Source organism: Medicago truncatula, chromosome 3 (assembly GCF_003473485.1).
Source record: "Medicago truncatula cultivar Jemalong A17 chromosome 3, MtrunA17r5.0-ANR, whole genome shotgun sequence".
Classification (NCBI taxonomy): domain Eukaryota; kingdom Viridiplantae; phylum Streptophyta; class Magnoliopsida; order Fabales; family Fabaceae; genus Medicago; species Medicago truncatula.
In genome coordinates, this window is record NC_053044.1 from 16,672,544 (window position 1) to 16,733,491 (window position 60,948).

Here is a 60,948-nt window from a genome sequence, read left to right on the forward strand (position 1 = left end):
AATATAAACAACCTAATCTAGACCGACACAACAAGCCTAGACCAGAGCCGACTCGACACCGATATCGGAGAAAGCTCCCGATATCCCAAGCAAAGACTCACCGAGCATTACTCCTGCACAACGTCTACTCACCCATACAGGCAAGTAGGCGGTTAAAACCACTGGGTGTAAGTATTACATTATCATAATCCAGATAACAATTAAATCAAATAATATCATGTACTTGCATAATATTAAGCATACATAAATACTTACATCGTAACTTGATAGCTCATGTCAACATACATCAATCACATGAACAATTATCCACTCATAGGTATTCATTCACAAACATCAATCATTGAACAATTATCCACTCATAGGTATTCATTCATCTCATTTCATCACCAATCAAATATTTCACATAAGACTCATGATATGATATGCACTTATTGACACATAAATGCATGTGGTACCAAATCTCCAAAAGGTCGTCACCTCCGATGGACAAGTCAACATCGCATGTAAGGGGTCACTCCTTACATAATCTCCGAAGTAAAAGAGCCGAACTCTTTTAAAACAACATCGACTATGATTCATGGACATGTATAAGGACTCGATAATGCGACAACAATTCACAATCTCAAACTCAATATATAGGACGACACCCAATTATATTGATTATCTCCACAACATTGCATTACCAAGGAAACATGTCCACAGACAAATAAATCATAGTATTTATCATCACACATCAACATATTTATCAATAATCAACAATGTCATCTAACATCAATCACATGATTTTCAATAATCAACAAACATCACTTATCACGTTTAATTTTACCAATTCCAGAATTCTTATATTCCAAGCAATTAGCATACGTTTCTCACGATAATCATCATACCTCAAACATATACATGCATACTCAATTATTCACTCTAAGTACCTCATTAACCCATCATTAAGTTTGGAAAAGTTTCACGGCTTATAGAAAAAGTTATGACAAGTTTTCACAAAAATCCACATGACCCATGTGTAGTAATTTGATCATAACTCAAATTCTAAAACTCATTTGAATGCCAAACCAAAGCCATTAGAACAATAACATATTTATCTAAAACTTTCATGTTTACACCAAAGTCCAATTCAAAACAAAAATATGCGAAAAGAGAGCAAGAGCGCGAAATAGGGGAAGCTGTCACTGGGCTGCTCGCCTCGCGAGTAAGTGTTACTCGCCATGCGAGCAATCCCAGTGGCTAGTCGCCACCCACTAGCCTCCAGCTCGCCTCGCGAGTGATGACAGTTTGCAGAAAATTCTGTTTTCGTGAAAAATCCATTTTCACCCCAAAATCCCAATTTTTGACTTCCCAATACCCAAATTGATTCCAAAGGTTTATCAAAATGTTTTTAGACATGAAAAGATACTCAAATCCATATACAAACTTGAATCAAACATCATTTTAAACAAAATCACCATTTGACCCATTTTCACAAAACAACAACAACATCTCATTTCTCATCATCAATCCATAATTATGTATACCCAAGTCATAATTCACCCACAACAACATCAGTTAATAGCAACAACATCAATGGAACATGAATCACATCTCATTTCAACAACAACATATCAAAATTTCATCAATTAAGTATAATCTCATAACTTAACATTTATACATACTTTGAAACATGTAATTTCACCCACAAACATACCATAATCATCAATTCATGCACAAGAAAATAGCATCACAGCAAGAGCACGAATTTAGCAACAATTGTTCATCAACCCATTTTCATACAACATGAGAAAATGCAAAAATTGTACATGATTATGATAATAACTAACCCCCTTACCTTTGAAGATGATTAATCCCAACCTTTGCTTCAATTCAGCTCCTAGGTCACCCCAAATTGATTCCTCAAGCTTTCCCTTCAACACTCTTGTTCTTCTCTTCACCTCTTTCTCTCTCTACCTCTCCCTCTCTCTAGGAAAATGTTTTGTGAAGTGAATGAATGATAAATCTATGACAACCCTAATGTTATCTCCCTTAATGGGCTCAACTCAAAATTCTAATGGGTCTAACCCATTCTAACATAATTCTAAAAGTTTCTATACACTCAACGGTAATTACTAACAACTAGACTTTCCACCCGTGCTGCCGCACGGGTCATATACATTGTAGATATAGTAGACAAAAACAAATCTCAATGCATATCAAAGAGAATGAAATATGTGGTCCCAAATATATGCAGATGTTGGAATTCGAACCTCAGACACCACGCTTATTCACCAAAAAAATATTAATTTTTATCAATCGTGTGTTACTTCATTCTTTTGTTAAAATTATATGTCAATATTATATTATTGGTATGTTACTTCATATTTTTCTTTTTCTTTTTTGAAAAAATGTTACTTCATTCTTTTGTAAAAATTATATGTTAATGTTATATTATGTACCTAAAAATAGTTCATTCTTAACCTCAACATGTAAAATGTTTTATTTAAATAATTTTCCTTTTATCGAATATTTGGCCTTTACCGTAAATGATACCCTTTAACTGTTTGTTGAAATGTTTCTTCCACCTGTTTATATAGATTGCAAAATTCAAGTGCATTTTGTGGTAAATATTTAACAAAGAGAGTTCAGTTCTAATTTGGATGAAAAGTGTAATATTAACAAAAAAAAATGTTGCCATAATCTTTCAAAACCCTTTTATTCCAATAGGGCGATTTGTTTTGAAGAAATAGGGGAAATAAAGCGATGCCGATTTGCTTTGTTCATGAAAATACGAGATTAGGTGTGAGCATTAGCGTTGTTCATGAAAATAGAAGATTAGGTGTGAGCATTAGGGTTAAAACGGTAAAATTATGCAACAGGGTTTAGGTTAAAATTAGGGCTCATGAAAATATGAGATTAGGTGTGAGCATTAGGATTGTTCATGAAAATATAAGATTAGGTGTGAGCATTAGGGTTAAAACGGTAAAATTATGCAACAGGGTTTATGTTAAAATTAGGGCTCATGAAAATATGAGATTAGGTGTGAGCATTAGGGTTGTTCATGAAAATATAAGATTAGGTGTGAGCATTAGGGTTAAAACGGTAAAATTATGCAAAGGGATTTAGGTTAAAATTAGGGCTTATGGGTTACCTTTAATATATAAGAAGATTAGGTGAGAGCAATAGGATTGTTCATGAAAATAGGAGATTAGGTGTGAACATAAGGGTTAAAACAGTAAAATTATGCAATAGGGTTTAGGTTAAAATTAGGGCTTACTTGTTAACTTTAATATATAAGAAGATTAGGAGAGAGCATTCGGATTGTTCATGAAAATAGGAGATTAGGTGTGAACATTATGGTTAAAACAGTAAAATTATGCAATAGGGTTTAGGTTTAAATTAGGGCTTACATGTTAACTTTAATATATAAGAAGATTGTTCATGAAAATAGGAGATTAGGTGTGAACATTAGGGTTAAAACAGTAAAATTATGCAATAGGGTTTAGGTTAAAATTAGGGCTTACATGTTAACTTTAATATATAAGAAGATTAGGTGTGAGTATTAGGGTTGTTCATGAAAATATAAGATTAGGTGTGATCATTAGGGTTAAAACGGTAAAATTATGCAACAGGGTTTATGTTAAAATTAGGGCTCATGAAAATATGAGATTAGGTGTGAGCATTAGGGTTGTTCATGAAAATATAAGATTAGGTGTGAGCATTAGGGTTAAAACGGTAAAATTATGCAATAGGATTTAGGTTAAAATTAGGGCTTATGGGTTACCTTTAATATATAAGAAGATTAGGTGAGAGCAATAGGATTGTTCATGAAAATAGTAGATTAGGTATGAACATAAGGGTTAAAACAGTAAAATTATGCAATAGGGTTTAGGTTAAAATTAGGGCTTACTTGTTAACTTTAATATATAAGAAGATTAGGAGAGAGCATTCAGATTGTTCATGAAAATAGGAGATTAGGTGTGAACATTATGGTTAAAACAGTAAAATTATGCAATAGGGTTTAGATTTAAATTAGGGCTTACATGTTAACTTTAATATATAAGAAGATTGTTCATGAAAATAGGAGATTAGGTGTGAACATTAGGGTTAAAACAGTAAAATTATGCAATAGGGTTTAGGTTAAAATTAGGGCTTACATGTTAACTTTAATAAATAAGAAGATTAGGTGTGAGTATTAGGGTTGTTCATGAAAATATAAGATTAGGTGTGAGCATTAGGGTTAAAACGGTAAAATTATGCAACAGGGTTTAGGTTAAAATTAGGGCTCATGAAAATATGAGATTAGGTGTGAGCATTAGGGTTGTTCATGAAAATATAAGATTAGGTGTGAGCATTAGGGTTAAAACGGTAAAATTATGCAATAGGATTTAGGTTAAAATTAGGGCTTACAGGTTACCTTTAATATATAAGAAGATTAGGTGAGAGCAATAGGATTGTTCATGAAAATAGGAGATTAGGTGTGAACATTAGGGTTAAAACAGTAAAATTATGCAATAGGGTTTAGGTTAAAATTAGGGCTTACTTGTTAACTTTAATATATAAGAAGATTAGGAGAGAGCATTCAGATTGTTCATGAAAATAGGAGATTAGGTGTGAACATTAGGGTTAAAACAGTAAAATTATGCAATAGGGTTTAGGTTAAAATTAGGGCTTACTTGTTAACTTTAATATATAAGAAGATTAGGAGAGAGCATTAGGATTATTCATGAAAATAGGAGATTAGGTGTGAGCATTAGGGTTAAAACGGTAAAATTATGCAACAGGGTTTAGGTTAAAATTAGGGCTCATGAAAATATGAGATTAGGTGTGAGCATTAGGGTTGTTCATGAAAATATAAGATTAGGTGTGAGCATTAGGGTTAAAACGGTAAAATTATGCAATAGGATTTAGGTTAAAATTAGGACTTACGGGTTACCTTTAATATATAAGAAGATTAGGTGAGAGCAATAGGATTGTTCATGAAAATAGGAGATTAGGTGTGAACATTAGGGTTAAAACAGTAAAATTATGCAATAGGGTTTAGGTTAAAATTAGGGCTTACTTGTTAACTTTAATATATAAGAAGATAAGAAGATTAGGAGAGAGCATTCGGATTGTTCATGGAAATAGGAGATTAGGTGTGAACATTAGGGTTAAAACAGTAAAATTATGCAATAGGGTTTAGGTTAAAATTAGGGCTTACTTGTTAATTTTAATATATAAGAAGATAAGAAGATTAGGAGAGAGCATTAGGATTATTCATGAAAATAGGAGATTAGGTGTGAACATTAGGGTTAAAACAGTAAAATTATGCAATAGGGTTTAGGTTAAAATTAGGGCTTACTTGTTAACTTTAATATACTAGACCATTGACCCGTGCTAACGCACGTGTCATTTAAAAAATTAATACTCACTGAAAAAATAAAACATTGTAGTTCGCTTGAATGTAAAAATTGTCGTGAATCAAAGCAAAATGACAATTACCATAGACTTTGTTATTGTTCCATAATTCTAGTACGTAGTTCCTGTTACTTTAACATAACATATAATTTTAAAAGGGAAACTGAAGTTCGTTGACATGCAAATAGTTTCAATAAATAAGAAAATGAATAGTACACAAAAAAGTCCTTACACATTACGGAAAACTTCTCTGTAGATCACACTTGATGCAACATCGGTATCATCGCCGTCGTCGTCATTAATCAATATTTTTAAACCACCCCTCGAAGTAACCCGTGATATTGCAACGTACAACTGTCCATGTGAAAAATAACAAAGATGAATCCAAAACGACATCTAAAAATTTCAATAAACAGATAGCTACCTCAGTTGACTCAATCATGCTTTCAATTGATTCGGTTAGTGTTGAGCAAGTCATCTGATAAAGACGCAGAGCTGTTCGTTGAAATTTGGCTGACACTTCGGGTGAACTGTATTGATGCATTTTTCATTCTAATAAAATGGCACCAATATTAATAGAAGAGTGGTGAGACCTCCAGATAACTTAATTATGACCAAAAAAACTTGTCATTATTCTAAAGCATATAAAAATGTAAATGGTTACCGTGTCATGTACGCAGCGACATCAGGCAAATCGCCATTAAGTATCAGCTTAGTCCCATTAAAGGCATTAGCAACTCCCATAGCACCTAATTTTTAAAAAATCAACAGCAAGTGAACATAATTTCACATTTCATTGTTGATATCAGCAGAAAGCACAAACTTAAAACACGACATACCTACATACATGCGTGTCTTGCAAAACTGCAATATCAATATAGTAGGTGTGTCGTTGTCATGGTTGCCAAAAAAGGTCACAATTTTGTCAGCATGTTCACCCCAAAGAGAGCAATGCAAGCGGTTGTTTCTGTAATAAAATATTACCAAAATATCAATTCAGAAACATAAGGTAAATTAAAATTATATTACAACCAGGTACAAAGAAAGAGACAAATCTTACTCAAGATCTTCTAAAGTGGGATCAATAACCCTGCTTTTCCTTCCGTCCTTTTCAGTTTCCCTTATATCACCAAAATTAGGAAGTGACCAACATTTTAGGATAAAGATTAATATGAATAAAATGAAATTAATATTGTTGATGGGGCACTTTGTTTTACTTAAGAATTGACATTTTTTTTTTACTTAAGAATTACCATAGTTGATTCGCCAAAACATATTTTAGAGATGTGGATGAAATGTGTAGTAGTTACTTGAATGAGAGGAATTAGGATTTTTAGTTTGTTTCCACCCAAAACATATTTTAGAGATGTGGATGAAATCCCCTACTTATTTGAATGAGAGAAATAAGGATTTTAGTTTGTTTCCACCAAAAAGTTACTTTAGAGATGTGGATGAAATCTCTTAGTTACTTGAATGAGAAGAATTAGGATTTTTAGTTTGTTTCCACCGAAAACATATTTTAGAGATGTGGATGAAATCCCCTACTTATTTGAATGAGAGAAATAAGGATTTTAGTTTGTTTCCATCAAAAAGTTAGATTAGAGATGTGGATGAAATCTCTTAGTTACTTGAATGAGAGAAATTAGGATTAGGATTTAAGTTTGTTTCCACCCAAAACATATTTTAGAGATGTGGATGAAATCTTTAGTAGTTACTTGAATGAGAGGAATTAGCATTTTTAGTTTGTTTCCACCCAAAACATATTTTAGAGATGTGGATGAAATCTTTAGTAGTTACTTGAATGAGAGGAATTATGATTTTTAGTTTGTTTCCACCCAAAACATATTTTAAAGATGTGGATGAAATCCCCTAATTACTTGAATGAGAGAAATAAGGATTTTAGTTTGTTTCCACCAAAAACTTAGTTTAGATATGTTGATGAAATCTCTTAGTTACTTGAATGAGAGAAATTAGGATTATGATTTTAGTTTGTTTCCACCCAAAATATATTTTAGAGATGTGGATGAAATCTTTAGTAGTTATTTGAATGAGAGGAATTAGGATTTTTGGTTTGTTTCTACCCAAAACATATTTTAGAGATGTGGATGAAATCCCCTAATTATTTGAATGAGAGAAATAAGGATTTTAGTTTCTTTCCACCAAAAAGTTAGTTTAGAGATGTGGATGAAATCTCTTAGTTACTTGATTGAGAGAAATTAGGATTAGGATTTTAGTTTGTTTCCACCCAAAACATATTTTAGAGATTATGATTAGTAATTGTTAGTAATAATGTTAAGAGGAGACGTTACACAGCTATGCTACTAAATTGATTCTAGTAATTGTTACAAATAATGTTACTAAAAGCCATGTTACTAAAATGCTTCAGTAACACAACCATGCTACTAAATTGATTCAGCAACGCAAAAACAAACACAAATATATAAATCAAAAAGCAAAGCAAGCAAGGCTGAATTATTTATGAAATTCAAGGGACATTTGCTAAATTCAAAGACAAAAAAAAAATAGATGCTTCCAAAACTCTAAGAAACTAAAACTTAAAATTCAAATTGGAAAGGTCTTGCACAATTTATCTAAACATGGACTAATTGTAAATAACATCAAGGTAGATGGTATCATGTGACCCAACCATCGGAGCACCCCCTCTGATCTTCACACCTTGTTGGACTTAGGATCAGTTAATATTGCATAGCGCCCAATTTGATCTTCGAAATCACCGCCAAACATGTTACGCAAGCATACTGCACCCTAAAAAAATAACAAACAAAAACATCACAAACATTGATAAAAATAGAATGCAAATAATTAAGAATTGGTATATTTCACAAAAAACACATACAACATCAATGTCATATTCAACGATATATGATCTGTATTTCAGTCTGAGCTTGTTGATTGTTTTGTCAAGATCGGAAAAAGAGTTTTTCACCAACGGACCTACAAAAGATTGAAAGGGATCGAAAGAATGATTTATACTTTAAAACAGCGAGGAATAAGAGCAAAAATCTATATATTTAGTTTAAACCAGAGTGGAATGAAGATATGGTTACCAGTGAGGCAGTGGTATGACAGCAAAGTCTGAATGTTTCTTGAAGCCATGTTGAAAAGAGATTTCGGTTTAGGAGAAAGGATTAAAATATATTGGTTAGGGTTTGGAGGAGGGGAATTAGGAAATATGGTTTAGGAGGAGTGAAGTTAGATGGTTAAGGTTTGGAGGAGGAGAATTAGGAAATATGGTTAGGTTTTAAAGGAGGGAAAAGTTACTAAAATATTAGGGTTAAAATATTAGGTTAAAATTAAGGCAACAAAGCTTTGTTTAGGAATAAGAAGATAAGAAGATTAGGAGAGAACATTAGGATTGTTCATGAAAATAGGAGATTAGGTGTGAACATTAGGGTTAAAACAGTAAAATTATGCAATAGGGTTTAGGTTAAAATTAGGGCTTACATGTTAACTTTAATATACAAGAAGATTGTTCACGAAAATAGGAGATTAGGTGTGAACATTAGGGTTAAAACAGTAAAATTATGCAATAGGGTTTAGGTTAAAATTAGGGCTTACATGTTAACTTTAATATATAAGAAGATTGTTCATGAAAATAGGAGATTAGGTGTGAACATTAGGGTTAAAACAGTAAAATTATGCAATAGGATTTAGGTTAAAATTAGGGCTTACTTGTTAACTTTAATATATAAGAAGATGGTAAAATATAACCAACGGTCACTAACGGTAAAAACTAATCACTACACTAGTAACTTAGTAAAATAAGGGTTCTCACTAATTATTAAAATAATTCTCACCAAAATTACCATTTTACCCTTACCCGCCAAATGACCAAAATACCCTTCTAATACGGTAATCCATGTAAATGCACCCGATGACAATAAAATACACACAATCACACACAAACACATAATAAAAGTAATTAAAATAAATCTAGCTAAAAATCGGGTTGTTACACATTGCGCCATAAAGTCATCAACGGCTTGGGGGCAACTGTTCTGGACAGTCAGAAGACCAACCGCACGATGACACGTGACCAGACTTGTACCGCCGTAAGACTCCGCACCCAAAGGAACACGCCAACTTGCATGCATTGTATCACACAAGAGCGCGCCATCGCGCAAGGGTCACACTACACGTGTTATGTTTCGTCCCTAATCACACGCCGCATAACTCGAAGACGGTTATGGCCAATGTAACGCCCTAGTCGTTATTTTAATTATTTTAGAGTTAATTAGAGTCTTTTAAATGATTTTAATTAATATTTGTGATTTATGTGGTGTGTTATATTTTATTATATGGTTTATTTTAATAATAATTATAATAAATGAGAAATTAGTATTATTTTGGAGGTTGATGAGTTAATTAGAATTCATTAAAGTTTAGGGGAGTTTAATGTAATAAAGGGAAGTTAAGAAGGGAGTTAAGAAAGAAAGAAAAGAGTCAGAAACATTTTTTTTTACGTGAAAACTGTCAAGTTGGGAGAAAAGGGAGAGAAGAGCAAGTAGAGCGAAGAAACCGATTTTGCTGTACATTTCTTCTGCAATTCTAAGCTAAGGGTGAGGTTTGCTTCAGTAGTATAGTTATTGAGTTCTGATTTTGAATTTAACAGGTTTTGGTAGAAATTGGGAAATTTAGGTTTATGTTGATTTAATGGGTTTTGAGAGTAGGAATTATTGTTTTGATGTCAGAAATGGGTTCTGAGTGCATACAACCTTTTATTTCATATCTGTAAACTAATTTGGGGAGTGAATTGGAGGAAAATGGGATTTTTGGGTAAACCCTGCATTCTGCCCGTACAGAAGTTCATCGCTCGCCTCGCGAGTAGCCTTGTTCGTCAAGGCGAGTGAGCAACTTCATAGCTCGCCCCGCGAGTGAGACAACTCGCCGTGGCGAGTACCCGTGAGAATTTCTGGGTTTTCAAATTGTTGTTATAAGCCGTAATTTGGTTAGTTTTGTGCACCTGGATGATTTTAGAGAGGACTGGAGCAAGTTTTAGATTAAAAAGATGAATAGGGAGCTTAGAATTTAAGATTTAGTGAGAAAAATGTCAAAACTCCCGAGAGCACCATATTTTCGTTCGCCTTGAGTTCGCCATGGCGAGCAAGCCGTTTCGTTGTGCTCGCCATAGCGAGTAGAAGTACTCACGAGGCGAGTTGTCCATTATTTGAGTTGTTGCTTCTGTTTTGATGATTGTTGATTGATCTTGATATTTAAGCATGGCTATTGTAAATGGTGTATTTTTATGGGATGTTTGGATTGGTTATAATGATTTGTTGTTGGCTGGAATGTATGTTTCCATTTAATTAAGTTATACATGATGTTGCATTATGGAGTGGTGAGTCATATACATATATATGCATTTGGTTGAGTTGTATGTAGATATACACAAGTGGGTATTATGTGGACCTAGATGATTTTAGAGAGGACTGGAGCAAGTTTAGATTAAAAAGATGAATAGGGAGCTTAGAATTTAAGATTTAGTGAGAAAAATGTCAAAACTCCCGAGAGCACCATATTTTCATTCGCCTTGAGTTCGCCATGGCGAGCAAGCCGTTTCATTGTGCTCGCCATAGCGAGTAGAAGTGCTCGCGAGGCGAGTTTTCCAGTATTTGAGTTGTTGCTTCTGTTTTGATGATTGTTGATTGATCTTGATATTTAAGCATGGCTATTGTAAATGGTGTATTTTTATGGGATGTTTGGATTGGTTATAATGATTTGTTGTTGGCTGGAATGTATGCTTCCATTTAATTAAGTTATACATGATGTTGCATTATGGAGTGGTGAGTCATATACATATATATGCATTTGGTTGAGTTGTATGTAGATATACACAAGTGGGTCAGTTGCATAAGTATAAAGCGGGAGGGCTTCGGCTCTGGAACGCCTTGTCGTTCAAAGCGGTGGAACACTTTGTTGATCAAAGCGGTGAGGACTCATGTCCTGAAAAAGAATGCTTTAACCATTCGATTAGCGGTGAGGTCTTCGGCCCTGATTATGGTACCACATGCATGAGTGTTGTAGAAGAGTCTTAGTGGAGCGGTTGTGGGTTGCATGAATCGATGGTGTTGGTCTTATTTACCATTTGTTGATGATTTGATAATGATGATATTTATATATGTTGATGAATTATATTTATGATAGGGTGTTAGATTCAAATTGATGAATTTATTATCTATATTTATTGTTGTGAATCTCACCCCTTCTGCTTGAAAATGTTGCCCTTCCTATGGGTAACTTGCAAGTGATCCTGAGTAGTAGGTGGTGGCTCAAAGTGTCTAGGGCTTTGATACGTGGAATTGGGATTTTAATGCTTACCTTCTTTCCTATGTATCAAATTTTGGATAATATTGATGTAGCCCTATTGTTGTTTGATTTTCTTTGATGAGATTTTTATGCCAAGACTATTTGTTGGAGAATAATTATGTTGGATGTTGTTATTAATTAAGCTGAAAAATATTCCGCTGCAAGGTTTTGATGAAATGATTAAAGTTGGTTGTTTATTAAATAGTTTTATATACTATTTAAGAAATTTTGAATTAGAAGTGTGACATGCCCGTTTGGGAATTACTCTGATGCATATTTATTTATTATTAAATTGATTTTGGGTAACGGGGTGTTACAGCCAACGCGCACTTATATTAGGTGGAACTTGCTTCACCCTCAAAGTACACATTGTAACACATAATCAAGTATGCAATGTTCTAGACTCTTCTAAATGCATGTGGTACCATAGGATTCCGGAGATAATTTTACCGTTATACATCCACCGACATAATAACCACCCCGCATTTATGTCCTGCATAAGCTATGTAATAATCACCCCGCAGTTACATACTTCAAGATCACCTCATATGACTATGAATGCATGAATTTCAAGTAAGGAATCGACAATGCATAATTAACCACCATAAAACATTAACATGGTAATCACCCCGCATTTATGTTATTCACCAACAATTTCATTATCAAATTCTTACATTCATACAATCAACAAGTCATCATAAAAAACATCTATTCATAAACACCATAAGAATTAACATCAACATCATCAACAACATTTGACACCTCAAAGAAACCATAAGGTTTAAAATTTACCTTTCACATAAAAACGGACATTTAGCCATAAAATGACATTCATCAATTTAGACACCCAATTCTTACCATGTCATTCACATTAAATGTTACTAACTGAATTCAAAGTTTCCTAAAAGTATTCTGACCATAAGACATTAGTTTGACAAAGTTCGGCTAAGTTTATTAAAATTAGCATTTTCCGACAAATCCTCCAAAACCAAAGTAAATAAATTCAAACGCCTCAACCGAGTATATATACAAATCACATATAAGTTCAGTAGCGTGTACGCATACGTTTCATAGGCCAAAGCCGACAAATACCCAAATTTCCTAAGTTTGTATCGTTTTATCATTTTTCCAAGTTATTTGTCAAAACAATTCAAACAAGTTTGAATGCCTCAACTAAGTATAATACACGTCTCATAGGCCAATACAACCCAATCCCAAAGTTTCACAAAGTTCGTATCATTTTGCCATTTTTCAAAGAATTCAAGTTTTCAAAGCAAAACCAAATCAAAGTTCATCTTTCCCATCCAAAATATTTTTATAAATCATAATAATACTAAACAACCCTAGTCCTACCCCTTTTCCCTTGAGAAATCGCGTTTTCCGAAATTTCATGTTCTTGAACCATTTTCAAAAGTTTATGATACGATTCACAAAATCAAGTTCAATCTAACTCAATTGATGTTTCCAAAGGATTAGAAAGCTCAAATACATTTAATTACATCAAAAGAATCAGTTTGGAACCACTCGGATCGACCCCGAATGCCCGAAATGACCAAAACGAAGGGGTCAGTCCTTGAGCAACTCGCCTGGCGAGTTGCACTAGAACATGTTACCTTGTTTTGGTTGTTCCCTCTCGGGAACTCCCAACTTTTCACACCAAAACCCCAATTTTGATCCCCTTGATCCCAAATTCGACCCCAAGACCTATACACTTGATTACAAACATGAAAAGGCATTCAAAACAACAACGAAGACCAAATTAAAACACCAATTCACCTAAAATTCATCATCTAGTTCATTTTCACCAAAAACAACCATTTTTCTCATTTCTCATTTCTCATTCAAATTTCAAAACAACCACACCAATTCAAACACCATCAACACATTGACATAAACAATCATTAGTGAAATGAATTCAAACATATTTCAACAACAATCATACACCAATTCATGAATTTCACTCAAATAGTAAATAATCATGTAAACAACTCAATAACAACAACAACTATGAAGTTTAAGCTACTAACACAAGATATTGATGAAGTTTATCATACACAGAATTTCACATGAAAAAGGAGCATGGATTTTATCATTAAATTTCACAAAAAGTCACAATTATAACAAAAGCACTTAAACCCACAAGTAGAAAAAGTGATTTTAACTTAATTAGTGAAAAAGAGACTATCCCCCTTACCTCTACTTTACAAGAATTCAATTTCTAACTTCAATTTAGCTCCTAGCCACCAACCCCGAGCTTTCTCCCTCTAGTTCTTATTTGCTCTTCAAGATCCCTTTTCTCTCTCTACCTCTATCTTAGAATGTTTTGTGAAAGTGAGTAAATGAAGGTAATGATATAATTTCTCACAAGATTAGAGTTTATATAGTCACTACTCAAATGGGCTCAACCCTGGTTGTCTTAATGTGCTCAATATTCTTAATAACTTATTCACTGAGTTACTACTCACCTAACCGTCAAATAACGAATAATTATCGTATTTAATTAATTAACACAATTCACTAGTAACTTAGTAAAAATAATTATTTCCACCTAAAACACTAAAATAATTCTCGTAACCAAAAGATTATTTTACCCTTTCTTATAAAATGACCAAAATACCCCTGAGTCTAAAACGACTAAAATACCCTTCTTAAGCAAAAATTCACTAATCCCGAGTAAAATACACATAGAGACAAATAATCGCATACAAGCACATATGAACACACATAATAATTAATTAAAATAATTCTAGCGAAAATTTGGCTATTACACACATCACTTTTCACAACAATTCTTACACACTCTTTCTCATTTTCGTTACTGACTTGAGTGTCAGAGTGCTAACATGCCTGCATGCACCTTTTGTCCTATTGCGAAGACTCATCGCCGTCGTGTCGGAAATAGTTACCATCACAATGAAGCATTCTCTACTGCCGTGGATGCTGTGGAATTTTGTGCAGTTCAACGATGCCAAAATCTCTTTACATGCAGCGAAAGCTAAAATTTCTACAGCAATGGCCATGACGGATGATTCTTCTAATTGCCATTTTCCTTTTATCCCTATGCTATAAACATTACACTAATATAGAAACCGTTGTTTGAAAACCTCTAAATGCTTATTGGATTAAGGTAAACCCTCGTAACTCTCTAGTGGATTCTCATGCGGCTTGTGGTCAGTGGCAGAGCCCTTCATGGGCTGGGGTGGACCACGGCCCACCCGGAAAAATTTAAAAATCAACGATTATAGGTCTATTTTGTGAGATTTTATATAATTTTGTGTCGATTTTATGTTTTGGTTGATCCAAATTCCTGCAAAGTGGTGTAGTGGCCCACCCGAAAATTTAAATAATTCAATTATAGGTCTATTTTGCGAGAATTTATACAATTTTATGTCGATTTTAGATTTCGGTTGATCCAAATTCCAGCAAATTGGTGTAATGGCCCACTCGAAAAATTTAAATAATTCAACTATAGGTCTAATTTGCGAGACTTTAAACAATTTTTCAATAGTTAATTTTAGTGGCCCACCCTGACATTTTTTTCTGGCTCCGCCATTGCTTGTGGTGGTATTTTTCAGGATTATAGTAGGGCCTTTTTGGGTTTTTCTCGTCCAACTTAAGCACTTTTTTCTCGTCCAAACATTTTGAAAGAAGACAACTCTACTAGCCACTGCTGGCGTTCAAAACATCTTCAATCATCCTTTACTGTTGGTGTAATTGTTCGCATAATAGTTTCACTCTTGGTCTTCATGTGGTGTCTTCTAACATATTATAGGAAGGATGTGGTTCCTTCAAAAAAAAAAAAAAACATATTATAGGAAAGAAATGACTATGCGGGTAAGCTTGCTAATTGATTAACTACAAAATGTTGGTTATTAGGTGTACTTATTCTGTATGTTTTATTAGATTTTGAGTGATTGCATGACTTGTAACATCAAACATATGTCTATTTTAGAATTTATGAATTTAATTAGTATTAATCGTTATTTAGTTGTTTTGAGCTAGCAATGCTTGTTATGGCAGATTTTTTTGGAATAGGTTGAATATCTTTTGTGCCGATATTGGAAGATAAAACACTAGGAAGGATTCTGGCAATGTTGGAAGATGCAACACTAGGAATGAAGATAGGAGTGAGATAACATCCCATCCAAACTTACTATTTCAAAAATGTTAAAATATTCTAATACATAGTTATATATTTAATATAAAATAGACAAGTTTTACTATTTCAACAATTTTTAACACGTGTCAACTTGAATATGATAGAAAAACTCTTTTCTACTCTCCCGTCCCTTAATAAGTGATCTAGCTGACCCAATTACGCATACCAATGCGTAATTTTGAGTTTAAATATCTTGAATAATATATTGGAAAAAATTATAAAAATTTGATATTTTGAAAATACTCATCGAGACGAATCTAACGACATCTTATATGATGTTATTTATCTTTGTATATTAGTTGAAAAATACGGTCAGTCAGTTAGGTCAAAATTAAAAAAAATGCCAAATGGGTCACTTATTAAGCGACGGAGGTGAAGGTGAGAAAAACATAAGAGGGGGGGGGGGGGGGGGGGGGGGGGGGGGGGTTGAATTGTGTTTTCTTTTTCTCTCTAAAAAATTCTTCTTCTGATAAACCTTCAGAAGCGGATTGTGAGTGCTTCTGATGAAATGATCAGAATCAGATATGCAGCGGAAAGAACAGAGCAGAGAAAAGAAAGACAAAGACACAAGCAGTTATCCTGGTTCCTTCCACAACACGGAAGTAGTCCAGTCCCCCTTGCACTTCCAAGGAGATTTCACTATAATCACAAAGATTACAAATGCTCAATACTATCAAAGTATGAGACTTCACAAAACTGCTCAAGCACACACGCAAGAGTCTTCCAATGCTCAAGCACTAAGCAAGAGACTTCTAATGCTCAAGCACGCAGGCAAGAGACTTATAATCAAACAAAAATACAGAGAATTGAGTTTGACTTGAACACTTGATATACAATCAGTGGTGTTCTCAATACAATACAATAAAGACTCTAGACTTTGAATTTCTAAGATGTATCAAATCAGTGCAGAAATTTAGTGTGCTTTGTAGAATCAATTTGACAGAGTTTTGGCGCTTTTTAACTTGTATATCTCTATTTGTCATCTTCAAGTCTTCACTCCTTTATATAGAGGCGTGAAAGAGACGTTGAGATAATCAGCACGTCTAAAGAGTCGTTTGAAATCCTTTGATCATCCACCAGTAATCCTTTGCCTAATTTGGGTGTAGTCCTTTGAAGAATTAGCTTCAAATTCATTCCCATCTTGAAGGCACATATTCTGCAGGCATAGCTGTTGTCTTGTCTTGTAGCGTGGACAAAACAGAGTAGTGGAGGTAGTGGTTGTACACTTGTACTTTGTCAACTCTGTTAACGAAGGACAACTGCTCAGAGCTATCCAAATGACCGTTGATACCTCCCTTTCAATTCTTCGTTCTTCTTAGATAAGGTTGAAATGAGAAACAGCTACTTTGGATCTTCAGTTTGACTATATGGATTAAATGTAGCTTCTGGTGATGATATAGCTTCTGATGACCTTCTGCTTCTGATGACCTTCTGATGACGTCATCACTTCAGAAGCACTTTAAACTTCAGGAGCGGTTTTCTTCAGATGCTTGGAATTCTTTTTCTTTCCATTGTTCTTCCAGGACCTGTTGAAATTACTTGACTAGCCTTTGGTCCTGTACACTTGAACAATTATTAGTAATAACCAATTGACAATTTTTAATACCTTGTTATCATCAAAACTCAATAAGGTTCATTGTGAAACATATTTTGTTCCAACAATCTCCCCCTTTTTGATGATGACAAACACTAGTATTTAAAATGTTCAATTGTTGTTGATCTAATTAATAAGTTGACTACTGGGATAGAGGTTTGTAAGCTCCCCCTGAGTATAATAGATCTTTAAGGTGAGGTTTGTAAGCTCCCCCTGAGTTCTATTCTTATTAATTAAATTTCAATAAAATATTCATAAAAAATAAATAATATCAGAAACATTTAAAAAAGGTTTTGAAGTGGTTATAGTGGGGCTCAGTGCCTTAAAAATATTATACATTTACTCCCCCTTTTGTCATCAACAAAAAGAATAAAAACAAAAGAAAGAGTAGCAGAGCATATAAACCTTAAAAACATAAGAAGTATTAGAGCATAAGACATTAAAAACAATAAATATCATCAGAATTAAAAGTATAGAACATATGATTTAAAAACAATGATAATATTTATAAAGAAAGGTTAAGATACAAAGATAAAGCTACTAAGAACAAAAGTAAAAAACAAGCTAGTGTTGGGTGTGCAACTAAGGTTGGGCTTGCTTAAACAACTGTTCTAAGAGATGCTTGATCTGATCATCCTTCTTCTGAAGTAGCTCATCCTTTTCCCTTAATTTCCTTTTATGCCCAGCATGAATTCTAGCAGCCCTTGTGATGTATTCTTCTTCTGGATAGTAAGGAGTGATGTCCAGCAGAGGCACAAAATTCAGTTCTTTCTCCTTAGCTGCTTCATGCATATCATCCAATAGCTTCTTCAGCATTGCAGAGTGAGATGACACACATTTAGTTCTGAGCTGACTCATCAGATCAACAAAGCTCTTCTCCAGATCCATCCACTGATCATAATAGTGAATAGGAGGTACAGGAACTGTTCTGCGAAGAATCAGTGCCTGAATCTCGTCACTGAGTCTGATCAGCTGTTCCTCTATATACTCAGTTTCAAGGATACTGTCAGGGATGGGTGAGGGTTGAGTTTGAGTTGAATTTGATGTGGAAGGTTGGTCAGAGGTTAAGTCTATGAAAGTGGGTGAAGCGGGTTGTTGTTGTTCTGTTGTTTGGTCAGAAGTTGTTTGTTGGTCAGGAGCTGTTTGTTGGTCAGGAGCAACTTGTTGGTCAGGAGCAACTTGTTCAGAAGCAAATTGTTCCTGAACAGGTTGCTCAGGGATGGTTTGGGTTTCAGCTTGGGTTTCTTATTGGTTTTCCAAAACAGTCTTTTCAGGGACTGTTCTAGAGGCCTTTGTGGGTGTTGGTTGCATTTCACCACCTAGATGTTTTTCTAAGTTGTGAAGGGTTGAGGATTCTTGGTGTTGGGGGGTTTCTGAAGTAGTTGCTTCTGAAACTACTTCAGAGGCTTTTTGTGGAGTTGGGTTATTTGGTGAGTTTGTTTTGGTAGGTTGATGAGATAAAACCGCAAGTGCACGGTCTTACCGAAGTAGTAAAAATAGAGTATCGTTCCGACAGGGAGTTATGAATTCAATTAACTTTAGATAATGATTAGACTAAAGTTTTATAAGGTAGAAAGTTTTGGATTTTTAATTGAAAGTAAATAATAAAAGAAAAGATAAAAGCCTTGGGGTTATTGGTTCATCCTAACGACAAGTCCTTCTCAAACCAAACTATTAAACTTATAACTTTATGTTAGACCTAATTTCTCAAGACAGTTTCTCTTTTGTTCCTCTAGCAACCAAGCCTATTTCGCTGACTTGATTACTATTAGATTTTGGTTCCTCTAACAACCAAGCCTATTTCGCTGACTTGATTGTTATTAGTTCCCTTGAAGATCGAAACCATATGTCTCAAAGATTGCAAAACCTATTTCGCTGACTTTGCAATCCTTGTCTAAATTCACTTGTTCGAATATCAAAGCTCCACTTTCATTTTATGAATTGATATTTGAGATTATGGATAAACAATTATCAAACCCTCCACTTTCGTTTCCACAGTTTGATAATGGTTGATCCATGTTAAAGCGGTGAATTTAGATAAGGAATTAGGGTTACATAAGATTAAGGTTTAAAGCTTGGTTTGATTAGGATTATGTCATTAGACTTATCCAACAATCCCAAGACCAGAGAAGTCTACTCACTGACGTTCATCGTAGACAAGGAGAAGAAGAGAGAAAGCATAAAAGTAAATAACAATAAAGTAAAATGAACTTTTATTAGAAAGACAATTGTCACATATTGTATTCCAAGAAAAGATGAATATTTGTGATGGCTAGCTACTCTATTTATAGTACACAATTGACTTAAAATCTAAGCAAGTATATTCCTAGAATATTCCTCGGTAGATTGTGCGCCAAAATAGAATAGCTTGGAGTCCAAGCAAAAGCAGCAAAAGGTCTCTGGAGGGTGGCACGGCCGTGCCAAGGCTAGCACGGGCCGTGCCAGGCTTCTGACTTGTGGGAGATATATTTTGTTTCCCAATCTTCGTATTTTCGTGTCCAATCTGCTCCAAATCCCTTTCTTTTGCTCCAAGACTCACTCCATCCAATATTCTTCCCTGAAATATAACAAATTGCATTTTAAAGTAAACTATCCTAAAAAGGAAATATTACTAATATAAAACTATATAAAATCTAAATAAAACTAAACTAAAAAGCATATTAAAATAGTATATAAATGACTCATCATAGGTTGTTGGTTAGGTTGAGGGTTGGTTTCAGGGTGAAGTATACTAACTGCTTCTGGTATTTCTGGATAAAGTGGATGATCAGCAGGCAAATTGAATGTTTCACATATTTTAATCCTGTTTTTCGAAAATTCAATTTGGGTCTGCTCAAAATCAAAGGTTCCAGAGTCTGTTAGTTTAGTGGGTTTGATGTTAAGGAGGTTATCGATGTTTTTGTTCAGGTTTGGTTCATCAGATTCTGTGGATGAATCTGATGAGGGTGAAGAGGGTAGAGAAGTAAAGGTAGGAATCTGAGTATTAGTTGGAGCATTAGATGGATTACCTGAAGAAAGAGGTTCTGACTGAGGGGCTTCTGGAGCTGTTGTAGAAGGATCTGATGAAGTGGCTCCTGAAGCTTGCTTATTCTTCAAGGCTTGAGAAAGCATAGTTACTCCATGCTGAATAGTTTCTTTCTCTAACTCAGTGATCAGAGTAGAAACTTCAGGTTGAGGCTCATACCCAGCAGCCTTGAGTTGCTCATCTCTTTGCTGTTCATACTGCTGCCTCAGAAGTTTCTTCTCCTGTATCTTAGATGAAGCATACTCCCTAGCATACTGCAGTTGATCCTCAGAAGCTTCAAAACTGGGCAAGACTACAGGCCCAGTATTGGTAGTCATCTTTGCTCTCTTAGGACTTAAGTCCTCATCCCAGTTCTCTTCCAGTTCTTCCAGCATCTGCTCACTGCGTCCTTCACCTGTCTTCAGATTTTTAGTTATTTTAGACCTCTTCCTTTTGATGGTCTGAAGAGCAGCTTCTCTTTTCTTCTTGGGACTTGGAGGCTTTTCAGAAGCAGCTTGCTCAGAACATGTTTGTTCAGAAGCAGGCTGTTCTTCTATTTCTAGAGTTCTCCTTGTCCTCTTCCTGATAAGAGGGACATCATCCAAATCCTCCACTTCTTCCTAAATGGTGGTCAATGCAGATTTTTCCTTCTTGGCTTTCTGATGCTTCTGAGCACCCTTCTCAGTAGCATCATCAGCAAGGTATTCTTCCTTGGTGATCTGCTTCTTCTTGGACTTTCTGCCTTTAGCCACAGGCAGAGCACCACCATACATTTCCTCAGGGACATCCTTCAGGTCAATCTTTTTCTTGTAAGACTTGTAGAATTCCATGATGAAAGTCCTTTGCACATCCAGAGGATCTTTCTTGCATATAGGGATGTGATGAGTGACTAGATCAGATATGACATCAGATTCATGCATATCTGTATCTAGTTTCTTGCAAGTTGAAATCAGCCTCATATTGACCAGAGTTGCCCCATTGATTATCTTTCCTGTGACTGCTCCCAGCTTCTGATTATCATAAATGCCCACATCCTTCAAGGCACTTAGGATTCCTCCTTCCTGAAAGATTATAGAGAGCAGCCTTCCATAAGGAACGAACTTCCTGTTCTCCATCTGACTCTTCTTGAGTTCCTTGATCATGTACTTAAACATGTACTTGGGAACGTTCATTGTTGTTTCCTAAGAGATGGTGTGATGCAGAAAGACTTTGTGACCAAGAGAAGGTTGATCATTGCCTCCACCTTTGGGAAAGATATTCTCATTCTGGATCTTCAGCAGCATTTTCTTTTCCATGCTTAAGGTGTTGTAAGGCTTAGCATCCTTTGATCCGTAAATAGTGTTGTTTACTATTTCCTTCCAAGGGCTTGTTCTGGGGTTAGGAATCTCTTCTCCATCGTACGTCCCAGAAGCATCCCTTCTCATGGTTTGAGCAATAACTTGCTCATTGATGGTAACTGGAATGCCCATGACATTTGACCTAATCTCAGTCCCCGTGAAGGAGAGTAGACCCATTTCTTCTCTGGTTTTTCCCTCCAAAGTAGGATCAACCAGAATCATCTGAGCTTCTTCCTGTTTAGCAGCAACTTTGTCAAAAACTAAAGCTCTAACCTAGAATTGTCTGACCAGAACTTCATAAGTTGGTCCGTTGAGAAGACTGAAGTAACCCATTAACTTCTGCTTCTTGTAGAATCTTACCAAGTCGCACCCATGGTGAGTTAGAGAAGCGAAATCCACTGGATTTTCCGCTTGAATGATTAACTCCCATTCCTCAATCGACATGGTTCTTCCTTTAATCTCATACGCCGGAGTATCTATATCCATATTCGATGACGAACCACCAGCAGAACTTGAGCTTTCCATTGATTTGAAGTAGTTTTAGGGTTCTAAGGTGTTTTGAGAGGATGAGTGAATGCACTTACTTTCGCAGAGGGTTGAGAAGAAAATAGAAAGTGTTTGTTGTGAAGTGAGTAGTGTGTGAATTGACTTAGTGTTTTTAGTAAAACGTTTGCAATTCATAAAAGACAAACAAACATAGCATTAATGACAAATTGGGGGCGCGTGTTAGTACATTTAAAAGCAAATAAAACATCATTGCCCTTTTTGTTATACTCCAATACAGATAGACCACGTCAGAGACTTTTCAGAAAACTACCTTTGGGTAATGAGACAGCTGTTACAAAAAGTAACTGCCAACGTTCCCACTAACCTTGCTATTCAGAAGCAAATAATACCGTTTCTGAAGTCTTAGTGCTGACGTCATCTTCAGAAGCACATTTTCCTCAGAACCTCAGTTAAGAGCTTCTAATGGATCAGCTGCTTCTGAATAAACTTCAGAACCAAAAACTTCTTATTCAGAGGCCAGCAATTTTTCAATCATACACAAAGTGCATGTTCAAATTTTTCTTAATAAAATCAAATCTTTCAACAGATAAAGGTTTTGTAAATATATCAGCCCATTGATGTTCAGTATCAATGAATTGTATATCTAAAATCCCTTTTTGAACATAGTCTCTGATAAAATGGTGTTTGATCTCAATATGCTTGGCTCTTGAATGTAGAATTGGATTCTTTGACAAACAAATAGCAGCAGTATTATCACAAAAAATGGGAATACTATTAGCATTAATCTGATAGTCTTCCAACTGATGTTTCATCAAAAGTAGTTGTGTGCAACAACTTGCAGCTGAAATGTATTCTGCTTCTGCTGTAGACATAGCAATAGTTGCTTGTCTTTTGTTTGCCCATGATAGCAGATTCTCTCCCAGGAATTGACAATTTCCACTGGTTGATTTTCTTTCAATCCTGTCACCAGCATAATCAGCATCACAGAATCCAATCAACTTATAATCTAGGGATTTCATATACAGGAGTCCAAGATTAGTTGTTCCTTTCAGATACCTGAAGATTCTCTTAACTGCAGTTAAATGAGATTCTCTAGGATCTGATTGAAATCTTGCACACAAGCATACACTGAATAAAATATCAGGTCTAGATGCAGTAAGGTATAACAGAGAACCAATCATACCTCTGTATAGCTTCTGGTCTACTACTGTTCCAGTATCTTCTTTGCTTAAGGTGCAGGTTGGATGCATTGGAGTGTTCATCACTTTACAATCTTCTAGCTTGAACTTCTTCAGAAGCTCCTTTGTATATTTTGTTTGATGAACATATACTCCTTCTTTACTTTGGTTGATTTGAATTCCAAGAAAGAACTTCAATTCTCCCATCATACTCATTTCAAATTCATCCTGCATTAACTTAGAAAATTCTTTGCAAAGAGATGCATTAGTAGAACCAAATAGTATATCATCAACATATATTTGCACAATCAAAATGTATTTCTTAAGAGTCTTTCTGAAGAGTGTTGTGTCAACTTGTCCTCTCTCAAAATCATATTTAATTAAGAAATTACTTAGTCTATCATACCAAGCTCTGGGAGCTTGTTTCAAGCCATATAGTGATTTCTTAAGTTTATAAACATGGTCAGGATGCTTAAGATCCTCAAACCCAGGAGGTTGTTTGACATATACTTCTTCTTCAATGACACCATTAAGAAAAGCACTTTTGACATCCATTTGATATAATATTATGCCATGATTAATTGCATAGGATAGAAGTAACCTGATTGCTTCCAATCTTGCAACTGGAGCAAATGTTTCAGTGTAATCAATGCCTTCTTGTTGACTGTAACCTTGAGCAACAAGTCTGGCTTTGTTTCTGGTTACTTCTCCTTTTTCATTCAGCTTGTTTCTGAATACCCATTTTGTTCCAATAATGTTCTTCTGACAAGGTTTGGGTACCAGATCCCACACGTCATTCCTTTGAAACTGATTTAGCTCTTCTTGCATAGCTAATATCCATCCATCATCTGAGAGAGCTTCTTCAACAGTTTTTGGCTCAATTATTGAAAGCAATCCTATTAAAGACTCTTCTTGTCTGAAATGTGATCTTGTTCTTCTAGGACTATCTTTGCTTCCAATGATTAGCTCCTCAGGATGTGAAGATTTGTGCTTGAATTTAGGTTGAATAACCTGCTGAGTGTTATCTTGAATATCCTCATAAGCATTTTCATTCTGTTCTACTGGACTAGGTTCTGCTTCTGAATTAGACTCAGCTTCTAGAGTGATTTCAGCTTCTGGACGAGATTCAACTTCTGAATGCTTTTCAGAATCAGAAGGTTGATCAGATTCTGATGCATCTTCAGAATCAGTTGTACCTGCATTACTTTCACTTTGCTCTAGAGTTTTACTTCCAAGCTCTCTATCATCAAATTTTACATGCATAGATTCTTCAACACAATGTGTTTCTGAATTATACACTTTGTATGCCTTTGACCTTTCAGAGTAACCTAAAAAGATTCCTCTTTGAGCCTTGGCATCAAATTTCTTCAGATAGTCTTTAGTGTTTAAGATGTAACAAGTACATCCAAACTGATGAAAGTAAGAGATATTGGGTCTTCTTCCTTTAAAGAGTTCATATGCAGTTTTCTCCAACATAGGTCTGATATAGATCCTATTTTGAATGTAACATGAAGTATTAACTGCTTCTGCCCAAAAATGTTTAGCTAGATTGTTTTCATGGATCATGGTTCTGGCCATTTCTTGTAAGGTTCTGTTCTTTCTCTCTACAACCCCATTTTGTTGTGGAGTTCTAGGAGAAGAAAATTCATGGAGAATCCCATGTTTTTCATAAAAAAGTTCAAATGGCTCATTTTCAAATTCTCCAACATGATCACTTCTGACTTTCAAAATTTTCAATTCTTTTTCAGATTGTATTTGAGTGCAGAAGCTGCTAAACACTTCACAAGCATAATCTTTACTTTTAATGAATTTTACCCAAGTCCATCTGCTGTAATCATCAACAATGACTAATCCATATTTACTTCCATATAGAGATGCAGTGTTAACTGGACCAAAAAGATCAATATGGAGTAATTCTAAGGGTCTGGAGGTTGATACAATGTCTTTAGATTTGAAAGAGCTTTTCACAATTTTCCCTTTCTGACATGCACCACAAAGTGCATGTGAATGATAATCAATGTTAGGCAATCCTTTGACCAGTTGTAACTTGCTAATTTTAGAAATTAATCTCCAATTAGCATGTCCCAGCCTTTTGTGCCATACCCATTTTTTATCATTCATTGACAGAAGGCAAACTACCTTCTGATCAGCCAGATCAGAGAAATTTATTTTATAGACATTCTCAACTCTCTTTCCCTTGAATGTAATGGATTTGTCATCCTTGTTGACCAGTGTGCAGTTGGTCTTACTGAACATTACATCATACCCATTGTCACAAAATTGACTAATGCTCAATAGGTTATGCTTCAGACCATCTACAAGCCACACATTATTTATTGAGATGGAGGAATTACCAATAGTACCTGTACCAATGATTTTTCCAGTCTGGTTGCCACCAAACTTCACTTCTCCTCCATCTTTCATTGTAAGGGTAAGGAACAAAGCTTTCTCTCCAGTCATGTGCCTTGAACATCCGCTGTCTAGGTACCATGATCTTTGTTTCTCTCTTGCCCTTAGGCACTCCTGCATTTTTAACCAATTCAGATTTAGGTACCCATATCTTCATGGGTTCTTTTGGGTTAGTTCTGGAGGCTTTACTTTTCCTCCCTTGTACCTTAGGGTGAATGCTGAGAGGCTTCTGATCATTCAATACTTTAGGTTTGACACCTTTTCGTATTGTTTTCTTAGAAGCAGTAACTACTTTATTCTTTTGATCTTTTCAGAATTTTAATCCTTTGACTCTTAGGATCAGATTTTGTCATAACCTTGGACTTGAGGTTTTCTAGCTTTGATGTGATCTTAGCCTGTGAACCAGAAGCTTCAGGTTCTGACTGAACAGCAGTTACAGCATTTGTACCTTCAGGCACAAAGGTGGATTTCAATCCATCCTTGATACAATCACAGTAGCTCTTGAGACTGTATTCTTTGGATTTCTCCTCAGAATAGCCAATCCCTTTGCCATTGTTCTTGTATGTGCTGTAGATCATAGAAGCAACTTTGCTTCTGTCTATTCCAGCCATAATAAAATCATCCAAGGCAATCTCATGTTTATTGCCTGAACCTTTATCACATTTTTCTTGTAGCTTCTGACAAAGAATTTTGAGTCTATCTTCATATGTTGTTGATATGAGGTTAAACCCTTTTAGTTCTTCTTCAGAAGCTTTTAGCTCCAATAGAGTTGACTTTTGTTGTTTCATTAAATCAACATATTTTTCTTTTAAATCTGTCAACTCATTGGTTCTGTGCTCAAACAGTGATAAAAGTTCTTTTAGAGAATCCACAAGTTCTTGTCTAGGAATTTTGGAATATACCTCATTTTCATCTTCTGAATCTGATTCAGCTTCTGATACTGCTTCTGATGATACTGTTGCCACTAACCCCATGGCTGCTTTTGTATCATCTTCTGCTTCTTCTTTATCAGAACCAGATTCACTGTCCAAATCTTCCCAGGTTGCCATCAAGCTCTTTTTGATTTGTTTTCGGAATTTACTGGAGCTGAAGCTTGATTTCTTTGATTTGCTTTTAGACTTCTCCTTTTGAAGATCAGGGCAATCAACAATGAAATGACCAGGCTTCTTGCAGTTGAAGCACCCCTTCTGATCTTCTTTCTTTGAGTTCTTGTAGCCACCTCTCTTGCTCAAAAGTTTCTTTTGCTTCCTTGCCAGATACTCAAGTTTGTTGGACAACATAGCCATCTTCACAGACTGATCTTCATCAGAATCTCCATCAGGTGATTCATCTTCAGATTCACTAGCTTTATAGGCTTTAGAAGATTTTGAAGTCTTTCCTTTAGATGGTAAAGCAATGGATTTACTCTTCTTAGAGGATTCATGCTCATTTAAACTCATTTCATATACTTTGAGTAAGCTAACAAGATCTTCAACACTTAAAGTGTTTAGATCCTTAGCTTCCTCAATAGCAGTTACTTTGGGTCTCCATCTTGAAGGTAAGCTTCTCAAAATCTTACTAACATGATCAGAAGCAACATAGCTTTTATTCAGTATTTGCAATCCAGAAACTAAAGTTTGAAATCTTGAGTACATTTCTTCAATACTCTCATCATCCTTCATTCTGAATAGTTCATACTGATGAACTAGCATCAAAGCTTTAGCCTCTTTCACCTTCTTGCTGCCTTCAAAGTTGGCACATAGTGACGCAAACATAGCCTTCGTAGTAGATTTTGTCACTCATCTTCATATATTCAGTGCGAGGTATAGAAGCCACAATAATCCCTCTGATTTTGTGGTGCTTCTTATAAAGCTTCTTCTGAGCAGGAGTATGTATTTTTCTGTCTATAACAACTCATTCTTCATCTAAATCCAGGTCATCAACTCCATCTCCCAATATATCCCATAGCTCTTCATCCAATCCCATGATAAAGCTATACATATTTGTTTTCCACCATGAAAACTCTTCTGGGTCTCCATTAAACTTTGGAGCTTTACCAGAGTCTGTTTTCTTGTCAGCCGTATCATAGTCATGTTTGACACTTGTGTATTTTATGGATGTAGTTGATTCCTCTCCTCCAGACATGTTTTTCTAAAGATCTTGAACTGTAACACGGTTAAGTGTTGTGATAACAGAGCAAGCTCTGATACCAATTGAAGGTGAGAAAAACACAAGAAGGGGGGGTTGAATTGTGTTTTCTTTTTCTCTCTAAAAAATTCTTCTTCTGATAAACCTTCAGAAGCAGATTGTGAGTGCTTCTGATGAAATGATCAGAATCAGATATGCAGCGGAAAGAACAGAGCAGAGAAAAGAAAGACAAAGACACAAGCAGTTATCCTGGTTCCTTCCACAACACGGAAGTAGTCCAGTCCCCCTTGCACTTCCAAGGAGATTTCACTATAATCACAAAGATTACAAATGCTCAATACTATCAAAGTATGAGACTTCACAAAACTGCTCAAGAACACACGCAAGAGTCTTCCAATGCTCAAGCACTAAGCAAGAGACTTCTAATGCTCAAGCACGCAGGCAAGAGACTTCTAATCAAACAAAAATACAGAGAATTGAGTTTGACTTGAACACTTGATATACAATCAGTGGTGTTCTCAATACAATACAATAAAGACTATAGACTTTGAATTTCTAAGATGTATCAAATCAGTGCAGAAATTCATTGTGCTTTGTAGAATCAATTTGACAGAGTTTTGGCGCTTTTTAACTTGTATATCTCTATCTGTCATCTTCAAGTCTTCACTCCTTTATATAGAGGCGTGAAAGAGACGTTGAGATAATCAGCACGTCTAAAGAGTCGTTTGAAATCCTTTGATCATCCACCAGTAATCCTTTGCCTGATTTGGGTGTAGTCCTTTGAAGAATTAGCTTCAAATTCATTCCCATCTTGAAGGCACATATTCTGCAGGCATAGCTATTGTCTTGTCTTGTAGCGTGGACAAAACAGAGTAGTGGAGGTAGTGGTTGTACACTTGTACTTTGTCAACTCTGTTAACGAAGGACAACTGCTCAGAGCTATCCAAATGACCGTTGATACCTCCCTTTCAATTCTTCGTTCTTCTTAGATAAGGTTGAAATGAGAAACAGCTACTTTGGATCTTCAGTTTGACTATATGGATTAAATGTAGCTTCTGGTGATGATATAGCTTCTGATGACCTTCTGCTTCTGATGACCTTCTGATGACGTCATCACTTCAGAAGCACTTTAAACTTCAGGAGCGGTTTTCTTCAGATGCTTGGAATTCTTTTTCTTTCCATTGTTCTTCCAGGACCTGTTGAAATTACTTGACTAGCCTTTGGTCCTGTACACTTGAACAATTATTAGTAATAACCAATTGACAATTTTTAATACCTTGTTATCATCAAAACTCAATAAGGTTCATTGTGAAACATATTTTGTTCCAACAGGAGGGAGTATCATTTAGGATCCCGCACTGTTGAGTGTATAAATATGTTCGTAGTTTGCTATTTATCCCACATTACTTAGGTTCTGAGCTAGTTGACTGTATACATATGCTTGAGTGTCTTCATACTTTGAGCTAGCTTTTAGAATGAGATCCGAGCCTATTTAACATAGTATCAATATTGTGTTAAGGATTGCAATGTGGAAATTGGACCCAGCCCATGCTAGTCACGAGGATGAATGTTGATGTTGTTCATAATCCAAGCCTATTAAAAAAACACAATTTCCAATAGTATATTTCTATGTTTGGTTTTCTTAACATATGCGCTTAAATGGGACAAGTTAGCTCTTCTCGAATTATAAGGATAATGTGTAAATGTCTCAAAATATAAGAAATAAATCTCACTTTCTTTATCCAAAATGTAAAATGTAAGGGGAAAAAAAACAAAGTTTATCCTATTTAATCTTACTTTTTTAAAAACCATCTTTTCGAAGAAAAACTTTTACTTATTATCATGAAATTAAATGTAAGTTACAGTACCCCTGCATATAATAATGCATGTCCCTGCCAACTGAGCTACGCTCACGGGGACTTATTAGTATTTAAGGTGAATTCACCATTTTTTATTTACTACTCTCTCCATCCCTATATCTAATCACCCATTTGACTTTATTTTTGTCCCTGTAAATCCATTTTCAAATTACTAATGCATTTATTATTTTTTTCCTAAACATACCCCAATTAATACCACTAACTTATTTAAAAATATTTTTTTGAATAGCAACTTGTCTAGAAATATTAAAAGTCGTATTTAATACAAATACAAATAAAGAACAATTTGATAATATTAACACGTGAAATAGCCACATTAATTACATTAACAAATTTTTTTTTAAGAGATGTGAAAAATATAAAAGGTGTTATGGAGGAAGTAGTATTTATTATAAGGAGCATAGAACCGATCACTTGGAAGTTGAAGGGCTTTTTTTGTACACGTCGACTCATTCATATAGGAATTGAGATAAATAATTTGCCTTAAAGTAAATCACCTAGTAAAGGAAGTTAAACAGTTTTCTTCATTTTCCCACAAAAATAGGAGTATAGGCCTTGGAAGTTCCCCAGACTATACTGCCAAGTATTGCTTGCTCGTGCAACCAAAACTTTTCATATTCTAGCAGTTATAAGAGTCTATATCTCAAGGAATCATTTCTTATCACATAGATATTTGGAACTAAGTTATTACATGAATGCTTGCATTTTGTGATCCTTTTTGAAACTAAGTTAATTGTAGAACAATGGAAAGAGGAGGTTCAAGCAATAAGAAAGCGCCTTACAATGACTATGGCTTCATGGATTTGATTTTTTCTTGGTCTATTGAAGATATTTTAGATGAAGATTTATACAAGAATAAGGTTGATACTTGGAACTATTCCTACATTTTATCTTGTGTTCAAAATTAATTGTTTTTTCTGTTTCTATTCTTGCAATTTCCTTACTTAATCTTTATGGTCACCTTTGGGATTTGGATTCTATGTAGTAAGATAATCACACATTTGATGTAATGACATGATCTTGACCAGTTATACTTGTTTGAATGAATGTAGATATCCAAAACGGTCCTAGAAAAGCTTACTTTTGAACTTCAAGCTATTACAAATATGTGTGTGTGTGTGTGTAAAATTGATGTTGTTGGTGTAAAGTCATGACCATAATTTTGAATTCTGGCCCCAATATAACTGTTTCCTAGGTTTTTGTAACTATACATTTGCAGCGTAACTACAACGGTAATCACAATTTAAAACCTAGATCATAACTCATTTCCTTTCACAAGTTTTCATATATTATATGGATGTCTTTTTTCCACATGCACCTGACCTTAACGTTGTGTCTATCTATTTATTTTATTCAGGTTGAGAAGGTTGGACTGTCCTTTAGGTCCGTTACTCATTATCTTGGATCTTACAAATACCCTTTGCTGGAAGAAACTCGAGCAGCTCTAAGCTCAAGCATGGAACTTATACACCAAGCACCATATGGCAGGGTTTTTGGACTTAAACTAGCCAAACCTTTTAACAATGAAAATGGTAATGAAACAGAAAACCCGTGCAAAAATAAACTGTATAACTTGAAAATTGAAGGGTGGAAAAACAGGTTTATTCGCGGAGAGCCATACAAAACATTACCTGGAGATGTTTTGGTTTTGGCTGATTTTAAACCTGAATCAATGAATGATTTCCAGAGATTTGGAAGAATGTGGAGTTTTTTGACAGTTGTGAGGACAGAAGATGAGAATGAGAGTGATAAAATGGATGCTGTTTGTCTTAAAGTCAAGGCATCAAAAGATCTTGATCTTGATGAGTTAAGATACAAACCTCTTTTTATTGTTTTCTTGACAAATGTTGGGTCTTATAGAAAAGCATGGAGTGGTCTCCACATGACTGATGGTAACTTGAAGCTTGTCAGACAAATCTTGTGCAACGGCGATGACGAGGTAACAAACTTGATTTCTAGTAGTGTTACTTATGGTTTATTGTAGCATTGTACTGTTATATTATCTCTTCTAGCTAACTAAACTTCATTTCTATCATCATTATTCAGTTTTAGTAGAGCATCTTAATGTAATACTTGTATGATTTCAGCATTTATGTATATCTTCTCGTTTTTCGTTAATATTCTATTCACCTAAAACCTACAATTTATGTTGAAGGCGTGTCCAAGTATCTATCTAACATTCACACGGTATCGACACTTGTGATTTCATACACTCACTTCTATTTTCTCAACCTATTATTGGTGTCTTTCCGGTCTCTGTGCTTCACGGGTACATACATACCAAATTAACCATGCCATTGATGCTAACCTGATTAACAATTTTTCAAATTGTAAAGTGTATTTGTCTAATTGTATTGTTTTGAAATAATTGATTATGAAATTGATGCTCAAACTGATTCATGTATGACGGAAAACAGGTTAAGGGAAGTTGTGATTGCACTTCTCTATATGATGCTATGTGGGATGATTGCTCATATCGAAGATTATCATCCGATCTTAATGAAGCACAAAACACTGCAATTTCTAATTGTCTTTCTGGTATTCATTGTAGTCACAATGCTACTGTGAAACTTGTTTGGGGTCCCCCTGGGACTGGAAAGACTAAAACTTTGGGAACAATGCTTTTTATTTTAATGAAAATGAAATATAGAATCCTTGTGTGTGCCCCGACAAATGTTGCTATTAAGGAAGTGGCTTCACGTGTGTTGCATATTGCAAGAGAGTCACAATGTTCCGCAGGTGACATGCTGTTGTTTGGTAATAATGACAGGCTTGATGTGGGCAGTGAAGAAATCGAAGATATATTTTTAGATAACCGTGTACGGAAGCTCCGGAAATGCTTATCATCTTTTACTGGTTGGAGAAACTGTCTAATTTCAATGATTCATTTTTTTAAGAGTTGTGCTTCGGATTATAAAATGTTCATAGAGAATGAGATTTTAAAGTTGACGAAACCGGACAATAAAAGTTATAAGCTGACGTCATTTCTGGATTTTTTGAGAGAAAGGTTTCTTCCAAGAGCAGATCAACTGAAAGATTGTATTTCTATGTTATGCACTCATGTCCCAATGTGTATCATTTTAGAGCATAACTATTGGAAATTAGTGTATTTAAATGCGGCACTTGAATCATTTCAAAAAATGTTGTTTCAAGAGAATTTGTCTTCTGATGAATTGAAGATGCTTTTCTCTAATCTTGAAATGCCGGTGAATTCTTCGTTATATTTTAAGGGTACTGCAGAACATGTTTTCAAGAAGAGAAATGAATGTTTATCAGCTTTAGAAACTGTGAAAGATTCGCTTGACAGACTTGAGTTGAAAAGATTTACAGACGATGAATCAGTTAGTGACTTTTGTTTTAAAAATTCATCAATAATATTTTGCACAGCTTCTAGTTCCTTTAGGCTGCACACCATTTCAATGAAGCCAATCAACCTTCTGGTGATCGATGAAGCTGCACAACTTAAAGAATGTGAATCAATTGTGCCTTTACTTCTGCCTAGAATAAGTCATGCAATTCTTGTCGGTGATGAGTGTCAACTTCCTTCCATGGTCCGAAGTAATGTAAGCATATACTAAAACCTATTTTCCTATTAATGAATTCTTCATCTTGATTCCATTTTTATATCTCATCTGCGGTTGTTTTTTCCTGTAAGGTTTGTAGCGTAGCTGGTTTTGGGAGAAGCTTATTTGAGAGGCTGAGCTTGTTAGGAAGCCCGAAAAACCTTCTCAACACGCAGCACAGGATGCACCCTGAAATAAGTTTATTTCCAAATTCATATTTTTATAGTAACAAAATTAATGATTCACCAAATGTTCAAAGAAACTATGGTAAGAAATATCTTCCCGGGCCAATGTTCGGTACATATTCTTTTATAAATGTAGCCGGTGGAAGAGAAGAGTTTGATGACGATGGTAGAAGTTATAAGAATATCGCTGAAGTTGCAGTTGTCATGACGATACTGAAGAATTTGCATAAAGGTTTGTCCATTTATGCAATTTATCGCATGTAATTTTAATGTTAGTGTTTATACTTTATTTGTTATTTATTTTATATTATTAAACTTTTTTTTGGGTGCAGTATGGCTTGCTAAAAAGGAGAAACTCTCCATTGGCATAGTTTCTCCATATGCTGGACAAGTACTCAAAATTCAAGAGAAACTAGCAATGATGAATTACAGTAGCCATGATGGATTTAATGTGAATGTGAAATCAATTGATGGTTTCCAAGGGGGTGAACAAGACATTATTATATTATCAACTGTGAGAACCAATTACAGGACTTCTCTTCAGTTTATTTCGTCTCCACAAAGAACTAATGTTGCTCTTACAAGGGCTAGGTACATTTTGACATTGCAACTTTTTCTAAGTTTTATTTGATTTTATAAGAATATTATTATGTTAATTTAAAAGCTTCATCTGCTTTTTTTTTTCATCTTTGCCTAGGTATTGTTTATGGATTTTGGGAAATGAAAGGGCATTGGTAAACAATAACAATGTTTGGAGGGCGTTGGTTATTGATTCCAAGAATCGTGGATTGTTCTTTAGTACGGATCAAAATCCTGAAATGGCTAAGGCTGTCTTGGATTCAATGAAAGAGTTAGATCAATCACTTGATTTGCTTGATACAAATAGTGCCATTTTCAGAAATACTATGTGGAAGGTATATTATTGATGTTGTTATAAACTTCATACTTGTCTTTTTTGATTAATTATTATTTAAGAAATTGTTGATAGTGATTATAAATGTTTAAAGTTCAAAAGAATATACTGAATATCGGCACTTCACTTCTGCAGGTGTATTTCACTGATCAATTCCGTAAGTCATTCCAAAAGGTGCGTCAACCGCAGAGCAAAATCTCAGTAATAAATGTTTTGGAAAGACTTGCTAATGGATGGAGGCCAAGAGGGCGTACCGTAGAACTTGTTTGTGAAAATTCATCAAAGATTCTGAAACAATTCAAGGTTGAAAGGCGCTATATTATTTGTTCAATAGAGATAGTGAAGGATTTTCAATGCCATGTTCAGGTTCTCAAAATGTGGGATATAGTGCGACTAGAAGATATTCCAAAATTGGCTAAGAGCCTTGACAGTGAATTCAGAAAATACACTGATGAATATATTCTTTGCTGCAAAGAGAACGGTTTTGATGGGTAGGTTCATTTTTAAAACAACTGAGATCATAGTTTTAAATTGCAATTGCAGTTCTGGTTGAATTATGATACTTAAAATTGCATCCATGAACTAGTTGCTGAGGCCTGGAATTCTAAAACTTTTATATTGCAAATATAATTCAAAACTATGACTATAATATTTAACTTTAACTCTTCATTCTTTATTAACAGAAAAATAGAGTGTCCTTTGAGTTGGCCAAGAACTGCAAATATCCGAAAGTTCAAGAGTGTCGGTGCTAATAATACCGAGGAGAGTGATCTAGTTGATTCTGAAGATGCAAAAAATGCTGCTGAAAACTCAATGATTGAGGAGAGTACTTTGTTGATGAAGTTTTGTGCCCTTTCACCAGATCACATGCGTACTGGCCGAGATGATATTGAAGTAGATCTTCCTTTTGAGTTAACAGAGGAACAGCGTAACATAGTTATCTTCCCTAGGAGTACATTTGTACTAGGTCGATCAGGTACTGGAAAAACCACAGCTCTTAAAACTAAACTGATTCAAAATGAGAAATCACACCATGTGGCCGTTGAAAGAGTGTATGGTCCGAATTACACTGCAAGTGAATCTAATGAGATTGATGTTGAGCTTAAGAGACCTATCTTATGCCAGTTATTCGTGACATTGAGCCCTGGACTGTGCCAAGAGATCAAACACCATGTTTCTTGTTTTAAAAGGTATGTTACTTCAATGATACTTCTTCTGCAAGCAAAATTTTGTCCTCTCATAATTTATTTTATTTCCTTACAGGTCTATAGGTGAGAATGTTTCAATTGATGAAGACATTAATGATTCCTTTTCCGATGTCCCAACCAATTTATATCCACTGGTGATAACATTTCACAAATTTCTTCTGATGCTTGATTTGACTTTGGGTAATTCTTATATTAAGAGATTTTCTGATCTCAAGAATCAGAGGAAGAAGGAAGTGAGCTATGAAAGGTTTTATTCATTATACTGGCCTCATTTTAGTTACCAATTGATAAAAAAGTTGGATTCTTATCTTGTTTTCACAGAGATTATGTCACGTATAAAAGGCAGCATAAAAGCAGCTGAGTGTGGTAAGTTGAGTCGCGAGGACTATTGTTCTTTATCCGAAAGTCGAGCTTCGAATAGTTTGAGCATGGAAACAAGAGAAATGATATATGATATCTTTCAAAACTATGAAAAAATGAAGATGCAAAAGGGAGAATTTGATATTGCTGATATTGTAATTGATCTCCATCGTAGGTTGGGGACGGAGAAATACAAGGGTGATGTAATGAACTTTGTGTTCATTGATGAAGTTCAGGATCTAACAATGGCACAAATTTTGCTATTTAAACACATTTGTAGAAATGTTGAAGAGGGTTTTGTGTTTTGTGGGGATACAGCTCAAACAATTGGAAGGGGTATCGACTTTAGATTCCAAGACGTAAGATCACTCTTCTTCAACAAGTTTGTGTTAGAATCAAAAAATCAGTTTTTGGATAAAAAGAATGAGAAGAGGAAAGGTTGTATTTCCGATATTTTCATGTTGAGTGAGAACTTTAGTACTCATGCCGAGGTGCTAAAATTGTCACAAAGTGTTATTGAACTTCTGTTTCATTTCTTTCCAAATTCTATTGACATGTTGAAGGTGGAGACCAGTTTGGTTTATGGAGAATCTCCTATTGTTATACAATCTAGGAATGGTGAAAATCCGATTCTGACAATTTTTGGCGGAAATGGTTACAACGGTGGGAACATTGGAGGGTTTCGGGAAGATCAAGTAATATTGGTAAGAGATGATTCTTCGAAGGAAGAAATCATGCACCTTGTTGGGAAACAAGCTCTTGTTTTGACGATTTTAGAGTGCAAAGGCCTTCAATTTAAGGTTTTTACAACTCTCGATTATGCTTAACTTTTATTTTTTTTTTATTTTTCTATTATTTTCTAACAATTTTTTATGATTTTTTTTTTCTGCATTTTTTAGGATGTGTTATTGTACAACTTTTTTGCATCTTCTCCTTTGGAAAGGCGATGGGGGATTATATACCAGTACATGAAAGAAAAGAATCTGTTGGACCCTCGATCGCGTAACTGCCAAAGTTTTGTCGATTCAAAGCATAATGTTTTGTGCTCTGAACTCAAACAACTGTATGTGGCTTTAACTAGAGCAAGGAAGAGGTTGTGGATTTGTGAGGATGTAGAAGAATTTTCTAAGCCCATGTTTTCTTATTGGGAAAAGAAGAATCTTGTACAATTTAAGATACTGAATAGTTCTCTAGTTGAAACAATGAAGGTTGAAGGATGAAAGATATGTGAAGGACTGATGCAAGCTTTTTTGCTCTTGGGGCACAAGGAAAGCAGTCAAGTATTTGAGAGTTTCCTCAGTGTTTTGTAAATTTTCGGGTTTATCTCGAAAGAGCATGTATGTATTTATGTATGCATTATGCAATATCAATTTCCAGCAGTTTTGAACAGCTAACAAGGCAAATGCTGTATGTTACGAAAAACAACGAACTGCGTTCGTATCGATCTTCTATATTACCTTACCTTTGTCGTCTAATTTCGTCGGGTATTGGGTCGTACCAAATAGAATGCCTCGTTTAACAAATGCAACCAGAGCTATATTTATATCCCACACGTTTTCAAGATATAATCAAATTTAACAGGATTCATGAGTCTGTCTGTTACTTTGGGTCAAAAAAGAAAAATGAGTCTGCTTGTTACTTGTAGAGGGGAATTTATAGAGGGAAAGGGAAGGTTAATGTGTAGCCAAAACCAATTTTGAAAATTATGCATTCAATCAATTTCTAGAAGTATAAAATTTACTTTTTTTAATGTGAAACTTCTATTTTAAATTCTATAACATGTGCTCTTAAGACATAAGTTAGGTGTGTTTGTTACAAGTTTATCAAATTTATTCTTGGGAATAACATTATTTGAAATATAAAGATGAGAATTTTATTCTAAGGTATTTAAAAAAAATATGTTTGGTTAGTTTTATGATATTCTTAGGAATCATAAAAATAAGTATTATAATAGATAACTACATATGATTTTATTCTCATCTCCATGGGAACTTTATTCTCACCTTTTCTTTGGAAATTTTTTTCTATTCCCAGAAACATTTTGTACCCGAGAATAAAATTTAGTAAACTTGTAATAAACATAGGCATATATATTTCTATCATTTTATTCGCAGGAATTAACAACTATATTTTAAAACAAACACACCCATGTATTTTTGAAAATTTAAAAATGTTTTTTTTGGTTACAAAAATTTAAAAATGTTTAACAAAAGGTTAGCAATTCAATTTTTAGGAATTTTCATTTCATTTGTACCCATTCCTTATTAAAATAAGTGATCTAATTGACTACTTCATATATGCAAATGTGCGACTTTTAATATCTTTATATAATTTGAAAATATTCATTTAAAAAAATTCAAAAACATCTTATATGTTATCATTTATCTTTATATAATAATAGAAAAAATTGTTCAATATATGCATATGAGCATTTCTAAGTCAATGTCACACCTATTCGTAGATGCTACGTTAGCATCAATGTAATTGTAAAATGACTGGTGCTAGTCACACAAAAAAAAAAACAAGTTACACTTAAATTTATTTAAAATTTTACAATAATACCAAAATTGCCCTCTTCACGTAAATTTTTAAAAACCCATCTTTTATGATTATTCTGAACCCTTACCCCCCTTTCATCCACAAATCATCATAGATGTGCAACCAATATCTGAATCAACATCTTTGTTATTGATCTGTACTATATTCATAAAGGTTGGTGAATTTCATGAATTTCATTTTCGATGAGTTTCTATTTGTTTATTGTTTGTTTTGGTATGAGATATGTTCAATTTAGGTTAGTGTAAATTCAGTTTACTTACGTTCAATCTAGGTTAATGTAAATTTAGTTTACTTATGTTCAATCTAGGTTAATGTAAATTTAGTTTACTTATGTTCAATATAGGTTAGTGTAAATTCAATTTACTTACGCGTATGTATATAAGAGGTTAGTGTAAATTCAGTTTACTTACATTCAATCTAGGTTAATGTAAATTAAGTTTACTTATGTTCAATCTAGGTTAATGTAAATTCAGTTTACTTACGTTCAATCTAGGTTAATGTAAATTAAGTTTGTAAATTCAGTTTACTTACGTTCAATCTAGGTTAATGTAAATTAAGTTTGTAAATTCAGTTTACTTACGTTCAATCTAGGTTAATGTAAATTAAGTTTACTTATGTTCAATTTAAGGGTATATTAGTCATTCTGGAGTGTAACTTGTTTTTTTGGGGTGTGCCAGTCTTGTAAAATTGCATAATTCTACAAATTTGAGTGATAAATTTTAGTGGAGAGAATAATATTGTTAATAAAGGGAAATACTAACAGGTATTACTATGTACTCATTAAGGATACAGAAAAGGAAGTTATACTAAGAAAAAATAAATTTTTTTAACTAATCAATCTATAAGAAGCTAAAAAATATATATTTAGCAATAACTTTCTTTTTTTTTATCTTTAACCAGAGTACTACGGAGACACCGGTTAGCATCACCCATATATAAATCGAGGGATCGAAAAGTAAATTAAGTACTATTATTTTTTATTTGGTTTAATAAATTAAGTATTTTTTCATAGTGCTACCAAATTTATTTGCAATGAATAGAGTTGATGTTGATGTGGTTTGAGTATTAAGTGGAAGAATTACCAAAATCAGTACATCATCACTTTGAGATAAAAATTAGCACGTCAAGAAAACAAATAGCCTCTAAGATTGTTTTACTTAAGAGCTTTTGTATTTTGCATCCAACAAGTTATGCACGTGGGACTAACCTAACCTATGCACCTAACACTCTTGCCCCTAAAATCGAAATGCTACCTATAATTTTCTAACCCTTTGTCACATATCCAAAATATTTACCCTCTTTATATAAATAATATATAATCATTGCATTTTATAATCACAACATGGCTTTTGATGCGTTTCTTCTAAGAGATATTGGTATTGCCATTTTCATCTTCTTCATCTCACACTTCTTCATAGGCTTGATTCTTAGAAACACTTCTAAAAATCTTCCACCTGGCCCAAGAGGATGGCCAATTCTTGGTGTTCTTCCACACTTGGGAACCATGCCTCATGTCACACTCGCAAACATGGCGAAGAAATTTGGACCGATCATGTATCTAAAAATGGGCACTTGTGACACTGTGGTTGCTTCAAGCTCAGATGCAGCTAGAGCATTTCTCAAGACTTTAGACCATAATTTCCTAAATAGGCCTACCATTATTGGTGCAACTTATTTAGGTTACAATTCACAAGACCTTGTTTTTGCAAAATATGGACCTAAATGGAAACTACTTAGGAAATTAACAACCTTACACATGCTTGGTGGGAAAGCACTTCAAAATTGGGCTAATGTGAGAGAAAATGAGGTGAAACACATGGTGAGATCCATTCATGAGTCTGGGAAAAAAGGCGAATCGATTGAGGTTGGTGGTTTGTTGAGTTGTGCAATAACAAACATGGTGAGCCAAGTTGTACTAAGCAAACGTATGTTTGCAAGTAAAGGGCAAGAGTCAAAGGAGTTTAAGGAAATGGTTGTGGAGTTCATGACAATATCTGGAATCAACATTGGTGATTTTGTACCTTTCATTGGTTGGATTGATTTGGAAGGTGTAGTGGGTAAGATGAAACGATTGCATAAGAGGTTTGATGAGTTTTTGACCAAGTTGATTGAAGATCATGTGAATTGTGCTCATGAACGTAAAGGGAATCCAGATTTTTTGGATATTGTTTTGGCAAATGATGATGATAATTTTGGTGAGAGATTGAGCTTGTCCAACATCAAGGCTTTATTATTGGTACTTACTTCTCTCTTTCCCAACTACTACTTTCTTTATTTTTTATTTTTTGTGACCGGAGTTTGAACCTCAGACTTTGCATATATTATGCCTGTCTGTATCAACTAAGTTAAGCTCAGGAGAATAATTTATCTTATTTTTTAATAAAAAGTAGAATAGCATAAACATGAAAAGAAAATAAATGTAGCGCACCATTGAAACAGAATAACGTGGTGTACATATTAAATTGTTCGTATGAGATACAATCTATTAAGAACAAGTTAAATCTCCTGGTGCTATAAAGACTCTCTTTTCAACATTCACTCTAATATTTTCTCCTTTTTTGTAGAAGATAGTATTTTCTCTTTTATTGCATGAAATTAATCTTATAATCCACATTGATATGATATCATCCAATAATATAAAAAGTATTAGCGTGAGTGTTAAAAATGTCAATATTGAATATTGTAATTTTTTTATAAGATTTTTTGGTATATAATTTGAGTTTTTATATTTGTATGATGAAGATTTAAATTTGTTTGAGTTATGAGTTTTTTATTTTTGTTTTTATGAAAAAATAATATTATTAATATTTTATAACATACAGTATTATATCAAAAAAAAAAGGAATAAATTTCTACCTGAAATTAAACTAAAAGACGAATTGTCAAGTTTTGCCATAAAAAGAAATAAAAAATAGGAGACGTAGTAAAGACTAAAGAGTATTTAAGGAGAAACCACATAAATTAATGATGGTAGTCATAATTGACCACAATAATAAGCAAAAAACCATAGAATCCCCCATAAAATAAAAAATAAAAATAAAAACATGTATTTTTTTTTTGCCATATCACGGGGTAGGGTTACATTTCTATTTTTAATATAACTATTTATTTATATCAACCTGAACTGACTACTGACCTAAGAGTATTTAATTTAAGTTAATCAATTTTTCTCTCTAATCAATTATTTATGTGATAAAATTAAGGACAAAACAAATGTACAATTGCACTCATCATTTCTTTGATTGTTGTCCTATCAAAATAGAACACGTATAGACTATCTTAATTAAAATGAACTAATGACCAACTTTGCTTTGCTCATCATGATTCATGGCCATTACATCACAACAGAAGATCAAATAATAAAACATTGAAAAAGAGGCAAACCACCCACAAGGATTGTCAAACTTGGCAAAAAAGAAAAATAATTGAAGAAATGAGACATTGAGAGTGTCCTCCTCCACTTTTGATATCAATAAATTAACGTTAACAATTCAGATTTCAAAAATTTGGTTACAAGATCTTGTTGTGATCATAATATTGTCACTAAATGAAGATATGCCAACCGTTATCGTCAAATAGTTAATGCAAGATCTTCTTGACCCCTAAGTAATTGAAGGGGTCAAGAACTAATGTTAATCTAGCAATGCTAATAAAACACATAGTAGTGATACATAAACCACCTTAGGTGGCATGTACCATTTGTACACCCACACACAATTTTGACAAGTGTCCTTGTGGTCCCCTCACACACAAGAAAACTCACATGTATTGTCTCTCACACACTCTCACCTGAAGTGGTACAAGTGTGTATGGAAAAAAGTGTGTACATGAAACATTATTCTAAACCGAACATTAACTTTGAGCAAGTAATTCACAATTGAAGAGTTATTAAACGATCAAACTTTTAATACACAATCAAATTACAAAATATAGCACAATATCAAACCAAGAATAAAACCTAGAAATAAAGCAATAACAAAAACTTAAATAAATCAAATGACAAGTGATTGAATAGTCGAATTGAGTTTTCAAAGTTTTTCTGAATTATCTAACTATTGTTGATTCACCTAATAAATTAACATATATCAAATTATATTGCAAGAAATAAAGAGAAAGGAGAAGAGAAGGTGGTATTTATAGAGGTTTCACCAATCCTCTCTTCGTAGAAGAAAACGTCTACGAACCTTCCACCATAATGTTGAAAATGTTTACAAGAGTCAATTACAAAGGTTCGTTGAATTTAAGAATCAACCAGATCCTAAATTTTCTACGCTAAGTAAATAGCCTCAATCTTCAAGCTTCCTTGAATTTGGATCATCCCAAGGTCTTCAAATCTTAAGCTTGTATAAAATTCATCAATCTTCGTAACCAAGAAATCTTCTTTGTTATTGCCTCACATTCATCCACTTGAACCTTGATTGTTTGAGAAACAACCCTCACAATTACATTTGGAGGTGAAAAGTACTTCCTTTTCCTTTAGACCCTTAATGCTCCACTAAGATCCTTGAATGAAACCAAATTTACAATTATCTTATAGCACCCTAACAATAAAAATCTCAAATCCTACAAGTGTTCTTAGAAAAAGTGTTTAATTTAAAGAAGTTTGGAGAGAGAGAGAGTGTGTGTTTTTGCAATTTGATTCAATGAGTCTTGTAGCATAAATTAACACAGTTTTCACTTCTATACATATTGTAATAAATACTAAAAGTCATGTTATCAAGCAGACACAAAATTTCTGAAAAAGGGTAATACTGCAATCAACCAAATAATATTAAATAAAGAAATTTAGAATCCAAATTATATGAAAACTGAAGTGATTATATTAATAATGTAACCACAAGCCTTTACGACTATTCTGCTCCTTTTTTCTTGTCTTGTTTATGATTTTAATTTCTTCATTTCTAAGTCTATATAATTTTGAAATTTTTTAACATTTTCCTCACTTATACATTTGGGGCAAAATGTCATACTTTTGTAAAACTAAGGACCAAAATGTTGAATTTAGGAAGGACTATATAATCTTGAACTTAATGTGTCCTTTTTTTTTTCTTTTCTTTCTAATAACATTTAATCTGTCTTTTTCTTTAAAGAAATTTATTTTATTTTTGGTGAACATATATATATTTTTTTAATATAATAAACCTTTATTAGCATTACTCACATAGTATCATTTCATTATTCTAACACAAATGTATCTTTTCCTATATATCAAGAATTTGTTCACTGCAGGGACAGATACATCATCTAGCATCATAGAGTGGGCACTTGCTGAAATGCTAAAAAGTCCAAACATCTTGATAAGGGCACAAAAAGAGATGAATCAAGTGGTAGGCAGGGAAAGAATGCTAGTTGAATCTGACCTAGAAAAATTACCATACCTTCAAGCAATATGCAAGGAGACATATCGTTTGCATCCATCTACACCCCTTAGTGTTCCAAGGGTGTCAAATAAAGCATGCCAAATTAATGGTTACTACATCCCCAAAAATACAAGGTTCAATGTTAACATATGGGCAATAGGGAGAGACCCAAATATATGGGCTAACCCATTAGAATTCAAACCTGAAAGATTTTTAAGTGGAAAATATGCAAGAATTGATCCAAGTGGAGTTGATTTTGAATTGATTCCTTTTGGAGCTGGAAGAAGAGTTTGTGTTGGGTATAAAATGGCTATTGTGGTGATTGAGTACATTCTGGGCACATTGGTACACTCTTTTGACTGGAAATTACCAAATGGTGTTGAGCTAAACATGGATGAGGCCTTTGGACTTACATTGGAAAAAGCAGTGCCCTTGTCAGCTACGGTTACCCCTCGCTTGGTCCCACATGCTTATGTTTAATATACTAATGCTCATATATAAGGCTATATAAGTACTATATTATCTATGATGGTTACCTAATATAAAATACTATATTATGTATTAGGAAATAATATATAATGTGAGAAATTTAGGCCACTTACATAGAGTTTCAATAGTTTCAATAAGATCAAAGTTGCATGGTAAGTATTGGTTTAGTAATTCATTTTAGTTGGAATTAGTTTTATCTTTGGTTAGTAGTTTGTAAAATAGCTTGCACATGAAGTAACTAACTCAAGTTACTTGCGTGAGAAGTAATGAGTTTGTTAGCGGTTTGTTTCAGTTTTTGTTACCTCACTTGATGCATATATACTTCATTACTCTTTTTTTTTTTAGAGCATACTTCATTACTCTTGTAAATACTTAGTTCAATTTCATTCAATAAAATTTACAAGTCTATTATATATATATATATATATATATATATATATCTCAAAACCATAGAAACCCTAGAATCTAAATCTCATCTTCTTCAATTTTGTATACAGTTTTAGTGTTGGTTTTCATTCAATCTTTACATATTGTTCTATAATGCTCTCTCTCTCTCTCTCTCTCTCTCTCTCTCTCTCTCTCTCTCTCTCTCTCTCTCTGTTTTTATCCGCTGCATTTAGATTCTGAACATCACTATAGAAGCTGAACTATATCTGCTTCTGATCAATGACTTCAGTAGGCGAAAACGAAGAAAAATTAGTTACTTGGATATGGTACAATTACCTAGGTGAGTTTTAAGGTGGATGACCTTGATAAGTGGTCCACGGTAAACCAATACAAAAAAATCATCCAAGATGTCGTCAATATTCTTCAAAAAGATGAAAATTACTCATGATTATGCCCGTCTTTATTTTTTTTTAACGAAAAAACGTTGTATATAGGCGGAACACCCAAAACGAAATGCATACACCGTATATCTTTAACACCGATTAAAAACAAACCTCCATGACCAAATCAACACCAAAACCAAGCTAAACCCCTACAAACTAAACATAAACCAAAAGTTGAGTCAAGCTCACAATCCATCTTGAATGACCACAAAAACAAAATCCAAACACATATCGTCTGCTACTCAAATCAAAGCCACTCCAGAAAAGAAACACATCTACTGAAAAACCCTAACAACAGCTCCCCGCCTTCTCATCACCACAAACAACACCTCACCTCATCACCACAACTTAGCCGAAACTCCGAACCAATTCAGCTTTCCAGCACCACAACTTATGCTCGTCTTTATGGCTAAGTCAATTACATGATTAATGTCGGCTCAATGCAGGTTACATATTTACTTTTTGTCTTTTTAATCAAACTAATTACATATTTATTCAGAAGGTGTTGCATATAGATGATAGATTGAATAACTTGGAGAAGTGGGTTTTTGAGTCAATTTGGAAGAGTCCGGCTCGGTCAAAAGTTGTAGCTTTTTCTTGGACTCTTCTTCTAGATTAAATTCCAACTCGGTTAAATCTTGCATTTGGAAACGTTTTGGATCACATTTCAGAAAGAAAAAAAAAAGTACTTTTATGTACCAACCATAGGTTTCACCGACCCTATAAAGCCACACTACATTTGTGGATTGACAACAGCCTTCTATGTGTTGAAGCAGGATCTAAAGACATGGTTTGAAAGGCTCAAGAATTCATCGTTGGCTTGGGAATTCTAGAACACCAATGGTGGTTCCTCTTTTATCTTCTCAAAGGATGTTGGAAGCCATTTATCAGATTTGATACAGACTAGGTATATTAGATTTGCTAGGAAAATTTAATATGAAGAATGCCAATTCTTGCTCAACATTAACGGAAAAAATTCATAGCTAAAGGAGAATGCATGCAATTGTTTTAGGATTGCAATGTCTAGCTAAGAACAGAACCAATATTTCTTACTCCATATACAATTTTAGACAATTCGTGTGCTAACACTGTTCACCATTGACAAGGAGTAATAAAGATTCTAATGTATTTAGATAGAACTAAAAACTACTCCTTTTCAGATCTTGATATATGCGACTTTTCTAATGTTGATTAGGCCACTAGTATAAAAGACAGAGAATCAGCATCAGAAATCGTCTCTGTAAATTTTGCATATTACTTCACACCTTTGACTCGGATAATACTTTTAGTATGTTCAGATTTCTATTTGATTTGAAAAAGAAATTCTAATAATTTTATAAATACCTTCTTTATATTGTAAAAGATGAAGTAAACAAGGAATGAATGAATTATGACGTAGGCTGGAGGAGTGTCGACCGTCCAAAATTGGAAATCAAACACAAATAGTACTCCCAAGTAATTAGAATGAAAAAGAAACCGTGAGATCGGTTTTTTACTTGATTTTCAGTACTTTCAGCGCATACTGGCTAAAGTTGTATAAACAATGTTCCCCTTTTTTCAATCTGCAATATCTAGCATCAAGAGAATAGGGTGGTATTCATAGCAATTCATGTTCTGCAGGAAACACTACAACAGCTGATCTTCTTTTTCTTGCTGGTTTCTTGCTTCTGTTGTATCCACGATGCTATATTTGATAGAAGTAAATACTCAGAAAAACCAGAACACGCACTATAATGCTTGCGTGAACACACACGCACTATAATGCTTGCGTGAACGGAAGGGTGATGAAAATCTAACTATATTTTTTTTTGAAAAAACGAAGAGTGAAAACTATATAGACCACAATACCTTCCATTTCAATTGATTTCATAGACAACATATTTCTGCATACTTGAATCCACATGTTAGACCCATTCGAGGTAATCTGCATCCCATTAGAACTAAGTCTTCACTCGGCTTTTCTGCTACCACTGCCAAACTGTTATTGCCTTAAAGTAAAGGCTTTTTTATTCAATATAACACTTTTAATGTTTTATGAGAATGGTAACCAAGTTAAGCTTCTACAGATAGAATGAGAATAACACAGTGAAACATAAGCCAAACTGTCAATTTAGACATTGAAGCTTAGCTTCCCGTTTTCTTTGGCTGAATAAAATTTTGAACAGATTATGTTGCAGGAAACTTGGAACAAGCATGAAATCTCAGCTACTGCAACACATATCTTACTAAATTATTTGTAGAAAAGGGGTATAACTAAGTGCTTGTTGATTCGTCGTGAGTTGACAAAATGACAACGAGTCTCTGTGATTTTGCCAAATTTGCACTTCTGAGATTCAACAAAGTGGAAAGGATGTACAAAGTCATATTTATGTTTTGTATAGGCAGTTATATCACTAACAGAAATCAAATTATCAAAAAGCTGCATATGTGACAAAATTAAATACTTAGAAAAATAAAATCACAGTTTTATTATATAGCATATTCATTTCAATTCGTAATGCATAGTACAAGATTTGAAACAAACATCACAAAATTTGTGAAGTACTAGGCAAACATTATAAAATTTTAAATGTAACTAAATATTAGAAAATCAAATATAGAATGCAATGCATGATTGGGAATTATTTAAAAGATAATGGACGACGAGAGAATCGAAGACTCAAACTAACTAACAATTGAAAACTCACAAGAAATTTTAAACTTGTAGATTCCATCGATCAGTAATCAACAATGATCCAACTAGTCACCCATAAAAGGAACATGCAAAAAATAAATAACTTAAATATAAATTAATAATATAGTTGTGGCAGTTGAATCTCTTGCTCAATTGAAACAACAAACAATCTACATCCTAACATTAAGAACAAGGTGATATCAAACTCTCAACAAACACTTCCCACTCCATCAGAAGATCGGCGTTTAGAAACTTGGGAATCTTCAAAGTACCAATTTTGGAACCATAAACAACCAACTTCTTTTTGTTACTTCCCAGCTCATAAAAATCCAACAGCAATTGATCATCCTCAGAAACATGTAAAACCTTGTTAAAGACCCACAAACCCGGATCTCCCATTAAAGGAATGTGGTGCAATTTAGCCCACGACTCTTTATTTCCATATTCCATCATAACCCATATAACCAAATACGTAACTCTGGTATTAGTTGCAGAAAATAACAAGCAATCCTTCAAAACCCCCAAAGTAAACAAACTCATCTCCAAAACAGGCGGCGAAATATATTGATATGACTCCTTCTCTAAATCAAGAGAAACAATAAAACTACGAAAACCATCATAAACCAACCAATTAACGGCACCACCCACAAATACTCCTGATGGACGATACAAGGATAAATTTGGGAAGTCTTGTATTTTTCTCCAAGAATCTGTACCTAGAGTGTAAACTCTAGTTTCATATTTTTCATTGAAGAAAGAAATAGCGATAATCTTATAATTATTAATGAAATGATCATACCCAAAACTATATAAGGGATAATAATGTGCTCCGTGTGCAATATAATTCAAAGTAGGCAATATCTTGAACATTCGAATGGAAGGGTTCCACAAAACAGCCGATCCTTGACGCATGGTGAGACAAAGGATGCCGGCACAAGAGCACACCGCTAAAGGTGCGCCATATGTACTTTTGAGACTGATAGGGTAAGTGAGTTGTGTCTGCGTGACACTAGAATTTGAGAAAACAGAATGGATAGGGAAATCATACATAAAAAACTTATGTTGGTTGTTCCAGGAGCATAACATAAGATGGCGGTGCTTGGTTGACAAGCGAAGATGTTTCTCTGCAAATTTGGGATCAGAGATTAAAGAATTGAAGGACTTACAGAGGCAGCGAAGCTGAATGAGTAACTTTACCGGAATTCTACACAAAATTTCTGCAACAAGATCAAACGGAAGCGTGGGTAGTGGTGCCGCCTGAAGTGAAAGCAATGTTAGGGTTTCCGTCAAGGTAACCGTTTCTGTCTTCGTTGTTGAATTTGGTTTACGGTTTGTCTGTTTACAATTAGAGCCACTAACAACGTTGTTCGAAGAAAAACATAAACCCATGATGATGTTGAAGATGGAGAAAAATCTGTAAGGAAGCAAATATTTTTAGCTAAGTTTTCAAACAAATGGAAAAAATCGTTTTCCATAACAAATCAGAGTTCGAAAAGGAAAAGACGGACGATGGTATAGGCAACTGAGTAGGAAAGTCGTTTTTTATTTTTTAAATTTAAGTGTTAGACTTTTTTGAGTACTAGAATTTAATTTAAATATACAAACCGTCCCTGTAATTTGGGCGCATTTTGATTTTCGTCCTGTAAAAAAAAAAATTTTAAAAACATCCTTGTAAATTTTTTTTTGTTTTAAAAAGGTCCTTGGCCCCACTATTCAGGTGAAGTGGCATGGTTTTGGCCACGTGGCAGTTGCTGACTGTGCAACTTTTGCCACGTGGCGCTGACGTGGCATGGCACATATTAATTTTTTTTTCAAAATTCTAAAAATTCATTTTTTTAAATAAAAAATCCGAAAATAAATATAAAAATCATAAAAAAAAATTAAAAAAACTGAAAATTAAATTTTTTGATTTTTAATTAATTTTTTCCTTTCAAAAATCTGAAAATTAAATTTTTCGATATTTAATTAAAAAAATTCAAAATTCTGAATTTTTTTTAATTATAAAAATAAAAAAAACTGAAAATTATATTTTCAAAAGTTATAAATTTTGAGATTATATAAGTTTCAAAAATTTATTTCTAGATTTTAAAAACACTAATTTCCAATTTTTTTTCTTCATATTTCAAAAAAATATTGGAATTTTTTTAATTTAAAAAAATATTTTTCAGATTTTTTCTAAATAAAAAATAAAAAATAATGACGTGGACTGCCACGTGGCAAAAGTTGCACAGTCAGCAACTGCCACGTGGCCAAAGCCATCCCATGTCAGCAAAAAAGTGGGGCCAGGGACCTTTTTAAAACAAAAAAATTTTTACAGGGATGTTTTTAAACTTTTTTTTTTACAATGACGAAAATCAAAATGCGCCCAAATTACGGGGACAGTTTGCATATTTAAGCCTTAAATATATTTAGGGAAATGCTATGTCTCCCGACAAAAAGGGAAAAGATACATGGACATACCAATTCCATACACCCCCCCTTATATCACCTATGACATGGCAATAAAAATTTTAATTATTTTTTTTTTTGGTAAGGATAAAATTTTTTAAAAATTGATCTTTAATGACATGTAAAAAATGGTTAAAAGAAATAAGAAATAGATCAAGGCAAGGCAATTAAAAAAGAAAAACTTTCTCCATCTTTCTCCACGCGAACTGCTTTCTCCATCTCTCACTCACCGACGGCCAATAGCTCTCTCTCCGTCATTTGCTCCGACGGCCCGTAGCTCTCTCTCCATACCGTGATTAGCTCTTCCGATCTCCTTCCTCCTTCCTCTACACGAATCACTTTCTCCATCTCTCTTTCCGTCGCCGAATCGCCAAGTCTCTTCGTTAAAGGTGATGTTTATCTCAAATCTTGTATTTGGTGAAGGCTAAAATAATTTTTTTTTTTTGAACAAATCAAAGTGGAATATATTACTCAAAACAGAGTGATTCACCCCGCACAAGGTGTGCTAAAATGATGAATCCTCTAATATTTGTTACAACACCACAGCACCTAAAGAAAAAAGATGCCACCGCCTAAACATAAAAGTTCCAAACACTTAAATCACACCAATACAAAAAAGGGGATGTCTCCACCAATCGTAAAAGCCAAAAGCAATAGGCTCAATATTCGAAGAAAGCCAGGGAAAAGAATTTAACTTAACTTTTTCGACAATATGTAACGGGATCAATAACCGTATCATTGAAAACACGGTTGTTTCGCTCCTTCCATATTGCTCAAACACAAGCAAGCCAAATAACCTTAAAAAACACATGAGTAGATCTAGGCAAACCCGCCAAATGAGTAAACTGAATGTAATGATCCTTAATAGAACCTGGAGGAACAAAAGAAAACCCAAGCCAGTGACAAAGACAAACCCAAACACTTCCAAAATATTCGCATCCAATGAAAAGATGACCCGTCATTTCGGATAGGCCACACCCTCCAACACATAAATTGTCGTTAGGTTGAAGAATGAGACGACGCACCAAGTTTGCTCTTGTAGGAATTCTGTCTTGAAGCAACTGCCAAGCAAAAAGCGACACTTTTGTCGGAACCAATTTGTGCCACACATCAGTAAAAACATCATTAGCCACCTGATCTTCAGAATTTGTGAGAAAACGATAAGTCCCACCAACACTATAACCATGAACAGGATCTAGTAACCACCGCCAACGGTCCTGAATATGAACGTGCAAAACAACGTCATCGAGTAAAGTGATACACTCCCTCATACTCTCCTCCTCCCAAGCTAACAACCGCCGTCTCCAAACCCACCCATTGCTGCCCTCAACCCACCCCCAACACTCCATGTCTGCCACCAAACACTCCTTATGCACCGCTAAATCATAAAGACGACTAAATTGAATCTTTAACGGTACTCCGCCTAGCCATTTATCAGTCCAAAAGAAAGTACTACTACCATTTCCTACCTCCCTCCTAACATTAACATCAAACCAGTTACCTACTCCCGAGCCTACTCCATCCCTCACCTAGCACAACATACTCCACCAACCGGACGCCTCTCTCCCTCCTTCCTGAATTCTACCACCAGCCTCCCTGTACCGTGCCTTTAAGACACGATACCACAAGCCTTCTTTGTCAATCAACAACCTCCAACACCATTTTCCTAACAAAGATAAATTAAATTCACCTAACCTCTGCACCCCCAAACCACCTCGATTCACAGGTAAACAAATAGAATCAGATTTAATCCAAGAAATTTTTTTAGAGACCTCACAACCCCCCAAATTTTTTTTTTAAAATAGATTCAATAGAAGAAATTATACCTGCAGGTGCCTTGAAAAAGGAAAGAAAGTAAACCGGAAGAAAGGACAGGACAAATTTCAGAAGAACTAAGCGATAGAAATTTATTATTCCACGAAGACAATCTAGCAACAATTTGGTCCACTACCGGTTTCCAGAAACTGATTCTTCTACTATCTCCGCCTATAGGTAATCCTAAGTACAAAAAGGGAATTGTACCAGTTTTACAGTTCAACACCGAAGCCGCTTCCGTCAACCAATTATGAGAAATGTTAACACCTGTCAACATGCTTTTGTTAAAATGTACCTTCAACCCGGACACCTCTTCAAGTAATAATTATACCACCCGAATGGTACGAACATTCAACCAACATTTTTCTCCAATAATGATAGTGTCATCAGCAAACTGTAGGTGAGAAATTTTAATTTCACTTTGAAGTCCGACCCCATAAGCATTAAATAAATTTGACGACACTGAAGCCTTCATCAAAACATCAAAACCTTCGGCTGCTAGTAAAAATAAAAAAGGCGATAAAAGGTCCCTCTGTCTAAGCTCCCTCTGAATAGGAAACTCATCTGTCGGGCACCCATTGACAAGGACCGAAGCAGTAGCTGTTCCAACACATTCCATCAAACCAGTAGGTGAGAAATTTTCTAGTGAAGGCTAAAATAATTGTTGAATTAGAAATTCATGAAGAAATTAATCATATTAGGGTATGATACTGAGTTAGTGATAATTTAGGGTTAAATTCTGAGTTATATTAGGGTATGATACTGAGTTAGTGATAATTTAGGGTTAAAATCTGTGTTAGAAATCTGTGTTATTTTCTACTGTCTGATTGTTGCATTTTTGGGTTGTTGATGATTATCATTGTATTGTTGTTAGTACAAAATCATAAGTTTTCCCCAATTTTTGTAGTTTGATTGTAGTTGTTCCTCTAAATGATATCACGTGTTGGTGTCAAATTCTTAATCAAAAGAATTGTGGTCACACTTGTGTTAAAAAATGGTCAAAGTGTTGGAAATTTGAAGGAAAAAAAATGTGGTTACGTCTATGTTAAAATATGGTTAAGTGAAGATAAATTTTTGTCAGTATGTCTATGATAACAAAGATAGGATAACATTAACTTGTCACAGTATTATTTCCATAACGTTCTTCAATTTTTGTGGAAAACGTGTGATTATAAAATGTGTTTGTATTTTAGTTATAAGATGAATTTTTTCAGTGTTCTTTTTACTACAATGGATGAAGATTGGTTTGGAATTGAATGCGAGTTTTCATGCTTTCTCTAAGTTTCAAGGAACAAGGTACACTCCAGCAGAAATGGTAGAATGTATGGGTCGAGTGTGGGCATTGGAGCGAAATATGTTTCAATATTGTCTATGCCCACAAGAACGATTCTCACTCGCAAACATGAACCAATATCGTAGAGAATGGGAATACCGCATGGAAGAGTCTGCACGTCTTAGGAAATCTTTACCTCAACAAGGCCAAAGTAGACCAAAACAATGTTCATCAGAAATCACAAGAGACGGTAATGAGTCGCTCGAACTGGCCATTAATATCATACGCAACGAGAACAATCAGATGCAAATTCGTCTCAACAGATGTCTAAATTCAAGGGAAGTTGAATTACGTGGAATAGAGCATCTCCGTCAATACTAGACAGATGATGATTTATCCGATGAGTAATAATTTATATTTATGGTTCTCAATGTTATGACTATCTCTATCTATTGTTAGGACTATCTCCATTAAACCACATGTATTGTACCATTTCAACTATCCATCTATATAATTATTCTACCTTGGTTTTTATATTTCCTCATCCATCCATTTATATCATTGTAAGTGTTGTAAATATTATACAATATTTCTGTTGTATGAACTTGATCAGTGCACTAAAAGCCTTTCCAACCATAAATAAGTAGTTATAAAATCTGCGAGTATATCACGCCTAAACACGGACAAGTTCTAATTTATGAAAAAATAGTGGTCATGAAGTTTTAAAATTATGGTCAAACATGCCATATATTTGGCTAGTTTATCATTCCCAGGTGTAACTAATCCTGTTTTACGCGAATCGAACACATGATCTCAATTGATCAGTGCACTAAAAGCCTTTCCAACCAGAAATAAGTAGTTATACAATCTACGAGTATATCACGCCTAAAGACGGGCAAGTTCTAATTTATGAAAAAATAGCGGTCACGAAGTTTTAAAATTATGGTCATACATGACATATATTTGGCTAGTTTATCATTCCCAGGTGTAACTAATCCTGTTTTACGTGAACACAACACATGATCTCAATTGATCAGTGCACTAAAAGCCTTTCCAACCAGAAATAAGTAGTTATACAATTTGCGAGTATATCACGCCTAAACACGGATAAGTTCTAATTTATGAAAAAATAGTGGTCACGAAGTTTTAAAATTATGGTCACACATGCCATATATTTGGCTAGTTTATCATTCCCAGATGTAACTAATCCTGTTTTACGCGAATCGAACACATGATCTCATTTGATCACTGCACTAAAAGTCTTTCCAACCAGAAATAAGTAGTTATACAATCTGCGATTATATCACGCCTAAAGACGGACAAGTTCTGATTTATGAAAAAATAGTGGTCACGCATTTGTAAAATTGTGGTCATACAACCCATATATTTGGCTAGTGTATCTTTCCGAGGTGTAACTAATCTCGTTTTATGTGAATCAAACACATAATCTCATCTGATCACTGCACTAAAAGCCTTTTCAAACTTAAGTTTGGTAACATTTCACCAAATCCTGTCAAAGATGGGTATTAGTCACCCTTTGACTCATGCAAAAGATATACATGCCAAGATTTTACCTGTCAATAAAGACACAAACATTTTTTATATCAAAGAACAAAACATAACAAAAAACCTCCCAATAAAATTTATTACATAACAGGAACGGTTGTTTCCATTAATATTATAGGTGCGACATTGTCCTACTAAATAAAAAATAGCATAAAAAAACATCTACATTGCAATCATATCAAAACACTACACTAATTTAAATCTTCTTCTTTATGCGTCTATCCTTCACCCATGGGGAAAGCAGAACCCCACTTTTTACACGGTTTCTTGACTTGTCCTTAATTCTAGTTAAGAGATTTGATGCATGATGTGCTTATCATATGATACATTTCCCACCTCCCTTTCAATAACTCTTTCAATCTCATCCATGGAGACGTCCTCGTCAACACCTTCGTCCACATAACTGGATTATGCACTACCGTATAACTTCTTCATCTCTCTAGTTTCCAATTCAAGAAGAGATATCCTTGCGGCAAGTCCTTTGTTTGCTTCACCCAACAGGCGATTGTTAACAATTAACTGACTAATAATAGGATCTGGCCTCCATTTAATATAGAAAATTTAATAAAATAAAATTTGGAAAAATTAATATATTTCAAAAAATTCATATTTCCATATTATTTTCAATAAAGGAAAAATTAAAAAATTGTGGAAAAATAAAAAAAAAATCATTTTTTTTCGAAATTAAGAAGTTTTATTTGATAAAAAAAGTAAAAATTCAACAACTTAAAATATTTCAAAATTTATGAATCTAGTAAGAATAGAATTAAAAATGAAAGTTCTAATTTTTCTTTTGAAATTAAAAAGTTTATTTTTTTATTTTTTATATAGAAAATCAAAATATTGGAAAGTATATTCATAATTAAAAAAACATAACATTAGATCATGAAGATTAGACTTTCGATATATAATAATTTTTTTATAGAATTTGGATTTTTTTTTATAATTTTAATTTAATTCAGATATTTTTTAATAATTTTTTTGAAAATTTTGATATATATTAATTTTTTTTTCCAGATTTTTTTTATTAGATTTTTAGATTTTACTAGAATGTTTAAATTTTTCCAGATTTTTTTCATTTTTATTTATTTTTTATAATTATTTTTCGTTTTTTAAAATTTGTTCATTTTTTTAAAAAAAAAAATGTCATAAATGTCACGTGTACCCCATAAAAAATAAAAATAATTATACTGTCCGCGCGCCACATCATCCGAAAAAGGTGACGCAGCATGCCACATCAGCTGGTCTAGGGTGGTTTTCCAAAACAATTTCTTTTTTACAAGGACATAATCCAAATTTTTTTTTGACAAGGGGCAAAACCAAAAGTGACCTATATTACAGGGGGTAAAAGTCTATTAACCCATAAGTTTATGAGTAAAGTGAAAAGAACTGAACACTTAAAGAGAAGAGCAAAGAACTGAGCTCTAACAATGCTATTGGGTTATGTAACGTAGGATAATCAACAAATTTAATTAAAAAAAAACTGAAATTAATTTATTTTTTATGTTGAATGAAATGTCACGTTTTACTTAACCTATTCATTTTTCTCAAAAACCATATCTCAGTCTCCCGTTCTTACTAAAGTCAAAGCTGCTGCAACCCTAAATCAAAAATTGAATCAAATCTCGACAATCAATGGTTAAACAGTAACCGCAATTGAATCAAAAATCATAATCGAATATTAAACCCTTCTCTGTCGTATAGCAAATATAGAACAGTGTAAAAGTGAAAGCTTTAGTTGATTAGAGTGAAGGTATGTCTTTATATCGGCAGTTGGTCCCCCGCATGTATTTTGTTGCATTAATAATATGTTGTGGTGGGGTTGGGTATTATTCTAATGCTTTTTTTTTTTCATTCCAAGACTGAAACATGTGGGGATATTAGAGGGGTTAGTTTTGCAATATTTAATGAATTTCTACACAATGACTAGAGCATAATATATGCCGTATATGTATATTATACATCCTAAAAGTACAATATGTTTGGTTGGCATTTGAGTTTGTATATGTGGACCGTCATAATATTCCTCAAAGCTTATAAGCACTTTAGAAGGACTTAAACGCCCTCTGTAAGGGCCTAAAAGCTTTTCAGAAGGGTTATTGGGTTTAGGCGCGCCTTCCTAAAGGATGCCGCCCTCCTTAACCTCAAGAAGCTTCTATAAACCGCCTAAAATACTAAAATATCCCTGTTGCTTGGAGGCCAATCAATAGTAACCCATGCCCACAGCATGCTATAAATACCACTCTAGAGATCATTCTCAAGGATCCAAGAATTCAGTCTAAACCCTAATATACGATTCCTAACCCTAGAATCCCTTATTGTACTTTTTGCAAGTATAGTTGGCGCCGTCTGTGGGAAAAGGTAAAACTAACCTTGACCACGTTTCTGAAGGAAAAATCGTGATTTGGAAAACCAAACCTCTAATCGTAGCGTCCGACTATGATTTAACCACAAACCCCTAAATGGCATTTCTCATCATGATTTAGGAACCCAACCTTGCTATCTCTCCGATGAGTTATTGTTCCTCCACCGTCATAGTTTTCACCACGCCTCTTTTCAACTTTCAAGTTTACCATCATGACACCAATCCTGCTTCATGGCCTTCCTGCTCGGTCGACGCCGCCGAGATAGATAGGAAAGGCAGCCCTTGTCGTAAGTCGCCTAAATATCAGTAATACCGTGTCAGGTTGTTACTTTCTAACTTTGTTACTCTCCGTTCATCCTTTTGTTGAAATTCTTAAATTAACGTAAGATTATGATTGGCTCCTGACCTATATTATTCGAGTCACGTCGGAATTTAGTTTTCTGCTATTACTATACTTTATGTCCGTCATTTGTTCGACATGTATCTAATTTGGCTAGCTTCGATATACGTGTTTTCGGTTTTATCATATGTTCGATTTTTGATTTATCTAATTGGAATTCAGTTTTGGCAGACTAAAGCAAGCCGACATAATATTGTTTTCTGTGATGCGATTCGGTTTGATATATATAGAGATTTGTGTCTTTAGTTATTTAATTCTTGTTAAAATCCATAACAGTAAGAACCGTGCTATTACTTGTTTCTAACTTCTATTTCCCAACATATGGATATTGCCGTATTCATATTAGACTTTCTTATCCCTCTATTTGAGTAAAATTCTTAATTGACAAACATAGTGTTCTCTGGCATTTATTTGACTATGTGCATATACAGATGCTTTCGTAATTTATTCATCGCATGCTTAAGGACTCGTTTATTTATGATTAAGGACTCGTGACATGATTGTATATGATATCCGCCTGTTCATAAGCATTTATCCAATTGCAGCACAGTATATATATATATATATATATCCACCGAAAAACCAATGCAGATATGCATATGATTAAGGACTCGTTTATTTATGATACTGATTACTTTGGAAGTTTGGAAGAATTGTTATATTTCAGATAAATCAAGGTTGGGATACTAACAAGCCCGCCAAGGGCTAGATGAATGAAAGGAGAGAATTCACCAATCAACACGCCATAATTAAACGAGCATGGAAGCAACAGTCCCGCCATGGAAAACATAAAGATGAAACGCGGAATTATATTCTAAAATAACTTTTTAGACCTTTGAGATTTGTTTTGCGGGTTTTAATGAGAAGATTATCGAGAAACCGCCCAAACTGGGTCAACCTTCTTAAAGGCTTTGAACTCGGCGGCCCGATAAAAAGAAGATTATCGAGATACCGCTAAACTGGGTCAACCTTCTTAAAGGCTCTAAACTCGGCGGCCAGATAAAAAGAAGATTATGGAGAAACCGCCCAAACTGGGTCAACCTTTTATAGGCTATGAACTCGGCGGCCCGATAAAAAAAAGAATCCGAGAGATCGCCATCAACCTTATTAAAAGGCTCTGCACTTGGCGACCCGGTAAAAAATCCGAGATATCGCCATCAACCTTGATAAAAGGCTCTGCATTTGGCTACCCGGTAAAGAATCCGAGAGATCACCATCAACCTTGATAAAGGCTCTGCACTTGTCGACCCGGTAAAGAATCCGAGAGATCGTCATCAACCTTGTTAAAAGGCTTTGCACTTGGCGACCCGGTAAAAAATCTGAGAAATTGCCATCAACCTTTTATAGCCTCTGAACTCGGCGGCCCGATAAAAAGAAGATTATCGAAAGACCACCCAAACTAGGTCAACCTTTTATAGGCTCTGAACTCAGCGATCTGATAAAAAACTCACAATCATAAAGACATTTACGTTATGAAGTCGTCTGCAATCCGTTTGTTTAAAAATAGCCAATAATGGCCTTCGAACTCTGATCGTCTTGTCCACAATAAGTCGTTCGTTTACAAAGAAAAAACACTAAAAGGGGCGACGTATCCGAAAGACCTCGCAAGACAAAAAGCACCACGCCTTGTTCCAAGACTCATGCTTGGTGGGCTGTGGACCGTCATAATATTCCTCAAAGCTTAGAAGCACTCTAGAAGTACTTAAACGCCCTCCGTAAGGGCCTAAAAGCCTTCCAGAAGGGTTATTGGGTTTAGGCCCGCCCTCCTAAAGGATGCCGCCCTCCTTAACTTCCAGAAGCTTCTATAAACCGCCTAAAATACTAAAATATCCCTGTTGCTTGGAGGCCAAGCAATAGTAACCCAAGCCCACAGCAAGCTTTAAATACCACTCTAGAGATCATTCTCAAGGATCCAAGAATTCAGTCTAAACCCTAATATACGATTCTTAACCCTAGAATCCCTTATTGTACTTTTTGCAAGTACAATATGATATTTGTGTACATGGTAATTATATAATGTATTGTTCAATATCAGTTGTGTATGGTATATGGTATTTTTATAGGAAGGTATATGTTATTTGTACAATATCAGTTGTGTATATGGTATTTATGTTTGTATTTGTTTGGTATTTATTTATGTCTATATTAACATGACCTTTTTCCCTTATCACAGATGGTTTTATTCAAAGTTGTATTCTTTACAAAGGGTTTTTTCGTCAAAGACCCAAATTTAAGGTATGAAGGCGGGATGTGTATGCATACAAAGGGCAAGACTGGTCATTCTTTAAGGCTCGTGACATCATGAAGGAAATTGATGATACTTTTGATGAAGGGTTAGTAAGGTTATGGTGGAAACATGAGAGTGGTTCATTGGATGAAGACGTCAAGCCAATCAGGAATGATACTGATGCAACCTTAATGTCTGATTATGCTCGTGATAAGAACTGTGATGTTGAACCTAAGGTGAATTTAGGAAATGCTATAAATGTTGCTGATGTTATCGGGGAACGAAAGGGAAAGGGTGTAGTGGCGGATTAAGTTGAAGGCAATGTTGGTGAAGCAGACAGTGATGATGAAGATGTTAGTAGTGATGATGGTGATTCAATTAAAGGCGCACACTTTAATGATAGTGAAGAAGAGAGGATGGCTGGGGTTAAAAAATGGCACAGATAAAGGCAGAGAAACAAGAGGCTTATGAATGGTTAATGAATATCCCTACTAATAAGTGGTGTAAGCATGCATTTCCTTTCTACTCTAGGTGTGATGTACTTATGAACAACCTGAGTGAATCTTTTAATGCTACCATTCTACTTCAAAGAGGTAAGCCTATCATCACCATGTTTGAATGGATAAGAACTTATTTAATGGCAAGGTTTGCAACACTTAGAGAAAAAGTAGAAGATTATAAAGGTGACATTATGTCCAAGCCCTTAAGAAGACTTTGAAAAGATTTCAAATTGGAGGGCAATTTATGCTGGTAGATTATCCTTTCAAGTGACTCATGTTAATATGACTGATAGCTTTATTGTTGATCTC

At 34.3% G+C, this 60,948-nt stretch overlaps 4 protein-coding genes across 4 annotated transcripts; 2 read left to right on the forward strand and 2 right to left on the reverse strand.

Annotated features, from left to right (window-relative positions):
- Positions 1–30,647: 30,647 nt before the first annotated feature.
- Positions 30,648–37,353, forward strand: LOC25490448 (uncharacterized). Its single transcript, XM_013603873.1, has 10 exons — positions 30,648–30,764; positions 31,262–31,843; positions 32,322–33,467; positions 33,560–33,884; positions 33,985–34,243; positions 34,350–34,566; positions 34,701–35,056; positions 35,249–35,755; positions 35,829–36,933; positions 37,033–37,353. Exons 1-10 carry the CDS (start codon positions 30,648–30,650, stop codon positions 37,351–37,353), a joined length of 4,935 nt encoding a protein of 1,644 aa, XP_013459327.1.
- Positions 37,354–40,025: 2,672 nt separating this feature from the next.
- Positions 40,026–44,847, forward strand: LOC25490447 (flavonoid 3',5'-hydroxylase 1). Its single transcript, XM_013603872.3, has 2 exons — positions 40,026–40,928; positions 43,906–44,847. Exons 1-2 carry the CDS (start codon positions 40,035–40,037, stop codon positions 44,530–44,532), a joined length of 1,521 nt encoding a protein of 506 aa, XP_013459326.1. The 5' UTR covers positions 40,026–40,034; the 3' UTR covers positions 44,533–44,847.
- A 3,381-nt stretch (positions 44,848–48,228) lies between these two features.
- On the reverse strand, positions 48,229–49,434 carry LOC120579523 (F-box/kelch-repeat protein At3g23880). Its single transcript, XM_039831939.1, has one exon. It carries the CDS (start codon positions 49,432–49,434, stop codon positions 48,229–48,231), a length of 1,206 nt encoding a protein of 401 aa, XP_039687873.1.
- A 1,832-nt stretch (positions 49,435–51,266) lies between these two features.
- Positions 51,267–51,842, reverse strand: LOC120579524 (uncharacterized). Its single transcript, XM_039831940.1, has one exon. It carries the CDS (start codon positions 51,840–51,842, stop codon positions 51,267–51,269), a length of 576 nt encoding a protein of 191 aa, XP_039687874.1.
- Positions 51,843–60,948: the final 9,106 nt, after the last annotated feature.

Coding starts and splice junctions, on each gene's coding strand:
- LOC25490448 (XM_013603873.1), top strand. CDS start 30,648: ATGGAAAGAGGAGGTTCAAGCAATAAGAAAGCGCCTTACAATGACTAT. Junction 33,468..33,559: donor CTTCCATGGTCCGAAGTAAT/GTAAGCATATAC, acceptor TTTTCCTGTAAG/GTTTGTAGCGTAGCTGGTTT. Junction 35,756..35,828: donor CATGTTTCTTGTTTTAAAAG/GTATGTTACTTC, acceptor ATTTCCTTACAG/GTCTATAGGTGAGAATGTTT.
- LOC25490447 (XM_013603872.3), top strand. CDS start 40,035: ATGGCTTTTGATGCGTTTCTTCTAAGAGATATTGGTATTGCCATTTTC. Junction 40,929..43,905: donor ACATCAAGGCTTTATTATTG/GTACTTACTTCT, acceptor CTATATATCAAG/AATTTGTTCACTGCAGGGAC.
- LOC120579523 (XM_039831939.1), bottom strand. CDS start 49,434: ATGGGTTTATGTTTTTCTTCGAACAACGTTGTTAGTGGCTCTAATTGT.
- LOC120579524 (XM_039831940.1), bottom strand. CDS start 51,842: ATGGAGTGTTGGGGGTGGGTTGAGGGCAGCAATGGGTGGGTTTGGAGA.